Genomic DNA, 72089 nt, shown 5'->3' on the forward strand with positions numbered 1-72089 from the left:
GGCAAAGATGTTCAGTCTCTTCTTCAATCACTGAGTTCAATTCAGAAATGCCTTGGCATTCTTCAATGTCATCAACATATTTGAGCGTTCTAAAAACATTGACAGTCACACAATGATCAGCCACTCTCATGGTGAGTTCACCTTTTTCACAGTCTATCAAGATACGTCCAGTGGCTAGGAAAGGTCTTCCCAGAATGATTGGTGCCTTGGCATCAACTTCGCAGTCCAGAATTAAGAAGTCGACTTGAAACACAAACTTGTCCACCCTTACTATGACATCCTCGACTCTTCCTTCAGGTTTAACATGGGATTTGTCGGCAAGTTGTAAAATAACTGAGGTGGGTCTTGCATCTCCTATGCCAAGCTTCAAGAATATCGATTTAGGCATTAAGTTGACACTTGAACCAAGATCACATAAAGCCTTTCCAATGAAATTAGCTCCAATTGAACAAGGAATAATGAAGCTGCCCGGATCATTTCTCTTTGGTGGCAACTTACTCAATGAAGAACAAAATTCTGTTGCCGTGGCAACAGTCTCTACTTTCCTCTTCTTGGTACAGATGTCCTTCAGAAATTTGGCATACATCGGCATCTGTTCAACAGCTTCCAAGAGAGGTATATTGATATGGAGCTGATCAAGAATGTCTACGAACTTCTTGAACTGAACTTCATCATTGTGCTTCTTCAATCTTTGCGGGAAGGGTGGGGGAGGTCTAGCTTCCTTAGCTGTAGGAATAGAATTTTCTTTTTCCTTGGCATCAGAATCTGGTACCTTGGCAGAATCCTCCTCCTTGTCCTTCTCAGAAACTCTATCATCTTGTAATTCAGCTTCAGTAGTGGGATTAGAATCATCATGCTGTGGCCCACTATCTTTGACTTGTCGATTGATTTGTGTTCCATTCTTAAGAGTTAACACATTGCAGTGCTCTTTTCCAGGCCCTTTAGTGACTTCAGTATCACTTGGCAAACGTCCTTGCTGACGCTCCTGCAATGCCGTAGTAATCTGACCAACTTGACCTTCCAAAGCTCTCAGAGACGAGCTATGGCTTTGAAGTAAGGCGCCTTGACTATGAAGTAAAGCTCCTTGATTCTTAATTGAAGTAGAATGGTCTTGCAGCATTGTCTTCGTAGTAGATATGAATTCTTGAATTGTAGCTTCTAAGGAACTTATTCTCGCTGAAGATGAAGCTCCTTTGTTAGCATTATGCCATGGCATAGCATTTTGGTAACTTTGAGGCTCATTGTGATTCTGCTGCCTAGTAGGTTGATTAGCATTGTAGGCTCCTTGATTTACCCATGAGAAATTGGGATGCTGATGCCATCCAGCATTATAAGTGTTTGAGTAAGGATTATTGCTGCCTCGATTATAATTGCCTACAAAGTTGATGGACTCATGGTTGGTTGGGCATTCGCTCTCGTGATGATTGCCTTGGCATAACATACATGCCAGATTAGTTGTTTTCACTTCCTTCACATCAGTGGAACATTGTAAGTTCTTCAACATATTAGTAATAGCGGAGAGTTGAGCAGACACAAAATCTTTGGCTTCTAACTCGAATGCTCCAGGTGCTCTCCTCCCACTCCCAAGTCTTGAGGAAGGAAATTGATAATCATTGTTAGCAATTCTGTCCAAGATAGCAAACGCCTCCATAGGTGATTTGTCCAACAATGTCCCATTTACCGAGGCATCCAGTAACATCCTCATGGGTGCATTGACTCTATTATAGAACATGACTACTTGAGTCCAATCATGAAAACCATGATTTGAACACTTTCAAAGCAAACTCTTGTAACGATCCCAACACTCATACATGGATTCGTCGTCGCCCTGGCGAAAAGATGATATGTCATTCCTTAGATGGGTATTCATGTTTGGTGGGTTGTACCTCAATAAGAAACTCTTGCAAAGATCAGCCCATGATTCCATCGAACCGGCTGGTACACCACTCAACCAAGCTCTTGCTCGGTCACGCAATGAATAAGGAAAAAGCTTTAATTTCAGAAAATCCTCATGCACTCATTCTTGGCGGAAAGAATCACAAACTTCCAGAAAATTACGAATGTGCTGCCTGGCATCTTCAGTTGACATACCCCCAAACTGCCCAATGGAATTCAACATGTTGAACATGACTGGTTTCAACTCAAAATGTGCAGCTTGAATTTCGGGTGCCACAATCCCAGGATTCAGATCATCCAGCATCGGATTTAAATGATCTCGAATAACACGAGGCCTGATAGCAGGTTCAGCATTGTTTAATGTCGCGACATTCTGATTTCCGTCATCTTGACCAATGCCTTGGTTTCCAATCTGATACATATTTCCTTGAGCACGTCTTCTTCTTCTAAAGTGTCTTTCAATCTCAGGTTCTATCGATTCCAAAGGCTCTTCAGAATTTATTCTAGGCATACACTAAATAAACCTGAAAAATAAAACAAAAATATCAAGTAAACTATACAAAAAATAAAAATGCAAAACAAAATAAAATGCTCTGGAAAAACTAAATAACTTCAGGCTGCCAATCCCCGGAACCGGTGCCAAAAACTTGTTACGTTTTGTGAGTACTATAAAATATACGCAAATAATGTGCAAGTATACACAATCGCTCAAGTAATATAATGATGAGTGAGTATCGTCTCCACAGGGATTGGGTGAAATCATAAAAGTCTAACCAAAGCAATGCAATATTCTATCTAAGTATAGTTAGTCTTGATATATACAAATGTCACGGCAATGTATATGTGTATGCTGGTGAATGCAGATTGATGGTGTGATGGTGTAGCAAATGGAAATGCAGTGGCAAGGATGGATGTTTAATGTTGAGTATGGTGAAATGTCAAGGCAATTAAAATTGGTAAAAACAGTAAATAAAAAGATAAATAAAATAAGAAGAAAATAATCCTCACGTGACAAGCTTCCAATGAAATGAATGGTAAGGATTGGTCTAAGGTTGCTAAACTTATTTCTCAAGTATATTTAAGCTATCTTGACTTTACTTACTCGACAGGGTTTTCCTAAGGTGTTCAAAATAACCTAACAGAATAGGATGCCAAGGCATCTGCTCTCACTCAACGATGTTGGACAGCCTACCCTATTAATAAAGACACCCTTTTTAGTCGTTGAAATCCTATCCTAGTCTCTTCCGAGATCTAAGGGATTAAGTTATAATATTCCTAGGCCGGTTCAAAGCCCCTTGAAAATACCATAACCCATTGCTTATGAGGATCTTATCTTGCATTTCTTCCGAATACTTACAAGTATTTTTAGTTTAGAATTCTTCTGAATACCTAACCTTCATCTAAGATATGGACATTTCCATGCCTCTTACAAGCCTAGATGGTGAAGCATTCATAAGCAAAGCAAATAAAGAACCAAAATAAACTTAAATATACCATTAAAAATAAAGTTTAAACAACCATTAAATCAACCACCACCAAATAAGTTAGTTCATGGTGGGGTTCGAAATATCCAAACACAAAGTCATGAAAATATTCGTTCCAACAACCCAAAAAAATAATATAAAAATAGCAGCAAAAAGGGAAGCGAGAAGAAGCCTTCGATGCGCCACCGGAGGTCTCCTCTCGACCACCACGAACCACCTAGCTCGCTAGCTCCTTTCGACGCCTAGCTTGCCACTCCTTGGAGCTTTATCAATGGAGGAATATCCCAAGGAAAAAGAAAGGAAAAGAGAAAATAAAAATGTGCTTTTTCTACTCTATGCGTGTGCTCACTGTCCGTGTATCTCTCTCTCCCATGAGGTGTCATATATAATAAAAAAAATATCTAGGGGTAATGATGAGTTTGTTGGGTGCAAAATACCCCTCATACCCCTAGAATCACATGTTGTGCATGAACCTTATCCTCCAAGTGGCAGTGGTCCATTGCAGCTCTGGCAGGCGGTTACAGCAGTCCTTCACGTGCAGAGACAGTTGTCCAGTGCCAGCTGTCCTGATGCAGAAATATCTTTTTATCTTTTTCTGCGCCGGAAATGCCAAGGCATTTCAATCTGCTTTAGCAACGTGTGATGCTGCGGCATTACTTCCCAAAGAATCCTTTTTCTTGCTATTCCCTGCACACCATAGACAAACTGCACCTTTCCCTCAAACAGAACCATTAAGAAATAAAATAGCACAACCACCACAAATGCAACTATATGCAACTACATGATCCTAAAATGACTAAAATGAGCTTTTAAACAAACAATAACTTAAGTGAAAAAGGCTTTAAAAGTAACCTTTTTAGGAAGTTAACACCAGTCCAAACTTCTTGAGCATATCTTTGACGTACTTAGCTTGATTGATGAAGATGCCATCTTTTCTTTGCTTGATTTGGAGTCCCAAGAAAAATGAGAGCTCCCCTATCATGCTCATCTCGATTTCACTTTGTATTAGCTTAGAAAATTCTTGGCAAAGAACATCATTAGTAGAACCAAATATTATATCATCAATATAAATTTGAACTACTAATAAATCTTTACCTTTATGCTTTAAAAACAATGTAGTGTCAACCTTTCCTTTTGAAAAACCTTTTTCAATTAAAAAGTTTGACAATCTTTCATACCAAGCTCTAGGAGGTTGTTTTAAACCATAAAGTGCTTTTGTCAATTTAAGAACATGATCTGAAAATTTTGAATCTTCAAAACTAGGAGATTGTTCCACATACACTTCTTCTTTTATAAAACCATTTCAAATGCACTTTTAACATCCATTTGATATAATTTAAATTCATTGAAACGTGCAAATGCTAATAACATTCTAATTGCTTCCATCCTAGCTACGGAAGTGTATGTTTCATCATAGTCTATGCCCTCTTCTTTGGTATACCCTTGAGCAACAAGTCTAGCCTTGTTTCTCACTATATTACCACTTTCATCAAGCTTATTCATAAATACCCATCTAGTACCTACAGTAGATTTATTACTAGGCCTTTCAACTAATGTCCATACTTTACTTCTCTCAAATTGGTTTAATTCTTCTTGCATAGCCATAATCCAATGTTCATCATTTAATGCTTCTGTGATGTTCTTAGGATCTATGCATGAAATAAATGCAACATAATTACAAATATTTCTAAGAGAAGATCGAGTAGTTACCCATTTGGATGGATCACCTATAATCTCACCATCCTTGATATAGTTATACTTTCTTGGATAAGATACTTCCCTTTCTTTAATGGTTGGATTCTCGATAGGATCATGAGTTTCCTCATCTTTTGTTTCTTCCTTTGATGATGATTCTCCAACGTCATGTCTAACGTCATTTGCTTGCGTAATATCTACATCATCATCAACACAAGAATCCTTCCTCGGAAGGGGATTATCATCGAAAACAACATGTATAGACTCTTCTACGACTAAAGTTCTTTTATTAAATACTCGATAAGCTTTAGAATTTAAGGAATAACCTAGAAAAAATCCTTCATCACTTTTAGCATCAAATTTGCCAAGATTGTCTTTACCGTTGTTTAAAACAAAACATTTACTTCCAAAAGGATGAAAATAGCTAATATTAGACTTTTTATTTTTAAAAAGTTCATATGGAGTTTTCTTCAAAATAGGCCTAATCATTACTCGATTAATAACATAACAAGTATTTGTGGCTTCCGCCCAAAAATATTTTGGCAAATTGTTTTCACAAAGCATGGTTCTAGCCATTTCTTCTAAAGTTCGATTTTCCTCTCAACAACTCCATTTTGTTGAGGGGTTCTAGGTGCTGAAAAATTATGGCTAATACCATTATAATTAAAAAATTTAGTAAATCCAAGATTTTCAAATTCAGTTCCATGATCACTCCTAACACTAGTTATAGAGTAACCTTTTTCATTTTGGATTACTTTTGAAAACGTGATAAATTTTTCTAATGCTTCATCTTTAGTACTTAAGAATATAACCCAAGTATATCTAGAATAGTCATATACTAATACAAATGCATATTATTTTCCACCCAAGCTAGTAGTTCTAGATGGCCCAAAAAGATCTAAATGGATCAATTGTAATACTCTACTAGTGGATACGTCGTTAATGGATTTAAAAAAAAACTTTCTTTTGTTTTCCTTTAGCACAAGCATCACAGATTTTATCATTATCAAATTTTAGTTTAGGCAACCCTCAAACTAAATCTCCTTGAATTAACCGTTGCAAAGCACTCATACTAGCATGTCCTAGTCTCCTATGCCATAACCAACTACCATGCTCATCTTTAGCAACTAGGCATAAATTAGTTATATCTATGGAATCTAAATGCACCATGTAAATGTTTCCTATTCTATGACCAACAAGCATAATCCGATTAGATGCAATGTCAATGACTTTACAACCATTAATATCAAACATGACATTGAATCCTTTATCGCACAATTGACTAATATTCAATAGATTATGCTTTAATCCATTCACATATAAAACATTCTTAATTTGTATGGAAGAGGTATTACCTATAGTGCATATACCTTCAATGTGACCTGAGTTATCACCAAAAGTCACCTCTCCTCCATTTTTGGCGTTGAGCTCTGTGAACCGACTCTTGTCTCCGGTCATGTGTCTTGAGCATCCACTATCAAGGTACCATGAGTTTGAATTTGTTTCCCTTGCCTTGTAGCAATGCTCATTTTCCTACAAACATAGATTGATTTTTGATTTTTGGTACCCAAATTCTTTTGGGTCCATATTCATTAGTTTCCAAAATCCTAGTCCCCTTAGGTATCAATTTGTGTAGGATATCCTTATCTTTAGTAGTAATGAGTTCTTTAGGAACCCATATACTTCTAACGATTTTTCCATTAGAGGTTATTTGGGGACCTGTATGATTGTAGTTTCTAAAACTTTTTTCTAACAAAGTTGGTTTTTGAATTTTCTCATTTTTCAAAACGTTTTGATTCAACTTTATCAAAAGAAGCTTTAAGATCATCAATTTTCTTTTGATGATCATCATTGACTCTTGAAAGTAAATTTTGCAAATCAGAATTTTTCTTTTTAAACTCTTCAAGTTTGATCTGTAAATCTTTTATTTTACTTTCAAGATCATTGTTGGTTTTAGATATGAGATTATTTTCATTTTTCAATTTTGAAATATCATTTTTATATTTTAAAAATAATTTCTCATAATCCGAAGCCAACCCATTATATTCCTCTAATAACTCATCATAAGATAAATCATCCAAATCAAATGAGTTAGAGGTTACCTGAGAATCTTCCCCGAATTCCATCAAGCACAAGTTTGCTACTTATTGTTCCTCTTCATCTGAACATTCTTCATCACTCCATGTAGCCATGTGAGCCTTGTGCTTATTCTTTGATTGACCCTTTCTCTTCAATTATGGGCAATCATATTTGACATGCCCCAGTTTTTTGCTTTAATAGCAAATGATCGGGTCCTTCTCTTTTGGTTAATTTTTGAAGCCTTCAATTCGTTTGAATTTTGTTCCTTGGTTAGGCCTCATCATTTTTCTGAACCATTTGGTAAACAATGCATTTCCTCGTCATCGCTATCTTCATCCGAATCACTCTCATCTTTTGTTGATTTGAGAGCAACTCCTACGTTTTTCTTCTTCTCCGTCTCTTTCTTTGGCTTGTCTCTTTTCTCAAGGTCTTCCTCTTCTTTAAGCATCATTTCGTGCATGAGGAAAGAGCCAATAAGTTCATCGAGGGTCAAGGATTTTAAGTTCTTAGCCTCGATGATCGCCGTCTTATTTAATTGCCAAGTTTTTGGAAGAGAGTAAACTAACTTCCTTACAAGCTTGTCATTTGGAATGATTTCTCCATATGATTTGAGACTATTGACAATCGTTGAGAATCTATCCATCATAGCTTTTACATCTTCATCTGGTTTCATCCTGAAATTTTCATAGTTATGAGTTAGAAGACTAATTTAAGATTATTTTACCTCATTTGTGCCTTCATGAGTGACTTGTAGTTTGTCCCGTATCTCCTTGGCGGTTGTGCAAGATGAAACTCTCCCGTATTCATCCGGTCCAAGAGAACGAAAGATAATATGGATAGCTTTGGAGTTGAGCTGGAACATTCTTGTCTCTCCTTCACTCCACAATCTTGGATGAGTGGATGGTTTGATGTATCCATCTTTTATAATATTCCATGCTCCCATGTCACTTGCTTGAATGAAATACATCATCCTATTCTTCCAATAAGCATAATTAGCTCCATTGAAGAAAGGAGGCTTGTTGACGGGAAATGAATCAAGACCGAAGTCGGAGTTTGAAGTAGAGGCCATTGATGAATTGATTATCGATGCAACTCTTCTCCAATCGACTCAAGTGGCTATTAAACCTTTAAATGAGTGAGGCTCTAATACCAATTATTGTGTTAATTGATCGACGAAATCGACCAAGATGGGGTTAAATTGTCAATTAAAATTTTGGTGGAAGCTTTTGCAGAAAATTGAAAGTAATTGCACAACGATTTAGAGTGGTTTGACTTTCTCAACCAATGTCTATGTCCACTACCTTAGCTGTCCACACTAAGAATTTTCCAACAAATTCACTAATTTGTTCTTTCTTTTGAGGCCAAAGAGATAACCTTACAATTCCCTCAAGAATATACCCCAATTTTTTAGAACACTCTTTCTCAAAGAGAAGATTACAAATTCGCAAACTTAATGAAAAACTTCACAAGGAAAATGTGTTTGCACAATTCTAGAACAAAGAAAGAACACTCAATAATAATACAATTGAGCACAACAAGTGTTCTTGAAAGTAAAAATGAATATTGAATGAAATAGGCTTAAAAATGCTCAAACTTGAGGTTTGATTCTTTCTCTTTGATTCTCTCTTGATTCTTGTTGATTGTTGTTTCTTGTTGTTGGTCAATGGCTTCTAAGCTTGTATAAATACTCCTTGAATCACTTCTGAATGATGGGGATCTTTAATGAAGTCATTAGAGCCGTTATCGTGTGAAAACAATTAATAAAATCAGTTGGGAGCTTGTGTGCATTGATGCATAGGGCTAGTGCATCGGTACACTATGTGTAAAATTCAAATATTTCGACCGTTGGAATACTTAGTGCATCGGTGCACTAAGGGTGCATCGATGGATAAAATGCATTCGATGTTTTAAAATAGCCTGAGTGCATCGATGCATGGCTTGTGCATTCGATGTTTTCATAAAAATCGGAGTGCATCGATGCATGGTATGTGCATCGATGCATAAAATGCATTCGATGTTCAATTTATTCAATGGTGCATCGATGCATGGATTGGTGCATCAGTACACTGTTTTGAAAGATTGATTTTAGGCTCATTTTTTGTTCGAAATACTTTGTGAAAATTGTTTCAAAAATATTTTAAGATTAAAAGATAATTTTACACTTTAGTAAGGATTGAAATTGATCTTTGAAAGACTTGGAGTAATATTTTGATATTCGAATAATTAAATCGAATATACTTAGAAAATCATTTGTAAAATCTTAAAATTCATTTAACTTAATTTGTTATATCGAAACATCAAAATGTTTTCAACACATCACTTCTATTTATTTTTTAACGGCAAGTTACCAAAACAGAACCAAAATATAACTTTAGGTATGATTTTGAAAACAAAAAGTTGGATGACCAAAACAGAACCATGAGAATAAATGGATGACTACATACATAGTTTACCCAAAAATATATAAATTCTGTAATACCAATTTATTTATATGAAAATACCGATAAGCCCTGCAAACTCAACTGATTTACACTTTTATCACCTGCCATGTACACTACAGAAAATGATGAGCCTCTCCTTCACTTTCACTGCGCATTGCATCCAAATCTAACAATTCCTTCCTTCTGCTACACCCATCTACCCAATCTAGTCTTTAACTTACAGGTGGCCCTTCAAAAATTTATCTTGTCAATTAAATGTTTATTTTATCCCCTCATCATTTATCCACTCTCGTAACATCCCTTCATCATTTAACATTAGGGGTGTAAAAAACTGACCCGACCTGTAAAACTGACTGAAACTGACTTAAGTTAAAACTGTTTTTGACCTGCGCTGTGACGATCCGAAACCGACTTGAGTCAGAACTGGTGTTGACCTGAACCCATGTTAGACCTGAAAATTGTGGATCTGAACCGACCTACATCCGACCTGAACTCGAATTGAACCGAAAATATGATACCCGAACCTGAACTGCATCCGACTGATATGAACCCGAACCCGAAATTACCATGGTAAATAACTGGTATTACCCGACCTGTTTTCAACCTGACATGTTATGAACCTGACCTGTAATTGACTCAACCTGTAAATGATCCGACATGTTGTTAAAGTGATATGGTATTATCCTGACTTATAAGTGAAGTTACAATTAATATAATTATGTTATTTTAAATTTATAATAAACTTATGATAATTAAATTATTATGATAATTAAATTAATATGATTATTTTTTGAAATTTTATCATAAATTATTATGATAATCAAATTAATATGATTACTTTTTTAAAATTTAGTTTTATATTAATTATAATTTGTATATTATAAATTTGATTTTTATGTTAATTCCAATTCATAAATTTCTTTATATTTCTTATATTATAATTTTTATTTAAAATAATTAAATTAAATTTAAATATTATCTTATTAAACTTGATTTTATTAAATTATATTAACTAAGTTAAAATATTCATAAATCTAATTTACTTTTAATGTGAAAATTGAATAATAATTTAAGTAAACTTAACTTGATATTTTAAAATCAAAATATAGTAATTGAAATAAACTTATTAAATATTAAAAACTTGAATAACATTACAAATACTAAATAAATATTTATAAATGAAGGTAATTTTATTACACTTGAAAACACTAAAATTATAATAAAATCAACTAAACAAAATAAATGTATGTTGAAATAAATGCTCTCAGATCTTATAGCTAATGTTTACAAGGCTAAAAAGCCTAATTATACTACCAGAAATATCATCATCGAGCATATACCTAAATGCTGCCAACATGTTTAATTATGGGCAACTTTCTAGCTTTAAAAGCCAAAATGCCACCAACATAATTAAATATGAGTAACTATTTAGATAAGAATTTATAATGTTCTAAAATTGATTAAAGTCATACCAACAACAATAATTTACAAGGCATAAGTGAGTAATAGACAACATCAACTGGTAAGCATCAATGTACCAATTCAACAAGCATCGTTGCATCGATTCAACAAGCATCATGCATTAAGAAAGCATACAATCAGTGGTAAAGCCAAAGGGAATTTGATGGCCAACAGTGCCAAACATTTCTGACTTTACCAAACCCTTACAAATATCAAGTAGAAACAAACGATATCAAAAAGAAGCAAACAATATCAAACAGAATAAAGCAGAATCAAGCACCAAGTATTTCATCTTGTAAGGCAGTAAGGCACCCTACAAAAGAAAAAACTTATTAATAAATAATTTGAAAGTTTTATTCAATAAACATAATAAATATAAAATATTATTAGGTTACCTTTGAAGGGAATAAAGAAGACAGAATCTCCAATTCGAATCTCCAATTCAAATGATTTTAGGGACCTTTAAACACCCTAAAATTAAAAAGAAAAATTGAAATGATAAATAAATAAATTGAAATATTAATGATATTAACATAAAAAACAATTTGGATTACCTTTACAACGAAGACTCGTTAATCACAGAAAGATATTCTTCGTCCTTATCCTCCGACTCAAAACCATACAACCAATTACGGGTTGTTACAAAAATCTCAACATTTTTAGGTGAGAGTTTAGCTCTTAATTTGTTCAAAATTTGACCTCCCATACTAAAGGAGGATTCGGATGCAACCGAAGTAATTGGAATAGCCAATATATCTCTCGCCATGCGAGAAAGTATCGGATATGAAATACTTTGATTTTTCCAATAATCCAAAATATCAAATTCAGTTTCTCCAGTATGAGGGACAAGAGGTAAGCTGATGTAAGAATCAACATCAGATCGTCCACTCCTTGAAGCATCTAAATTGGCATCGAAAGTCTAAAAAATAAAAGACAAAGATTAATAAATAAAAACAAGAAATAAATAAAATAAATTCAACTTAAAATTGTAATTACTAAGCTGAAATAAATATGCTTTTCTAAAAGCTCGAGGCTGATTGAAACTTGACTCACCTATGCCCAAGGATTTGTTACTTTGGACAGAAGAAGAAGAGGAAGAACCACAAGGTGCATTTTTCGAATAAAATACATATAAGTAAAAAACTCATTATAAATGATACTTACCCTCCTTTGAACCTCATCCTCAACATAAAGAACATTGTACAACTCTTTCAGAACTTGTAATTTATATCGAAGATCAAGTAAAACTACAACATTTTCCATACCAGGTTAGTGATTAAATTATGAGATTTAAAAATTCAGTGACCAAATTGGATAAATTAAAAAGTTCAAAGAATTAATTGAAATTTTTTGTATAGGATCAATTAACAAAGAATGAGGAACTAAAGGGGTAAATAAGTCTTTTAATAGGGGAAATAATTAAATATTAGTTGAGGATATTTTATATCCACGTGGAAGCTATTGGAGAGAATCAAAGTTTCCAGACTTCTATTCTTCTTCATTCTTCTTCTCCATCGTGAAGCCAAACAAAAGGTGAGTTTTCTTGTTAATCAAATTCTTGATGAATTTAAGGTTGCTTATTGATCATTAGATGATAACTAATCTTAAGGAAAGCTTAGGTTATCTTAAAATCAAAAGATGATGGAGTTAGGAATGATTAAAGAAAGGAAGTAGAAAAGTGAAATATTGGAATAGAGTTCATAATAAGAATTAGAAGTGGGATTTGACTTGTCATCAAGCTAATTAAGGAATAGGAAGTGTTAGAATTAAAATTAGAACATGTTGGAAATTGAGTGAGATTCTTAAATTCCATATGGAGGATTGAATTTCAAAGTTTTAGAAGTATTGAATGGATAATAATTAGTTTAAGTAAGTGTATGCAAGTTAGGGATATAAAAGGAGGTGAATTATGAAGTGTTGAGAGGATTATAAAGAGATTTTCGTGCTCAAAATAACATTTCTGGGCTATGTGCATCGATGCATATTCAATGTGTACCAATGCATCAAGGATAAATCTCAGAAATTGTTCAAGGTGTATCTATGCACATGAAGTGCATCGATGCACTAATTTAAAATAAAAACATCGAATGCCATCAGTGTATTGATGCACAAGTAGTGCATCGATGCACCCCCTTAATACAAACATCGAATAGGATTTATGTATCGATGCATAGATAGTGCATCGATGCACCCGTCAAGGGATGCATCGATACATGGTGTAGTGCATCGATGCATACCTTCATTAAAAGATGAAAATGACTTTTCTTTTAGCCAAGAAATGATAGTTTAGAATATATTAATTAGTATACTGATAAGTATCAATGAATTACTATGTATATACAGAGCCTAAACAAGTTCCAGAACAATTCCCTAGTAGGATCGATCGAGGAAAAAGCAAGGAAATAAAGGTGAGTGCATATACATAACATGATTATAATGATATAATTAGTTCTAGACTTGTGTGAAGTCTAGATTCAATATATTGATGCATGATTCATTTCATATTGGGAAGCATGATATGAATTCATACCATGTGCATTCTGTAGCATGTCTTTAAATGAATATGTATGCAAAGTTATATGACCAATGTGATGAAGATAAGGAAATGATATGTCTATGTGATATATATTATATAATTTGGGAAAAGCCCATGTTATGTAGATGAGAACTATAGGTATAGTTGGCATTCCAAGAGTAGAGGGTCTACGTGGTCCTTCGGGACATATATGTATTCTTTGAAACATATGTGAGGTCTTTTGAGACACATACTTGATCATTGGCATATGTATATTATTCTTAAGGAATTATCTACGTGGTCCTTAGGGACAATCTTATATGGCACTACGGTGCAATTCTACGCAACACTTTGGTGCAATTCTACGTCGCACTTCGGTGCATTTATATGAGCCGTGGTGACAGCATAGTGCACAACCTCACAGTACTGATATACCTTAGGTTCTCAGTATGGTATCATGGGCCAATAATCTTATTAATACGAATTCATGAATATTAATATATTATGCTTACAGGTAAGGATCATCGTGATATAAACTGCATGGTTAAGTATTTGATTTCATCCCATTCTATTTTATTATGGCATTTCCATTACATTTCTTTTTTGTCATTATTATTATATTGCCTCACTAAGTCGATGACCTAGCGTGTGAGTGTTTCACACGTAGGATCCGAGAAAGTAAACGAGACAGGTTAAGCAGCTGGACAACACTACTCCTGCAACTATCAGATCAGAGGCAACTTAATCAGTAGGTCCTTTTGTTATGTAAATTAATGTTGGCATGTAATCAAAGGGTCAAGTTGTGTATGCTCTGAGTATTTTGATAATCTTGTATTAACATATGTATATTATTATATGTTAATAATATAAGTTTAAATGTTTTATCTTTTTTTAAGAGTATTTTTTGTTTAGTCATTGTGACATCCTGGACTCGTATCCGGGTCGGGTATGGGTTGAGGGTGTTACATTTAATGGTATCAGAGCAATGGTTTCACCGATTCTAGGTATAAACCAGAGTCTATAGAGTCTTTAAATGGAATACATGCCAACAAATAGTAAGAACTTCTGATCTGGTATAGTATGAGTATGTTGTTTTGCTAATAGAACAATATGTTTATTTTATTAGATGTCCGGGACATAATAGCTCCCGAAGTAAAGTGGGAGAAGATAGGCCTGCTGAAAGCAGTAATTTACCTGCCCTGGCCAGGCAAGGTAAAGGACATGCATCTGAAGGAGTGCCAGTACAAGACCAAGACACTTTCTTCAGGACGTTAGATGCTATTCTGACGCGTCTTCAACCTCTTGTCCCATCAATTCAAAGAATGATTGTAGCAAAAGAGTTGAGAAGTTTAGGAGCTCCCAAATTTATGGGAGAATCTGAGGAAGGTCCGGTTGCGGCGGATCTTTGGTTAAATGATTTGAAAATCATGTTGGATGGTCTCCACTGCTCTGAAGTGGAGAAGTTAGATGGAGTTGTCTCGTTACTGAGGGGTCAGGCAAGAATATGGTAGACGAACATCACCATGAGGATGTCCAGTGATCAGTTGACTTGGTCTTTGTTCTTAGATAAATTTAAAAACAAGTACATTGGAGATCAATTTATTCGGCAGATGAAGCAGGAGTTTATGAACTTGAAACAGATGAACCGCTCTGTATATGAGTATGAATGCGAGTTTAACAAGTTGAGTCGGTTTGCATCTAAGCTTGTGCCTACTGAAAAAGATGTGTGTGAATGGTTTGTGGAGGGCTTACGCCCTAGATTCAAAGAGATGCTGACAGTATTGAATTTTTCATCGTTCCAAGAGGTGATCAATAGTGCAAAGGCTCTTGAAAGGGCTCAGAATGAGAGATTCGAGGACTCAAGAGTTCAGACATCAAAGAGGACAGGTGCTTCTTCTAGCTCAGCACCACCAAAAAGAGGAAGAGTCTCAGGATTTCGATCATAAGTAAAAAATTAGAATAAGTTACATTATCTGCTAGGAGAACAAGTTAGGCAAGGCCTAGAGAGACACAGCCAGTGGGATCTGGTGCTGGGAGATCCAACCAGGGTCAAGTAAGACAGTGTCAGCATTGTGGGAAAAACCATTTTGGGGCGTGTCGGATGGCTGCTGTGACTTGTTTTCGATGCGAAAATACTAGACATTTTATCCGAGATTGTCCATTGATGGTTTGTGAACCTGCGCCATCAGAGAGAGTTGGTTCTACCTCACAGAGAGGATGAGGAAGAGGTAGAGGAAGGAACCAGTCTGAATCCTCTACTCAACCTGAAGTTCGGTCAACCGCACGGGTATACAATTTAAAGACAAGTGAAGACCGTGATGATCCTGATATTATAGCAGGTACTTTTCAGCTGTATGATAAATTAGTATTGGTACTGATTGATCCGGGTTCTAATTATTCTTACATTACAAGTAAGTTAGTAAAGGAATTGAGGATTCCCTTAGAAGCTACGAGTAATGAGATTATAGTAACTAATCCTTTAGGCCATAGTGCTTGGGTGAACAAAGTCTGTAAGGGGTGTCCCATAAAGATTTAGGTATTGAATTCCCTGTTAATCTAATGAAATTTCCCTTTGACGAGTTTGAAGTGATTCTGGGAATGGATTGGTTGTTCCGTTACTATAGGGATGTTAATTGCATATCGAAAAAGGTAACCCTGAAGAGCCCAAGAGGAACATAAATAAGTGTGATCAGTGAAAGGTTTAATCCTTTAGCAAATGTAATATCATTAATGTCTGCTAAGAAGCTATTGCTATAAGGATGTCAAGATTTTCTTGCAAATGTAATAGATACAAGAGCTAAAGAGAAAGGATTAGATGAGATTTCAATAGTTCGGGAATTCCCTGATGTTTTCCCTGCTGAGTTGCCAGGATTACCTCCAGATAAAGAGGTAGAATTTCAAATTGAAGTAATGTCGGGAACATCTCCGATTGCAATGGCATCTTATCGGATGGCTCCGAAAGAATTGCAAGAGTTGTTATAGAAAGGATTTATTCGACCAAGTGTGTCGCCTTGGGGAGCTCTGGTGTTATTTGTTAAGAAGAAGGATGGGTCAATGCATCTCTGCATTGATTATCGACAGCTTAATAAGGTGACCATCAAGAATAAGTATCCTCTCCCGCGTATTGATGACTTGTTTGATGAGCTAAAAGGAGTTTCAGTATTTTCGAAGATCGATCTACATTCGGGTTATCACCAATTGAAGATTCAGGAGAAAGATATTCCGAAGACGGCTTTCAGAACAAGATACAGTCACTATAAATTCATTGTAATGCCATTCGGAGTAACGAATGCACCTGCTGCTTTCATGGATCTCATGAACAGGATTTTTTAGCCCTATTTGGACCAGTTTATTGTTATCTTTATTGATGACATACTGCTTTACTCGAAGTCCATTGAAGAGCATAGCGCACATTTATGAATAGTTTTGTAAATTCTCAGAGATAAGAAGCTTTATGCCAAATTGTCCAAATGTGAATTTTGGTTAAATGAAGTAATTTTCTTGGGACATGTGATCTCTGTAGATGGGATTCGGGTGGACCCTCAAAAGGTAAAAGCTATAATGGATTGGGAAGTTTCAAAGAATGTATCCGAAGTTCAGAGTTTCCTTTGACTTGCCGATTATTATCGAAGTTTCGTTAAGAATTTTTCGATGATAGTGTTGCCTTTAATGAAGCTGATGAGAAAGAATGTACCGTTTGTTTGGACTTCTGAATGTCAAGAAAATTTTGAAACTTTAAAGAGAATTCTGACAGAAACTCCTATATTAGTTCAACCAGAATCTGGTAAGCATTTGTTTTGTATACAGTGATGCTTCCCACAATGGGTTGGGGTGTGTATTAATGCAAGAATGGAAGGTGGTAGCGTATGCATCGAAATAGTTAAAACCAAAAGGAAAGAATTACCCCACCCATGATTTAGAAATGGTTGTAGTAGTGTTCACTCTCAAGATTTGGCGTCATTATCTGTATAGAGAACGATGTTACTTATATACAGATCATAAGAGCTTGAAATATCTGATGACTTAAAAAGAGCTTAATTTGAGACAAAGGAGATGGGTTGAGTTTTTGAGAGATTATGATATAATAATTGACTATCATCCTGGAAAGACTAACGTGGTAGCAGATGCTTTGAGTAGAAAAACGTTTGCAGCTTTACGAGCTATGGATGCAAGGTTATCTTTGATTGGAAACGGTGGTTTATGTGTAGAGTTAAAACTTAAACCATCATGATTGGACAGAATAGGAGAATTGCAAAGCCAAGATGAAATATGTTTAAAAAGAATAGAGCAAGTAAAGAATAAGGAAAGTAAGGATTTTGAGGTGAAGTCTAATGGAAAATTATATTATAAAGAAATAATTATGATACCAGACGATGAAGAGTTGAAGAAAGATTTATTGATAGAGGCTCATTGCTGTCCATTGATAATGCACCCGGGTGGAACCAAGATGTATATGGATTTAAAGATCGGTATTGGTGGCCAGGAATGAAACGAAGCATTACTGAATTTGTGTCCAAGTGCTTAACATGTCAGCAAGTCAAAGCCGAACATCAAGTTCCGTCTGGATTAGTGCAAACACTTTCCATTCCACAATGGAAGTGGGAAAATGTAACGATGGATTTTGTTTCGGGGTTACCCCTAACTCCAAACAAAAGAGATTCAATCTGGGTAATTGTTGATCGATTGACCAAGTCAGCACATTTTCTTTCTGTCAGAACAGATTTCTCCATGTAAAAGTATTCAGAACTGTATATTAGAGAAATTATTAGATTGCATGAAGTGCCTGTTTCTATAATTTCTGATCGAGATCCTCGATTCACCTCTAGATTCTGGAAATCCTTGCATGGAGCGTTGGGGACTCGCTTAAACTTTAGTACCGCCTTTCACCCTCAGACAGGCGGACAATCATAAAGACCAATTCAAATATTGGAAGATATGTTTCGAGCATGTGTCATTGAGTTTAAAGGGTCGTGGGAGAAATACTTACCACTGGCGGAGTTCGCTTACAACAACAGTTATCAGTCCAGTATTAAAATGGCACCCTATGAGGCGTTATATGGGAGGAAGTGTCGTGCGCCATTAAACTGGTATGAGCTCAAAGATCGAAGTGTACTTGGTCCAGATTTGATTCAAGATATGGAAGACAAAGTTCAGGATATTCAACATAACCTAAAAGTGGCATTTGATCGGCAAAAGTCCTATTCTGACCTTAAAAGAAAGGAGATTGAATTTGAAGTTGGGGATAAAGTGTTTCTGAAGGTATCACCATGGAAAAAAGTATTACGATTTGGTCGGAAATGAAAGCTAAGTCCTAGATTCATCGGGCCATATGAAGTTGTTAAAAGAATAGGACTAGTGTCATACCAGTTATCTTTGCCACCAGAAATGGAGAAAATTCACAATGTTTTCCATGTGCCCATGTTACGAAGATATAGGTCTGATCCCTCTCACATCGTTGCACCAGAACAAGTAGAAGTTCAACCTGATTTGACCTAAGAAGAAGAACCAATAAAAATATTGGCTCACGAAGTTAAGCAATTGAGAAATAAAACGGTTCCATTGGACAAAGTTCTTTGGAGAAATCACAAGGTAGAAGAAGCCACGTGGGAACATAAAGAAGATATGTGATTTCAATATCCTCATCTGTTCGTACAATGAAAATTCCAGGACAAATTTTCTTTAAGGAGGGAGATTTGTAACATACTCCATACTGGGTTAGTGATTAAATTATAAGATTTAAAAATTCAGTGACCAAATTGGATAAATTGAAAAGTTCAAAGAATTAATTGAAATGTTTTGTGTAGGATCAATTAACAAAGAATGAGGAACTAAAGGGGTAAATGATCTTTTAATAAGGGAAATAATTAAATATTAGTTGAGGATATTTTATATCCACGTGAAAGCTATTGGAGAGAATCAAAGTTTACATATTTCTCTTCTTCTTCATTCTTCTTCTCTATCGTGAAGCCAAACAAAAGGTGAGTTTTCTTGTTAATCAAATTCTTGATGAATTTAAGGTTGTTTATTGATCATTTGATGATAACTAAGCTTAAGGAAAGCTTAGGTTATTTTAAAATCAAAAGATGATGGAGTTAGGAAGGATTAAAGAAATGAAGTAGAAAAGTGAAATCTTGGAATAGAGTTCATAATAAGAATTAGGAGTAGGATTTGACTTGTCATCAAGCTAATTAAGGAATATGAAGTGTTAGAATTAAAATTAGAACATGTTGGAAATTGAGTGAGATTCTTAAATTACATATGGAGGATTAGATTTCTAAGTTTTAGAAGTATTGAATGGATAATAATTAGTTTAAGTAAGTGTATGCAAGTTAGGGATATAAAAGGAGGTGAATTATGAAGTGTTGAGAGGATTATAAAGAGATTTTCGTGCTCAAAATAACATTTCTGGGCTATGTGCATCGATGTACATTCAATGTGTACCGATGCATCAAGGATAAATCCCATAAATTGTTCAAGGTGTATCGATGCACATGAAGTGCATCGATGCACTAATTTAAAATAAAAATATCGAATGCCATCAGTGTATTGATGCACAAGTAGAGCATCGATTCACCCCCCTTAAATACAAACATCGAATAGGATTTATGTATCGATGCATAGATAGTGCATCGATGCACCCGTCAAGCGATGCATCGATACATGGTGTAGTGCATCGATGCATACCTTCATTAAAAGATGAAAATGACTTTTCTTTTAGCCAAGAAATGATAGTTTAGAATATATTAATTAGTATACTGATAAGTATCAATGAATTACTATGTATATACAGAGCCTAAACAAGTTCCAGAACAATTGCCTAGTAGGATCGATCGAGGAAAAAGCAAGGAAATATAGGTGAGTGCATATACATAACATGATTATAATGATATAATTAGTTCTAGACTTGTGAGAAGTCTAGATTCAATATATTGATGCATGATTCATTTCATATTGGGAAGCATGATATGAATTCATACCATGTGCATTCTGTAGCATGTCTTTAAATGAATATGTATGAAAAGTTATATGACCAATGTGATGAAGATAAGGAAATGATATGTCTATGTGATATATATTATGTAATTTGGGAAAAGCCCATGTTATGTAGATGAGAACTATAGGTATAGTTGGCATTCCAAGAGTAGAGGGTCTACGTGGTCCTTCGGGACATATATGTATTCTTTGAAACATGTGTGAGGTCTTTTGAGACACATACTTGATCATTGGCATATGTATATTATTCTTAAGGAATTATCTACGTGGTCCTTAGGGACAATCTTATATGGCACTACGGTGCAATTCTACGCAACACTTTGGTGCAATTCTACGTCGCACTTCGGTGCATTTATATGAGCCGTGGTGACAGCATAGTGCACAACCTCATAGTACTGATATACCTTAGGTTCTCAGTATGGTATCATGGGCCAATAATCTTATTAATACGAATTCATGAATGTTAATATATTATGCTTACAGGTAAGGATCATGGTGATATAAACTGCATGGTTAAGTATTTGATTTCATCCCATTCTATTTTATTATGGCATTTCCATTACATTTCTTTTTTGTCATTATTATTATATTACCTCACTAAGTCGATGACCTAGCGTGTGAGTGTTTCACATGTAGGATCCAAGAAAGTAAACGAGACAGGTTAAGCAGCTGGACAACACTACTCCTGCAACTATCAGATCAGAGGCAACTTAATCAGTAGGTCCTTTTGTTATGTAAATTAATGTTGGCATATAATCAAAGGGTCAAGTTGTGTATGCTCTGAGTATTTTGATAATCTTGTATTAACATATGTATATTATTATATGTTAATAATATAAGTTTAAATGTTTTATCTTTTTTAAAGAGTATTTTTTGTTTAGTCATTGTGACATCCTGGACTCGTATCCGGGTCGGGTATGGGTTGAGGGTGTTACATTTAATGGTATCAGAGCAATGGTTTAGCCGATTCTAGGTATAAACCAGAGTCTATAGAGTCTTTAAATGGAATAAATGCCAACAAATAGTAAGAACTTCTGATCTGGTATAGTATGAGTATGTTGTTTTGCTAATAGAACAATATGTTTATTTTATTAGATGCCCAGACATAATAGCTCCCGAAGTGAAGTGGGAGAAGATAGGCCTGCTGAAAGCAGTAATTCACCTGCCCTGGCCAGGCAAGTTAAAGGACATGCATCTGAAGGAGTTCCTGTACAAGACCAAGACACTTTCTTCAGGACGTTAGATGCTATTCTGACGCGTCTTCAACCTCTTGTCCCATCAATTCAAAGAATGATTGTAGCAAAAGAGTTGAGAAGTTTGGGAGCTCCCAAATTTATGGGAGAATCTGAGGAAGGTCCGGTTGCGGCGGATCTTTGGTTAAATGATTTGAAATCATGTTGGATGGTCTCCACTGCTCTGAAGTGGAGAAGTTAGATGGAGTTGTCTCGTTACTGAGGGGTCAGGCAAGAATATGGTAGACGAACATCACCATGAGGATGTCCAGTGATCAGTTAACTTGGTCTTTGTTCTTAGATAAATTTAAAAACAAGTACATTGGAGATCAATTTATTCGACAGATGAAGCAGGAGTTTATGAACTTGAAACAGATGAACCGCTCTGTATATGAGTATGAATGCGAGTTCAACAAGTTGAGTCGGTTTGCATCTAAGCTTGTGCCTACTGAAAAAGATGTGTGTGAATGGTTTGTGGAGGGCTTACGCCCTAGATTGAAAGAGATGCTGACAGTATTGAATTTTTCATCGTTCCAAGAGGTGATCAATAGTGCAAAGGCTCTTGAAAGGGCTCAGAATGAGAGATTCGAGGACTCAAGAGTTCAGACATCAAATAGGACAGGTGCTTCTTCTAGCTCAGCACCACCAAAAAGAGGAAGAGTCTCAGGATTTCGATCATAAGTTAGATTAGAATAAGTTACATTATCTGCTAGGAGAACAAGTTAGGAAAGGCCTAGACAGACACAGTCAGTGGGATATGGTGCTGGGAGATCCAACCAGGGTCAAGTAAGACAGTGTCAGCATTGTGGGAAAAACCATTTTGGGGCGTGTCGGATGGCTGCTGGGACTTGTTTTCGATGTGAAAATGCTAGATATTTTATCCGAGATTGTCCATTGATGGTTGGTGAACCTGCGCCATCGGAGAGAGTTGGTTCTACCTCACATAGAGGACGAGGAAGAGGTAGAGGAAGGAACCAGTCTGAATCCTCTGCTCAACCTGAAGTTCGGTCAACCGCACGGGTATACAATTTAAAGACAAGTGAAGACCGTGATGATCCTGATATTATAGTAGGTACTTTTCAGCTGTATGATAAATTAGTATTAGTACTGATTGATCCGGGTTCTAATTATTCTTACATTACAAGTAAGTTAGTAAAGGAATTGAGGATTCCCTTAGAATCTACGAGTAATGAGATTATAGTAACTAATCCTTTAGGCCATAGTGCTTGGGTGAACAAAGTCTGTAAGGGGTGTCCCATAAAGATTCAGGGTATTGAATTCCCTGTTAATCTAATGAAATTACCCTTTGACGAGTTTGAAGTGATTCTGGGAATGGATTGGTTATTCCGTTACTATAGGGATGTTAATTGCATATCGAAAAAGGTAACCCTGAAGAGTCCAAGAGGAACATAAATAAGTGTGATCAGTGAAAGGTTTAATCCTTTAGCAAATGTAATATCATTAATGTCTGCTAAGAAGCTATTGCTATAAGGATGTCAAGATTTTCTTACAAATGTAATAGATACAAGAGCTAAAGAGAAAGGATTAGATGAGATTTCAATAGTTCGGGAATTCCCTGATGTTTTCCCTGCTGAGTTGCCAGGATTACCTCCAGATAGAGAGGTAGAATTTCAAATTGAAGTAATGTCGGGAACATCTCCGATTGCAATGGCACCTTATCGGATGGCTCCGAAAGAATTGCAAGAGTTGTTAGAGAAAGGATTTATTCGACCAAGTGTGTCGCCTTGGGGAGCTCTGGTGTTATTTGTTAAGAAGAAGGATGGGTCAATGCATCTCTGCATTGATTATCGACAGCTTAATAAGGTGACCATCAAGAATAAGTATCCTCTCCCGCGTATTGATGACTTGTTTGATGAGCTAAAAGGAGTTTCAGAATTTTCGAAGATCGATCTACGTTCGGGTTATCACCAATTGAAGATTCAGGAGAAAGATATTCCGAAGACGGCTTTCAGAACGAGATACAGTCACTATAAATTTATTGTAATGCCATTCGGAGTAACGAATGCACCTGTTGCTTTCATGGATCTCATGAACAGGATTTTTTTGCCCTATTTGGACCAGTTTGTTGTTATCTTTATTGATGACATACTGCTTTACTCGAAGTCCATTGAAGAGCATAGCGCACATTTATGAATAGTTTTGCAAATTCTCAGAGATAAGAAGCTTTATGCCAAATTGTCCAAATGTGAATTTTAGTTAAATGAAGTAATTTTCTTGGGACATGTGATCTCTGTAGATGGGATTCGGGTGGACCCTCAAAAGGTAAAAGCTATAATGGATTGGGAAGTTTCAAAGAATGTATCCGAAGTTCAGAGTTTCCTTTGACTTGCCGGTTATTATCGAAGTTTCGTTAAGAATTTTTCGATGATAGTGTTGCCTTTAACGAAGCTGATGAGAAAGAATGTACCGTTTGTTTGGACTTCTGAATGTCAAGAAAATTTTGAAACTTTAAAGAGAATTCTGACAGAAACTCCTATATTGGTTCAACCAGAATCTGGTAAGCATTTGTTTTGTATACAGTGATGATTCCCATAATGGGTTGGGGTGTGTATTAATGCAAGAATGGAAGGTGGTAGCGTATGCATCGAAACAGTTGAAACCAAAAGGAAAGAATTACCCCACCCATGATTTAGAAATGGTTGTAGTAGTGTTCACTCTCAAGATTTGGCGTCATTATCTGTATAGAGAACGATGTTACTTATATACAGATCATAAGAGCTTGAAATACCTGATGACTTAAAAAGAGCTTAATTTGAGACAAAGGAGATGGGTTGAGTTTTTGAGAGATTATGATATAATAATTGACTATCATCATGGAAAGACTAACGTGGTAGCAGATGCTTTGAGTAGAAAAACGTTTGCAGCTTTACGAGCTATGGATGCAAGGTTATCTTTGATTGGAAACGGTGGTTTATGTGTAGAGTTAAAACTTAAACCATCATGATTGGACAGAATAGGAGAATTGCAAAGCCAAGATGAAATATGTTTAAAAAGAATAGAGCAAGTAAAGAATAAGGAAAGTAAGGATTTTGAGGTGAAGTCTAATGGGAAATTGTATTATAAAGAAATAATTATGATACCAGACGATGAAGAGTTGAAGAAAGATTTATTGACAGAGGCTCATTGCTGTCCATTGATAATGCACCCGGGTGGAACCAAGATGTATATGGATTTAAAAGATCGGTATTGGTGGCCAGGAATGAAACGAAGCATTACTGAATTTGTGTCCAAGTGCTTAACATGTCAGCAAGTCAAAGCCGAACATCAAGTTCCGTCTGGATTAGTGCAAACACTTTCCATTCCACAATGGAAGTGGGAAAATGTAACGATGGATTTTGTTTCGGGGTTACCCCTGACTCCAAACAAAAGAGATTCAATCTGGGTAATTGTTGATCGATTGACCAAGTCAGCACATTTTCTTTCTGTCAGAACAGATTTCTCCATGTAAAAGTATTCAGAACTGTATATTAGAGAAATTATTAGATTGCATGAAATGCCTGTTTCTATAATTTCTGATCGAGATCCTCGATTCACCTCTAGATTCTGGAAATCCTTGCATGGAGGGTTGGGGACTCGCTTAAACTTTAGTACCGCCTTTCACCCTGAGACAGACGGACAATCATAAAGACCAATTCAAATATTGGAAGATATGTTTCGAGCATGTGTCATTGAATAGGACCAGTGGCATACCAGTTATCTTTGCCACCAGAAATGGAGAAAATTCACAATGTTTTCCATGTGCCAATGTTATGAAGATATAGGTCTGATCCCTCTCACATCGTTGCACCAGAACAAGTAGAAGTTCAACCTGATTTGACCTAAGAAGAAGAACCAATAAAAATATTGGCTCACGAAGTTAAGAATTTGAGAAATAAAATGGTTCCATTGGACAAAGTTCTTTGGAGAAATCACAAGGTAGTAGAAGCCACGTAGGAACGTGAAGAAGATATGCGATTTCAATATCCTCATCTGTTCGTACAATGAAAATTCCGGGACAAATTTTCTTTAAGGAGGGAGATTTGTAACATACTCCATACCGGGTTAGTTATTAAATTATGAGATTTAAAAATTCAGTGACCAAATTGGATAAATTAAAAAGTTCAAAGAATTAATTGAAATGTTTTGTGTAGGATCAATTAACAAAGAATGAGGAACTAAAGGCATAAATGAGTCTTTTAATAAGGGAAATAATTAAATATTAGTTGAGGATATTTTATATCCACGTGAAAGCTATTGGAGAGAATCAAAGTTTACATATTTCTCTTCTTCTTCATTCTTCTTCTCTATCGTGAAGCCAAACAAAAGGTGAGTTTTCTTGTTAATCAAATTCTTGATGAATTTAAGGTTGCTTATTGATCATTAGATGATAACTAAGCTTAAGGAAAGCTTAGGTTATCTTAAAATCAAAAGATGATGGAGTTAGGAAGGATTAAAGAAAGGAAGTAGAAAAGTGAAATCTTGGAATAGAGTTCATAATAAGAATTAGGAGTAGGATTTGACTTGTCATCAAGCTAATTAAGGAATATGAAGTGTTAGAATTAAAATTAGAACATGTTGGAAATTGAGTGAGATTCTTAAATTACATATGGAGGATTGGATTTCTAAGTTTTAGAAGTATTGAATGGATAATAATTAGTTTAATTAAGTGTATGCAAGTTAGGGATATAAAAGGAGGTGAATTATGAAGTGTTGAGAGGATTATAAAGAGATTTTCGTGCTCAAAATAACATTTCTGGCCTATGTGCATCGATGTACATTCAATGTGTACCGATGCATCAAGGATAAATCCCATAAATTATTCAAGGTGTATCGATGCACATGAAGTGCATCGATGCACTAATTTAAAATAAAAATATCGAATGCCATCAGTGTATCGATGCACAAGTAGTGCATCGATGCATCACCCTTAAATACAAACATCGAATAGGATTTATGTATCGATGCATAGATAGTGCATCGATGCACCCGTCAAGGGATGCATCGATACATGGTGAACTGCATGATGCATACCTTCATTAAAAGATGAAAAAGACTTTTATTTTAGCCAAGAAATGATAGTTTAGAATATATTAATTAGTATACTGATAAGTATCAATGAATTACTATGTAGATACAGAGCCTAAACAAGTTCTAGAACAATTGCCTAGTAGGATCGATCGAGGAAAAGCAAGGAAATATAGGTGAGTGCATATACATAACATGATTATAATGATATAATTAGTTCTAGACTTTGAGAAGTCTAGATTCAATACATTGATGCATGATTCATTTCATATTGGGAAGCATGATATGAATTAGTACTATGTGCATTGTGTAGCATGTCTTTAAATGAATATATATGCAAAGTTATATGACCAATGTGATGAAGATAAGGAAATGATATGTCTATGTGATATATATTATGTAATTTGGGAAAAGCCCATGTAATGTAGATGAGAACTATAGGTATAGTTGGCATGCCAAGAGTAGAGGGTCTACGTGGTCTTTCGGGACATATATGTATTCTTTGAAACATGTGTGAGGTCTTTTGAGACACATACTTGATCCTTGGCATATGTATATGATTCTTAAGGAATTATCTACGTGGTCCTTAGGGCCAATCTTATATGGCACTACGGTGCAATTCTACGCAACACTTTGGTGCAATTCTACGTGGCACTTCAGTGCATTTATATGAGCCGTGGTGACAACATAGTGTACAACCTCACAGTACTCATATACCTTAGGTTCTCAGTATGGTATCATGGGCCAATAATCTTATTAATATGAATTCATGAATGTTAATATATTATGCTTACAGGTAAGGATCATGGTGATATAAACTACATGGTTAAGTATTTGATTTCATCTCATTCCATTTTATTATGACATTTCCATTACATTTCTTTGTTGTCATTATTATTATATTACCTCACTAAGTCGATGACTTAGCATGTGAGTGTTTCACATGTAGGATCCGAGAAAGTAAACGAGATAGGTTAAGCAGCTGGATAACACTACTCCTGCAACTATCAGATCAGAGGCAACTTAATCAGTATGTCCTTTTGTTATGTAAATTATGTTGGCATGTAATCAAAGGGTCAAGTTGTGTATGCTCTGAGTATTTTGATAAACTTGTATTAACATATGTATTTTATTATATGTTAATAATATAAGTTCAAATGTTTTATCATTTTTTTAAGAGTATTGTTTTGTTTAGTCAATGTGACATCCTGGACTCGTATCCGGGTCGGGTATAGGTTGAGGGTGTTACAAAAACAACAAAAGACAGAATCATTGAGTGATCAGACCAATATTTCTCAAATAGTTCAAGCATGGGTCTAGCCATTGCAGAAATACCATCATATGGATCATTATGAGCATCACACAATAGTTTTTTAATTGAAACAACATTAGCCAAATACAAGTTAGAAGTGGGATACTTAGAACCAGAGAACAGAGTAGCAATTTCATAAAAAGGCTCAAGAAAATCACAGATTGTTTAAACAATTTCCCACTCTTGATCAGTAATGAAATCTAACTCATTTTCCCTATTAACAAACAAATTAATTGCTAATCTATCCTCAAGTTCCCTATGAACCATCAAGTAATTAGAATTTCATCGAGTAGGAACATCCAATACTAACTTACCAGAAAAGAAATATCACAGTCTTTAACATCTAATTCAAATGCACAAAGTCGAGAATCAGAAGAATCAATAAACTTAATAATCTCACGTAATTTATTAACAGAAGAATCAATTACCTTCAAACCTTTTTGAACTATCAAGTTCAAAATATGGGCAGCACATCTTATATAGAAGTACTTACCATTGCATGGAAGATGAGAAATGACATTCAAATCATCTTTCAGTCACCTGACCATTTTATCATTTGCAGAAGAATTATCAAGTGTAATGGTAAATGCTTTTTTTTTCAAACCCCACTCATATATCATCTTTTTAACAAACTTAAATATTGACTCCCCATCGTGAGGAGGAGGAAAACGACAAAAATTAAGAATTTTAGACTGAAGTTTCCAGTTATTATCAACATAATGAGCAGTAAGAGCAAAATTAGAACGTGAAGGAGGAAAACAAACATGACTTGAAACAGTATGCAATGAATCAAGTAGCAATTTCTTATGCTTTTCATGCTCCAACATGCAATACTTAGTAACAGTATACCTAGATATATCCTTAACAGAAGAATTAAGGTGATGATGTAAATCCCTAAGTTTTTCCATCTCAACAATACTATATGGATAACCATGACACATAATAGCCTCAGCAAACAATTCACAATATTTTTTTGATCAAAAGAAGTTACACTAACATGATTTTCAACAAGAAAATCCTTATATGCTTGGTATTTCTCAGTATGCCTTTGAGGGTTAGAAGTACCAATATAATAATCAGCTTTATACCTTTTAACTTTGCAATACTTACACTCGGCATAAACAGAACCATCATCAAATTTGGTGAATGTGTAGTGGTCCCAAACAGGAGAGGTTCTTCTCCCAAATTCGGTTGAACCAATGGACTTCCTCTTAGAGGATTTATTTAAATCAATTGCTTCAGACAATACATCATTGACATCCCCTTGTAAAAACAACATGGTTAGTTTACATTACATCAATAAACCATTACATAATTTACATCAACAGCAATAAACCAGTACATAATTTATATCAACAGTAATAAACCATACATCATTTACATCAACAGCAATAAACCAGTACATCATTTACATCAACAACAATAAACCAGTACATAATTAACATCAATAGCAATAAATCAGTACATAATTTACATCAACATCAATAAACCAGTACATAATGTACATCAACATCAATAAACCAGCACATCATTTACATCAACATCAATAAACCAGTACATCATTTACATCAACATCAATAAATCATTACTTCAACAACAATAAACCAGTACATAATTAACATCAACATCAATAAACCAGAACATCATTTACATCAACAGCAATAAGCCAGTACATAATTTACATCAACAACAATAAATCAGTACATCATTTACATCAACAACAATAAACCAGTACATCATTTGCATTAACAACAATAAACCAGTACATCATTTACATCAACAGCAATAAACCAGTACATCATTTACATCAACAGTAATAAACCAGTACATTATTTACATTAACAGCAATAAACCATTATATCATTTACATCAACAACAATAAACCAATATATATATATATACATATACAAAGAAAAGAATGATCAGTTTACCTCTTTTAAAATGATTGTCATTCTGATCTGTTGGGTTTTAACCTATAAAACAAATAGATAATAAATTAATTCGAATATTAAAATAAAATTAAAAAATGAAACAAAAAGGAATGGGAAATACCTGAGAAATTCAACTCGTACGAAAAACTATCCATGAAACTGTAGGAAAAATAAAGGTTTAAAATAGTTTAGGGTTTAGGGTTTAGGGTTTATATTTTAGGGTTTAGGGTTTAAGTTTAGGGTTAGTTAGGGTTAGGGTCTGGGTTCAGTTTGGATATGGGTTCGGGTTTGGATTTGGATTTAGGTTTTGTGATACTTCTTTTCATTCCTGACCACCAATACCGATCCTTTAAATCCATATACATCTTGGTTCCACTGGATGCATCGTCAATGGACTACAATGAGCCTCTGTCAATAAATCTTTCTTCAAATCCTCATTGTCGGGTATCACAATTATTCCTTTAAAATACAAATTCCCATCCGACTTAACCTCAAAATTTTTAATTTCTCCATTCTTTACTTGCTCTATTCTTCTCAAACACTTTTCATCTTTATTTTGCAATTCTCCAATTCGATCCAACCACGTTGGTTTAAGCCTTAATTCTGCACATAGACCACCATCTCCAGTTAAAGATAATCTTGCATCCATAGCTCGTAAAGTTGTAAACGTTTTTATGCTCAAAGCATCTTCTACCACGTTAGCCTTTCCGGGATGATAATCAATTATCACATCATAATGTTTTAAAAACTCAACCCATCTCCTTTGCCTCAAATTAAGCTCTTTTTGAGTCATCAAATAATTCAAACTCTTATGAGCCGTATACAAGTAACAACGTTCTCCATATAAGTAGTGACGCTAAATCTTAAGCTCCAGATCGTGTGTTGGATAATTCTTTTCGTTAGATTTTAATTGCCTCGATGCATACGCTACCACTTTGCCATCTTGCATCAACACACATCCCAACCCATTATGGGATGCGTCACTGTATACCACAAAATTCTTGCCAGATTCAGGTTGAACCAATACATGAGCTTCTATCAAAATTCTCTTTAAAGTTTCAAAACTTTCTTGGCACTCCGAAGTCCAAACAAAGGATACATTCTTTCTCATCAGCTTTGTTAAAGGTAATACTATCATTGAAAAATTCTTAACAAATCTCCGATAATAACCTGCAAGTCCAAGGAAACTCTGAACTTCAGACACATTCTTTGGAATCTCCCAGTCCATTATAGCTTTAATCTTTTGAGGGTCCACCCTAATCCCATCTACAGAGATCACATACCCCAAGAAAATTACTTCATTTAACCAAAATTCATATTTGGACAATTTAGCATAAAGCTTCTTATCCTTGAGAATTTGCAAAACTATTCTCAGATGTACGCCATGCTCTTCTTAGGATTTCGAATACACTAATATGTCATCAATAAAAACAACAACAAACTGGTCCAAATAGGGCTGAAAAATTCAGTTCATGAGGTCCATGAAAACATCCAGTGCATTCGTAACTCCAAATAGAATCACTATAAACTCATAGTGACCATATCCTGTCCTAAATGCCGTCTTTGGAATATCCTTGTCTTGAACCTTTAATTGATGATAACCCAAACGTAGATCAATATTTGAGAACACTGAAGCTCCTTTTAATTGATCAAATAAATCATCAATTCAGGGGAGTGGATACTTGTTCTTGATGGTCACCTTATTAAGCTGCCTATAATCAATGCAAAGACACATTTAACCATCTTTCTTCTTAACAAATAACACTGGAGCTCCCCAGGGTGAGACACTTGGTCGAATAAATCCCTTCTCTAGCAACTCTTGTAACTGTAACTTTAATTCTTGTAACTCTTTGGGAGCCATTCTGTATGGAGCCATGGCAATAGGTGCAGTTCTAGGCATTATTTCAATCTGGAATTCTACCTCTGTCTGGAGGTAAACCTGGTAATTCTGCAGGAAATACATCAGAAAACTCTTTGACTATGGGAATTTCTTCAATTCTTTTCTCCTTAATTCTAACATCCAGCACATTAGCAATGAACCCTTGACATCCCTGTAGCAGTAATTTCTTTACCATCATCACTGAGATTACATTTGCCAATAGATTTCACCCTTCACTAAACACCATGATTTTTACCCCTTCTGAACTTCTCAACGTTACTCTTTTCAATCTACAATCCATATTCCCATAATAACGAAACAACCAATCCATTCCCGGAATTACTTCAAACTCATCAAAAGGTAGTTCCATTAAATTAGCAGGAAATTCAATTCCCTGAATTCTTATGGGACATCCCTTACAGACCTTATTTACCCGAGCACTATACCCTAAAGGATTAGTTACTATCACCTCATTACTCGTAGCTTCTAATGGGATTCTCAATTCCTTTACTAATGTACTGGTAATATAAGAATAATTGGAACCCGGATCAATCAACACCAATACTAATTTATTATACAACTGGAAAGTACCTGTTATAATATTAGGATCATCACGGTCGTCACTTGTCTTCAAATTGTATACCCGTGTAGTGGAGCGAATTTCAGGTTGTGCAAAGGATTCAGATTGATTCCTCCCTCTACTTCTTCCTCGTCCTCGTTGTGAGGCAGAAACATTTCTTTCAGATGGTGCATACTCACCCACCATTAATGGGCAATCTTGAATAAAATGTCTGGTATCTCTACATTGAAAACATACTCCAGAAGCCATTCGACAATTTCAAAAATGATTCTTCCCACAGTGCTGACATTGTCTTGCTTGGCCTTGAGTGGCTCTCCCAATATCGGATCCCACTGATTGCATCTGTCGAGCTCTCATCTGACTTGCTCCTCTTGTTGAGGATGCAATTGATTCTGATCTAGCTTGAGGTCGGAATCCTAAATATCTTCCTCTTTTTGGTGGTGGTGCGCTTGAAGAAACACCAGTACTCTTAGATGTCTGAACTCTTGAGTCCCCAAATCTCTCATTCTGAGTTCTCTCAAGAGCTTTAGCACGATTAATTACCTCCTGGAACGAGGACAAGTTCAGTACTATTAACATCTCTTTCAATCTTGGGCGCAAGCCCTCCACAAACCATTCACAAGCATCTTTCTCCATAGTAACAAGCTCAGTTGCAAATCGACTCAGTTTATTAAACTTACATTCGTATTCGTATACTGAGCGATTCATCTGTTTCAAGTTCATAAACTCCTGCTTCATTTGTCTGACGAATTGATCTCCAATATACTTGTGCTTAAACTCTTCCAAGAATAGAGACCAAGTTACTTGATCACTTGACATTCTCATGGTGACATTCGTCCACCATATTCTAGCTTGTCCTCTAAGTAAAGACACAATTCCATCCAACTTCTCCACATCAGAATAGTGGAGACCATCCAACATGATTTTCAAATCATTTAACCAAAGATCCACCTCAGCTGGACCTTCCTCGGTTTCTCCCTTAAATTTGGGAGATCCTAATCCTCTCAACTTCTTTGCTACATTTACTCTGGGAGTTGATGGACCAGGAGGTTGAAAACGCGTCAATACTACATCTAACGTTCTAAAGAACACATCTTGATCAGTTACAGGCACTCCATAAGGTGTCTATTCTTCACCTTGCCTGGCCAGGGCAGGTGAATTACTACTCTCAGCGGGTCGATCATCTCCCGCTTGACTTCGAGAACTATCATGTACGGACATCTATTAAGAATAAACATATCGTTCTATTAGCAAAACGACATACTTCATACTACCCCAGATCAGAAGTTTTCACTATTTTGTTGGCATGTATATATTATAAGACACTCTAGACTTCGGTTTATGCCGAGAATCGACTAAACTGTAGCTCTGATACCATTAAATGTAACACCCCAACCCGTACCCAACCCGGATACGAGTCTGAGATGTCACATTGACTTTTTAAAACATTTTTCTTACAAAATAACAAAACATTTTAACTCATATTAAGCAAATATGATAATATATTATTGAATTATGCTCGTTATAACCAATTTAAGAAAATATACATTTTATGAACAGTAAAATACGGTGCTACAGTAACCTGCTACAGTGCAATGCATCGATTTAATAATTTTACTGACATAAATACGTTTAAAATATTACAAAACTCGATCTGAGCATAAATACTTAATTTACTGACTTTGTTTACATGCCAACCTATTTTCACATAATAATACATACGATTTAATCTACTTCTGATCTGACCTTCAAGTGGAGTTATGTTGTTCTGCTGAGCTTATAATAGATCTCTTTGCTTTTCGGTACCTACGTGTAAAATCACTTACATGCTAAGTCATAGACTTAGTGAGGCATAATAATAATAATAATAATTAAATATAAAAATGATGTCGTAATAAGATGAAATGTAATGAAATCATCTATGCAATCCATGTAATCTGCATAACAATGTATCTTACCAATAATTTCATCAAACTAACCATCATGAATTCATATAACAAGTTCAAAAGGTTCAATAGCCCATGATACAATACTGAGAACCCAAGGTATGTGAGTACTGTGAAGTTGTGCACTATGCTGTCACCATAGCTCGTATAAATTTACACCGAAGTGCCACGTAGAATTTGTCCCGAATGACCGCGTAGAAATGCACCGAAGTGCCACGTAGAATTGCACCGTAGTGCCATATAATATGTCCCTAAGGACCACATAGAAATTCCTTAAGAATCATATATATATATACCAAGGATCAAATAGGTGTCTCAGAAGACCTCATATATGTTCCAAAGAATACATATATGTCCCGAAGGACCACGTAGAATTTTGTCCCGAAGGACCGCGTAGACCCTCTACTCTTGGCATGCCAACTATACCTATAGTTCTCATCGACATAACATGGGCTTTCACAGTTCACATAGTTTATATCGCGTAGACATATTATTTCCATACCTTTATCACATAGACATATCATTTTCATACCTTTATCACATAACTCATATAACTTTTCCTGCATATTCATGTCACATAATACATATAATATGAATTCATGTCATGTATCATAATATGGAATGTGATCATGTGTCAAGATATTGAATCTAGACTTATCACAAGTCTAGAATGGAATATACTACTATATTCATGCTATGCATATGCACTCACCTATCTCTCTTTGCCTTTTCCTCGATCGATCTTACTTGTCACTTGTTCCAGAACTTGTTTAGGCTCGATATCTACAGAATTATAATTTCCAAGACCATTATAAGAAGCCTAAACCTTATAATTTGATACTAATAACTTGAACTAATTTAATAACCCAAAATTCAATTTTCCTTTAGGGGTGTACCGATGCACTATGGATGCATCGGTGCACAAATTAGGTTCGAAAGTCTCATGCATCGATGCATCCCTTAATGCATCGATGCATACTCAAATTTGATCTTAGTGCATCGGTGCTCGTTCTTAGTGCATCGATGCACCTGTCAATAATAAACTGGTTTTACCCGAAAATTCCACAATTTTTCATTAAATTCCTCATATAAAACTCCTTTCATACTACTACACTCAACTACAACCATTTTAACTAACTTTTATCATTCCAACCCTTTAGAATTTCCCATATCTCCATCAAATTCTTAAAACTAAGAATCATACCAAAATTTCCATGTAATCCAAACTTATTTCTAACACTTATAACTTATTATTCACACACATGATAAGTCAAATTCAACTTCTAAATCCATTTATACATCCTTATTCAAAATTTCACTTATCCACTTCCTATCTTTAATCCTCCATAACTTACAAATCTTTGAGTTTCTATGATCTTTTTCATCTCCATCAACTTCTAAATCCATTATTGTTATTTTGCTTTCGTATTTAATTATGGTTACTGCTGAATTAGGATGACTTCTTGCCACGAACAGCCACGCCTTTGGAAGACATTTTCAAGTCTCTCTTCTGGTATGGTTGGACTTTATCACCCATTTCAATTACAGTTATGTTTACAACTGACAGGCTCATGGGGCATATTCTAATATCCTTTTCAAAGCTAGTCGTACAGCCTCCTCTTCCATTTGCTCCCTAGAAACAACTATTATTGACACACAAAAACCGGAAAAAGAAAAGGAAAAAAAAAAGAGGAAAAGGAAAAAGTGAGTTATAGATCCACTATTGTTGAATCTAAACAATCTTTCTTTTGATGCTATTTTCAATCTATTGACAACTTATTGCTTTCTCCATTTAAACAGTTTGCCCTGCCTTCTTTGTTTGAGATGCATGAGGGATACTTGTATACCAGAGGAGAAGATGCTTAGAGATCCAAGGAGGCTGTATGCAGCTGGTCGCCTCTATCATATTGTTGAGCGAAAGCCTTTCAGGTATAACGAGGCATAAGAAGCATAGCTTTCTCTCCTCTATGTTTGCATAGCGCTTACTGAGTTTGATTTTTTATTACTATGAGATCACCTTGCAAGGTCGGATTCTAGTACCGGCTTGTATGTTGGGATGGGTTTCTAAATTCCATTGCACCAATTGTTTTGATCATTGTATAGCATACAGAAAAACAAACAAACCCCATGTTGTACGTTTCTATCTTTTATCTAAGATGTTCTTAAACTAAAAATAAATAAGATAGCAGGATTTAAAATAAAAAAATTCACCACAATGCATATGAAAGTTTGATCTCTTGATCAAATGTTTATACATCACCATTTCAGGTTAGGAAGATTTCCCCCTGTTGTCAGGACAGCAGTGCCGGTTGATGGGAGGTTTGAGCACATTGTTCTTTCTTGTAATGCCACCTCGGATCATGCTATAATATGGATAGAGAGAGAAGCACGGCGAGCTACGGATGTAAGTCTTTTTTTTCCCTTTTTGTTGGGGGGAGTAATAGCTGATGTTTACAAATTTTTTATATACATCCTTTCTAGTGTTTACAATTTTTTCTTAATTATTATTGTTAGCTGATGTTTTTAAATTTTTCATGCTGGTTGAACCAGAACCGGAGGGAAAACCGGTTCGACCTTGGTTTAGTTTTTTAACCCGTGTAATACATCTTATGCGAATCTCTCAGCTTGTTGGTTTCATATGCAAGTACACTGAAATGAAAACTCAAACCTGTCTCAATTTTGCTTCAGTTAATGCTGGAGAAAGATCGGATCATGGAGATCCCAGCAAAACAGAGAATGGAACGGCAGGAGACTTTAGCTAGAGAACACAGTGAAGAGCACAAAGCCGCTCTCCGAAGGGCTGTAACACTGTCGGTGCCTTATGCTTTTTCACCTCCACGATATGGAACTTTCAGTGAGGTAGAGGATGGGGATAACTCCCATAAATCTAGCGGGGATGCCGAATCATCGGGAAAAGTGAAAATAAGGAGAGCTGGAATGAGTTGATCGAAAATCTTTTCGAAAGAGATGAATCTGGGCACATGGTGCTCAAGAGGTCACATAGTTATGATTGATGACGATGATGTACACTTAGGGATTAACATGCACAAAAGATCAAACATTATGGTTGTGATGAACAATATTCATTGATTCATTTGTACTCCTTTCCTTCCTATTAATAATTTTATCTGGCAGTCGTCATAATCCTTACTCCTATGAGCCAAACACAGGTAAATATTCATATTAAAAATAGTCATTAAAATTTAGGAAAATCGTTATTTTTAACATACCAAATGCAAATTATTCATATGGTAAATATATACCAATTTAAAATCTGATACAAGCATTTTTTATTTTTTGTTTCAAGGGAAGAAACCAGTAAGCTATAACTTCCTACATATCACCCACAGGCTGCTGCACTCCATGGCTATCATCATATAGTATTCTTACAATCATATCTGGCGGGGAAGGATCAAAGTTAGTTGATCAAACCATCAATCAACTTACTGATCTCTCGAGCTTCCAATCCAAAGCTCGACAACATGTGGTGGCATGGACAATCCTAGTTCTTTATCCCGGCAAACCTTCTTATCATTCGTTTCAGCAATGGCTGGTCGTACACCCATGTTCCATGAAGATGTTAAACCTTCATAGATTCCCCATTGTTCCGTATCCAAAGTGTAACAGTACCATATGGCCATCGAAAACCTGAACAACTAGCACACAACATCATCTCTTATAGCTCCTCCACAAGTAGCTAGACCAACAGTCGGATGAACATAAATAACATTGGGTGGGACTTGAGAGCATTTGGATGGTTGAATCTATGGATGACAAGCAGGATGAACATAAATAACTCACAATAAAGACAGATTAATCAGAGAAACATCTTTAGCATAAATAACTCAATAAAACATACAAAAGAGTTTCATGGCTTATTCAATGAAAAGTCATCTCGAATGCTGGCAAGAAATACTCTAAGCTCTCTTGCTTTCCTCGCATGCTCTGGTGATTTCTCAGTTTCCGAGTCACTCAAATCTATTATACTAATTTGCTGATCATTCATTTGCTGATCAGCTGCTGTGGTCATTTTGTCTGTTATTACTTCTCTTGAAGCCATGGGACTGGATTTGCTCCGTAACTCAATGTCAAGCAACAGACCTTGTAGTTTCCGGGGGCTCAAAAGATCAATAACTTCATGCTTTGGAACATTCGCACCAGTTTTCCAACATAAGATCGCAGCTCTGGAATCAGCATTGCCTTCTGAATCAAAAATAATAGGGGGGTCTCGGTTTATGAAATTAATCTCAGTTGCTGTGGTCATTTTGTCTTATATAATTTCTCTTGAAGCCATGGGACTGGATTTGCTCCCTAACTCGATGTCAAGCAACAGATTTTGGAGTTTCCGGTCTATTTCAGCCACAGAACATTCTTTTCCTGATTTCTTCGATCTTGATTTTCGTTGGTTTTTCTTCTTTAGAGCTCTTCTATCATCAAACTCTTTGATCTTTTCCGGACAAGCACTGTGGAAAACAGGAAATGAATCATTTATTCAGAGATTACATTAATGAGTAATAACTTAGAAGAATCAAGGTGGATCCCCAAAAATCTGCTAAATCTTTCACAAAGTTGAGGGAGAGAGCTATTGAAGAGTTTGAGATTAGATTGAATATAAAAGAACATTTTTTGTTGTGATATTAGCGTGCAATGATCAAACTGAGATAGTATCTCACAGTTCACTCTGCTATTCATGGCGATCAAGCTCATATGTACCAACATTAATAGATGCCGGTATGCAATTATGATACTGGCAATATACCTCTCTACAAGATCTGCGGAAACTACTGAGCTTTTAACTCCATAGAACTCTTCCCACATCACCTCAAAACATTCTCTTCCTTGAACTTTTCGGCACTTGATAATTGTTTATACAGGGCACTTGACAGGCACCTGTAATGGGAGAGCTTTTAATGGTATGCTATCATTTAAAGATAAGAAAGCATCAACAACATCACAGGAATTACAATGGAGAATTAAAAACTACTCTACGATATTCTGGTTATCACATCAAAAGCTGGAGGCTTACAGGCAATCGCATTCAAACATTTTATCGTAAGGATTTTATATACGAGTCCAGTCTATTTTCTTAACCAGGATCTTAAATCATTTAAAGGTAGTCAAATGTGCCAACTGTGGTTCTAATCAATAGGATGGTTAGCTCCTACCTGTATATTAGAGTGTGTAACAATCTGCTGATGTTATTAGCAACTCTAAACAAATTTCCCCAAAAAGAACACCTTTAAAATGACTTCCAAATGAATGACTGAAGGTACTTCAAAAGCAATAAGTAAGTCTTTCGAAATCAGCGAGTCAACAAGAATTTAGACTGGTAACTGTTCAAGAATGAACTTATATAAATATTAAAGATGGAAATAATACCTCCTTCAATGGAATATTAACATCGAACTGAGATGAAGTTGATCGCAAATGAGTAAATCGACGTAAATCTCTTTCAGCAATCTTAGGAAGAAGATATTTATCTGAGCCATTGATACACCATGAGTTCATATATTCAGAATGCATACTAATTGCATGATCGTATTGATGAATATATAGCAAATGTTGCATACTGTAGATTATAGATCCCTAAATAATAGTTAGTTAAGTTTAAAATTTAAATTTAATTTGTTAGTCTTATCTCAAATCTGTTTTACAGAGTTTTACTTATGATTGTTCTCTTAGAGCTCTATAAGTTAGGGATATCTCTTCATTTGTAAATAAGTGAAATTAAAAAATAAAAATCTTAGAGAAATTTTTTTGTATTCTCTAAAACTTACATGGTATCAGTCTAGGGATTGACGTTCCTTCTCCTCACTGATGGCTTCTTCCTTTTCCTCGGAAATTAATTCCAACTGTGGCTGCCATCCTGGCAGCAATGTACTTGCTTATTCTTCCACCTTTGTTACCGTACACAAACGAATTGTCCATAATTACCTTTAATGGTCCCAATCTATCAAGATGTACATCACGGGCAGACAAAAACTTGGCTACATTACAAGCGGGGTTGCTAAACCTGGTGAAACCAATCCCAGTTATGAAAAGTGGCTTCAAGAAAACAACTTGGTTATGTCATGGTTAATCAACACCATGTCTCCTGGGATTAGAAATTTTTTACTCTATGACACAGCACATGAAATCTGGTGTGCTGTCAAAGAGACGTATTCCAACGCCGATAATATATAAGAGTTATTTGGGATCAAAAGTAAAGCGTCCGATCTAAAGCAAGATGATCTGAGTGTTACTCAATACTATAACACTTTAAACATGTATTGACAACAAATTGATTTGTATGAGACAAGTGTGTGGACTTGTGTGACGGATTGCATAAGAGTTTAGATGCTGCTTGTGGCAGAATACTCAGCACCAAACCTCTTCCTTCCATTGGTAAGATATTTTTTGAGGTGCGTCTCGAAAAAAGTCGCAGGAAATTGATGATGATCGAACCTTCACCGGTAGATCCTTCTGCTCTGCTAACATATTCTGCCAGTTCTAGAAAACCCAGATCTGGTGTGCCATGGTGGGACCACTGCTGTCGGGTTGGCCATCTAAAGGAAAATTGTTGGAAACTACATGGCCGATCTACTTACTGGAAACCTCAACGCCTCCGGCCACAGTAGCATATTTCAACCAATGCTGCGCAATCTGACTTGTCCACCATCAATTTCAACCATCAGCTTGAACTAAAACAGCTTATTAGACAAAATATGTCCTATGTTGACCACGCACCTACGACCATGGATCAGTCTGGTAGTGTATTCTTTCTTACTAACGCTTCTCCATTTTCTTGGGTTATTGATTCGGGTGCTACTGATCATATGACAGGAAACTACGACCTGTTTAGTGATTTCACACAGCCTACTATTCAACGTTTTGTGAAGATTGCTTATGGCTCCTTTTCTTCTGTGTTTCTCTTCCACTTTATCGTCCTTAAATTCTAATGAAATCATGTTGTGGCATTTTTTCCTAGGACATCCGAATTTTCATTTTCTTCAAAAATTGTTTCCTAAATTGTTTATCAATAAAACAGCAGCCTCCTTTACTTGCGATCTATGTCAACTTGCAAAAAATAAGAGAACCTCTTTTTCTCCATTCATGTAAAAACCGCCTCATCCTTTCTCTCAGATTCATATTGATAATACTAATATTTGGGGACCTTCTCCTATTAAAAATATGACAGGGGCTAGATGGGTTGTTTTCTTTATTGACGATCATACTCATATAACATGGACATATTTAATGAAAGCAAAATTTGACACTAAGCATTTTTAAGATTTGTTATCATATGGTTCAAACCCAATTTAGCAGCCAAATCAAGATCCTTAAGAGTGATAATGAAAGTGAATTTTTAACAAATACCTTGGGTTCCTTTCTTCACGAAAAAGGCATTGTACACATTAAATCGTGTGTTAATACTCTTCAACAAATTGGGGTGGCCAAGAGGAATAAACAAACACCTTCTAGAGGTTACTTGGTCCTTGTTATTTTCATCCAATGTTCCTAAACAATTTTGGGGAGAGGCCTTGCTTACTGTCGCCTACCTTATAAACCAATTACCTAGCCGAATTTTGGGATTTCAAACTCCCAAAGATTTGTTACTTCAAGTCTATCCACATTTTAAACCCATGTGTTAGGATAGATGAAGCTCAATTGACAACCGAAAAAGGGCCAAAAGAGGTGAATTGACAAATTGTGTTTACGGAGTAAGGAGAAAGAAAGTATAAACAATATGGAGTATAGACAATATGACAAAAGGATTTATAGTGGTCCAACTCCCTTAATAAAGTTTACATCCACTACCTAAGCTCCTTAGGATTTTCCAAACAAATCCACTAATCCGTTCTTTCTTTTTGAAGGACAAAGATATAACCTTTACAACTCCATAGCTTTTCAAAGACTCAGCTAGAACCAAAAACCCTTTACAAATAAAAATAGAAGTAAACAAAGAAACCTCTAAGGCAGGGTGTTTTCAAATTAAGCTCACAAAACACAACTATTTACAACAGAAAGAAAATAAAAGTGAAAAAAAAAATCTCTTGTGTTGGATTGCTTGGATAATTGTTCTAACCCTTCTTCAAGTGTCTTGAACTTGTATTTATATGTTGGAATGCGTGAAGTCGTTTTTAGCCGTTAAGGATGTTTTCTGTGTAAAATTAACTGCCCAGGACAGAGGGTATCAGTACTCTTATAGGGAGTATCAGTACTACTTCTGTAATATTTAAATAAAACTAGTCGTTACTAGTTGTTGGTCCTGACGACATCGATACTATCCTTCATGGTATCGATACTATTATGTAAAGTAGTATCGGTACCCCTTTGGGTACCGATACCTATTTTGTATTTTGGAATTTAAGCAATCTGGTAGTATCGGTACTAACTTGAGAGTATCGATACTTCTCTTACCTTTGGTATCGGTACCACATGAACAGTATCGAAACTGTTCATATAGTATCGATACTGTAAAAACAGTATCAATACTTTATACGTGAAAAACTATTTTTGTGCTCAAATTCACTTTTAATGGACTTTGAATAATTTTTGAAAAATTTGAATAAATTCAATTCAAATCCAAAAATATTTCGCCTTAATTTGTTATATCAAAACATTATAAAGCGTGGTTCAACAATCTCCACCTTTTTTATATAACAAAACATTTGAAAAATTGTTTTTGGTAAAACTCCCCCTTAATAAAACATTTAATGAAAATGAGACATATTTTGGAAAATGTTAAAGCTCCCCTTTTGTCATTGAGAAAAGTTCCCCATTTATCATTGAGAAATTGAAACTTTCAAACTAGTGTTGGATTACTTGGATAGGTGTTATAACCCTTTTTCAAGTGTCTTGAACTTGTATTTATATGTTGGAATATGTTTGTGGATGTTTCTAGCTGTTGGGGATGTTTTCTCTGCAAAATAAAACTGCCCAAGACATAGGGTATTGCTACTCATATAGGGAGTATCGATACAACCTTTGTAATATTTAAATAAAACTAGTTGTTGGGCCTGACAGTATCGATAATACTATGTAAAATAGTATCGGTACCCCTTTGGGTATCGATACCTATTTTACATTCCGGAATTTGAGCAATCTAATAGTATTGGTACCACCTTTAGAGTATCGATACTTCCCTTACATTTGATATCGGTACCACATGAACAGTATTGGTATTGTTCATATATTATCGATATTGTAAGAACAGTATCGATACTTTGTACGTGAAAAACTATTTTTGTGCTCAAATTCACTTTTAATGTACTTTGAATTATTTTTGAAAACTTTGAATAAATTCAATTCAAGTACAAAAACACTTTGTCTTAATTTGTTATTTCAAAATATTATAAAACATGTTTCAACAATTCCCCCTTTTTGATATAACAAAATATTTGAAAAATTATTTTTGGCAAAACTCCCCCTTAATAAAACATTTAATGAAAAAGAGACATATTTTGGAAAATGTTAAAGCTCCCCCTTTATCATTGAGAAATTGAATTTTTCAAAACATATTTCTCCCCCTTTTTGTTATATAAAACATAATTCGATTTTAATGTTTAAAAATAACAATGGAGGGTAAATGGTAACTTTTATAATAAAAACATTTGAAAAATCAAAAACTCCCCCTAAATAAAAGCATTCCAAATGAAAAAAAAATTGACTTTAAAAGCTTGACACTTAAATAAAATTGAATTTTAACAATGAATAACAAACATATTAGTAGAAACTGAAATTCAATATATCCAAGTCTAATAAACTTTATACAACATCAATTGTTGAAATTAAGTGCATATGCATAAAGCTTTCAAAAATGTTATGCATTTAAAAATTTTGATAATAATTGTTAAAGAGATATCATTTGCATTTTAAACAAATGCATAAACTGTAATACCCCAAATATAAGGTCAGTGACTTTATTAAAAATATTTAAAATTGGAGGATTAATTTGAATAAATGATAAAGGATAATAAATGATTTAGAAATAGTGTTTAAGACCAATTAGTAACAATGGATGAGTAAAGAGGGCATTTTGGTCCTTTAAGGGGAAATGAATTTAAAATTCATTTTATTAGGGATTTAAGAAGGAAAACAGGGGAATGTTAAAACTAAACTAAGTCATCTATTCTTTTTCTTCTTCCATTGCTCACGTGCTCTCCCTATAGCCAAGGTAAGTTTTCTTTGAGTTAATTTATTCTTTAGTTTATGGACAAGTTTTGAAACATTAAGTGATATAGAGGCTTATGGAAAGTTCAAGGATGATTAAAACTAAGTGATTAGTGAAATATTTGAGATTGAAGGAAATGAGTTTTTGAATGATATGTTGGAATATGAGTTTTTATTTATGTTTACTAGTATATTTGACTTGTCAAAGAAGTAAATAAGAATTAGAAGCCTTTGATGTGATTAAAAACATGTTAGAAAAAGTGGTATGATTCTTTGCTTGAGATGTTCTTTGGAGATTTTAGATGTTATAAAAAGTTAAATTAAGGAAAGTTAGTTGAGATAAGTAAAGAAGAGCTTAATAGTATTGTTGGAGGTAAAAATAAGGGAATTTGACCAAATTTAGGTAAAATCGAGTTAAAAATGTAAAATCTGGGTAAGGGTATCGGTACTAGAAGAACAGTACCGATACTACAGATTTAAATTTGGGGAAATCAGATGAACAATATCGATATTGATGCAATTAGTATCGATACTGATGTGGGTATCAATACTATGAGGAAGGTATCGATCCCATGGATTCCAGAATGTAAAAATGGTATCGATACTATAAGAGAATATATGTACCATAGTAAAGGTGCCGATACTATTGAGTCTGGAAAATTAAAATAGGACAAATTTTGATAGAAATTGAATATAAAAGTACTTTTAAGTATTATTAAAAGTATAAATGTTAGAGAGTATACTAATATTGGTATGGTATGTGTACTTAATGGATGCTTGTGTAGATTGTAACTAAGCTCCAGAGTCAAGCAAGAAAAAGGGCATAGATAAAGTTATCGAATAACTGGACATCCTTAAAGAATACTAACGAGGCATACCAGGTGAGTGTATTTATTATGTACATTAAGATTTATAGATGCATGTTATTAAAGGCATATGTTGCATTTGTATATCAATACTATGTGTACTATCGACACTAAGTGTGTAACCCACGGAATTCATTATATGTTAATGAACGACTGTATCGACACTAAGTGTGTAACCCACGTAATTCATCATATATTGATGAACGACCGTATTGGCACTAAGTGTGTAACCACGGAATTCATAATGTGTTTATGAACGGCCATATCGGCACAAAGTGTGTAACTCACAGAATTCATAATGTGTTTATGAACGACCGTATCGACACTAAGTGTGCAACCCACAAAATTCATCATATATTGATAAACTACCGTATAGGCACTAAGTGTGCAACCCACAGAATTCATAATATGTTTATGAACGACCGTATCGGCACTATGTGTGCATCTCAAAGAAATTATAATGATTTGAAAATAATGAATTTGTATTTGATAGATATGATATAATGATGCATTGATCTCACCTCATTAGTATTCTTGCCTCAATAAGTAAATATTTAACGTGTGTTTATTTCACGCGTAAGTTTTAGCAAGAAGGGTAAATAATGCACCTAACATTGAAAATCGAGAGTCGCCTCATCAGTAACTGTACCACAACTATGTCTATTCTTTATATTATTAGTTGGCATGCAATAGAATTATGATAACGCTCTGAAAAGTATTTGACTTATAATGATGTAGAAATGATAAAATGCTTGACCAGTAAATTTGTGTTTATATACTAAAGATTAATGAACATTTTATTAGTATTAAATTAAAATGTTTTATGAAAATAAACAAAAAAAATTCAAAGGAGAAAATGCCTTAAAAGTAATGTGACATCTATATCTAGTATACAGAAAGGTATACGGGAAATCGGTGTTACATTTATTGGTATTAGAGCTACATGTTTAGTCGATTCTCGGTCAAAATCGAGTGTATTTTAATGTAAAAAGGGTGTTAAGGTTACTGATAGGGTATAGTTAGAATATGATCGATGTATCTCCTTACTAACTTAAGTATTATCCTTATGCATGTTATATTAGATGTCGGATTCTACGAATTTGAGAAGAGCGACTGAATGAGAGAATAGAGATAGATCGGGTAGTGAAAGCTATGAAGAGAATAGTGAACATCCGATTTCATCCGAGAATGCCAGCACATCACACATCAGAGTATACCCGTGCCAGAGTTTGGAGCTTTTATGCAAGCTCTCGATGCCATCTTGACACGATTCCAACCTTCTCCGCCTCCCCCTGCTCCTCCAGTACCACATATGTTAACCCTAAAAGAGTTAAAAAGTTTAGGAGCTCTTAAGTTATAGGGATTTGAAATAAGACGATCGAGTAGTGCATGATTACGAGGTTGAATACAACAAGCTTAGTCGTTATGATACTGAGGTAGTTCCTAATGATAAAGCCTGACGTGATTGGTTCATTGAGGGTCTAAGACCTAAGTTGAAAGAGATGATGTTGGCTTTAAACTTGTCTAGCTTGCAAGAAGTTATAAACTGAGCTAATGTTATTGAAAGAGCTCAAGAGGAGACTTTAGCAACGGAGCAAAATATGCAGACGAAAAAAAGAGTTGGAATGTCTTTAACTTCCCATCATGCTAAGAGAGGCAAGGGCTCAAGTTCTTGATATACTGAAAAAGATAGTTCTGCTGCAGCTTCTCAGAAAACTAAACAATCACAATTTGTCGCTTCTAGCTCGGGTAGAGCATATGGAGAAAGAACTAATCAATGTCAAACATATGGCAGATTTCACCGAGAGTGTGTAGATTGCTCTCTGGCTCTTGTTTTCATTGTAGAGAAACGGGTCACTATGCTCGAAATTGTCCACAGAGATCTGGAGATAGATTAGTGCAAACTGAGAGATCAGTAGCAGCACCTAGTAGGAGCAGAGGAATATCCAGCGGTCAATCTGAGTCTAGCCAGCGACAAGAGACTCGGGGAATGTCCCGAATTTATAACATTAAGACCAATGAGGATCGGGATGACCCAAAGATCATAACAGATACATTTTATCTTTTTTATGAGCCTATATTTGTTTTAGTCAACCCTGGTTCTACACACTCATATATTAGTACAAAGTTGATTACAGCTAGAGGAATTCCTTTAGAACCAATCTTTAGTGAGATGATAGCGGTAAACCCCATGGGCCATAGTGCGAGATTATCTCGGGTATGAAGGAAATGCCTGATAAAGATTCAAGGGGTTGTGTTCCCGGAAAACTTGATGGAGTTGCCCTTTGATGAGTTTGAAATCATTTTGGGCATAGATTGGTTGTCTCCACATCATGGATGTGTTGATTTTTGTAAGAAGCGATTATTCTTGAAGGATGTGGAAGGCTCCGAAATAGTAGTGATTGGCGAAAAAGCGAAATCCCCATCTAATGTGATATCGGCCATTACTGCAAAGAAAATGATGTCAAAGGGATGCATAGATTTTCTAGCTAATGTTATAGACACTCGAGTGTCGTAAGTGAGATTAAACGACATCCCAATAGTTAAGGAATTTTCAAAGGTTTTTCCAGAGGAATTACCGGGTTTACCTCTAGATCATGAGGTGGAATTCATAATTTAGGTTTATCCGGGTACCGAACTTGTTTCTATGGCTCCGTATCGAATGACTCCAACGAAGTTAAGAGAATTAAAAGCCTAATTGCAAGAGATACTCGATAAGGGATTTATCAGACCCAGTGTTTCTCCTTGGGGAGCACCTCTGCTATTTGTGAAAAAGAATGACGGGTCTATACGATTATTTATTGACTATCGTCAGTTAAATAAAGTAATGATAAAGAACAAGTATCCTCTTCCAAGGATTGATGATTTGTTTGATCAACTAAAAGATGCAACGATGTTCTCTAATATAGACCTGAGGTTGGGGTACCACCAATTAAATATCAAAGAGGATGATGTTTCAAAGACAACTTTTTGGACTCGGTACGAACACTACAAATTTGTGGTAATACCATTTGAATTGACTAATGCTTCTGCAACATTTATGGACTTTATAAACTGAATATTCCAACTTTACTTGGATCAATTCGTGGTGGAATTTATTGATGATATTTTGGTGTATTCCAAGTCAAGAGAGGAATATGATGCTCATCTTCGAGTGGTTCTTCAGGCACTTCGTGAAAAGAAGTTATATGCGAAATTGTCCAAATACGAATTTTGGTTAGCTAAGATTGCTTTCCTTGGTCATATAGTCTCTGCAAAAGGCATAAGAGTAGATCCCAAAAGAGTCAAGCTATAGTGGATTGGCAACCTCCAAAGAATATTTCTGAAGTTTAGAGTTTTTGGGGCTTGTTGATTATTATAGACGGTTTGTGAAGAACTTCTCAATGTTACCTTTGCCGCTAACTAAGTTGATACGGTAAGATATGCCTTTTGTTTGGACAGATAAATGCCAAGAAAGTTTTAAAATGCTAAAGAGAATAGTAACATAGACCTCAATGCTTATACAACCTGAGTCAGGTAAAGACTATGTCGTTTTCAGTGATACATCCCATAATTGATTGGGATGTGTGCTGATGCAAGAAGGGAAAGTTGTGGCTTATGCTTCAAGATAGCTAAAGAATCACAAGAGAAATTACCAGACACATGACTTGGAATTGGCAGTAGTTGTGTTTGCTTTGAAATTTTGGAGTCATTATCTATATGGTGAACGTTGTCATATTTATATGGATCACAAGAGTCTAAAGTACTTGCTGACTCAAAAAGAGATGAATTTGAGAACTCGAAGATGGATTAAGCTTTTAAAACATTATGATTTGATCATCTATTATCATCTAGGAAAAGCTAATGTGTAGTTGATGCACTTAGTTGAAAGACTTTTGCAGCTCTACGGGTTTTGGATGTGTGTATGTCTTTAAAAGAAGATGGAGATTTGATTGTTGAACTTAGGTTAAAGTCGATACTTTTGGATCGGGTAAAAGAGCGCAAGGTCATGATGAGAAATGATTGGCGAGAATGGCGCAAGTCGAAAAAGAAGAGGTCAAAGACTTTGAAATAAGGAACGATTGATGTTTATATTATAGTGGAAGACTTTGCATTCTCGATAATGATGAACTGAAGAAAGATATTATTTTGATGCACATTATAGTCCTTTGACAATGCATTCAGGCGGGAATAAGATATATCAGGATCTAAAAAGTCGTTATTGGTGGTTTGGCATGAAAAGTGTTATATCGGAGTTTGTTGCAAAATATTTGACATGTCAACCAGTGAAAGCTGAACATCAAGTGCCTTCCAGATTGCTACAACTGATATCCATACCTGAGTAGAAGTGGGAACAAGTTACAATAAATTTTGTTTCGGGACTACCTTTATTACCCGATAAAAAGGACACGATATGAGTAATTGTGGACAGATTGACAAAGACGGCTCATTTTATGCCAGTTCAAGTAGATTACTCGATGTATAAGTATACAGAGTTGTATATAAAAGAGATAGTTAGACTGCATGTTGTACCTATATCGATGGTATCCGATCGAGACCCAATGTTTACTTCAAGATTCTGGAAGTTTTTATATGAGGCATTGGGTACTCGATTGAACTTCAACATAACTTTCATCCATAGACAGATGGGCAGTCAGAACAAACTATTCAGATATTAGAGGATATGCTAAGGGCATGTGTGATTGAATTTAAAGTATCATGGGAAAGGTATTTGCCTTTAGCGAAATTTACTTATAACAATAATTACCAATTGAGTATTAAGATAAGATGACCTTGTATAAAGCTTTGTATGGGAGGAAGTGCAGAACCCCATTAACTTGGTTTGAACTAAAGGATTGAGACCTAGTTGGCCCGGAGTTTATGAAAGAAATAAGGAGAAAGTGAAAGTTATTCAGGACAATCTAAAAATAGCCTCCGATTGACAAAAGTCTTATGCTGATTTGAAATGAAAAGAAATTGAATTTCAAGTGGGAGACAAGGTATTTCTGAAGGTATCACCATGGAAGAAAGTATTGAGATTTGGGCGCAAAGGAAAGCTGAGTCCGAGATTCATTGGACCTTATGAGATTTTGAAAAGGGTCGAACCAGTAGCATATCAATTAGTTTTGCCTCCAGATATGGACAAGATCCATAGTGTTTTTCACTTGTCAATGCTTAGAAGGTACCGATCAGATCCATCTCATGTCATCACACCTGAAGAAATAGAAATTCGACCATATTTAACTTATGAGGAAGAACCAGTGCAGATCTTTGATAGAAAAACAAGGAATTGCTTAGCAAGAGAATTTCTTTAGTTAAAATGTTTTGGTTGAACCATAAGGTAGAAGAAGCTACTTGGGAAAGAGATTAGGACATGAGGAAGCAGTTTTCACACATCTTCGTTTCAAGTACTTCTTTAAATTCGAGGACAAATTTTCTTAAGGGGAGAGAAATCTAATACTCCAAATATCAGGTCAGTGACTTCTTTAAATTGAAAGATAAAGGATAAGAAATGATTTAGAAATAGTGTTTAAGACCAATTAGTAACAATGGATGAATAAAGAGAGCATATTGGTCCTCTAAGGGGAAATGAATTTAAATTTCATTTTATTTAGGATTTAAGAAGTGAAAAAGGAGAAAGTTAAAACTAAACTAAGTCATATTTTCTTCTTCCCGTGTTCACGTGCTCTCCCCATAGCCAAGGTAATTTTTTTTGAGTTAGTTTATTCTTTAGTTTATGGACAAGTTTTGAAACCTTAAGTGATATAGAGGCTTAAGGAAAGTTCAAAAATGATTAAAACTAAGTGATTAGTGAAATATTTGAGATTTAAGGAAAAGGGTTTTTCAATGATATGTTGGAATATGAGTTTTTATTGATGTTTACTAGAATGTATTTGACTTGTCAAAAAAGTAAATAAGAGATTAGAAGACTTGGATGTGATTAAAAATATGTTAGAAAAAGTGGTATGATTCTTGGTTTGAGATTTTCTTTAGAGATTTTAGATGTTATAAAAAGCTAAATTAAGGAAAGTTAGTTGGGATAAGTAAATAATAGTTTAATAGTATTTTTGGAGGTACAAATAAAGGAATTTGACCAAATTTGAGTAAAAATCGAGCTGAAAAATGGAAAATATGGGTAAAGATATCGGTACTGAAAGAACAATAATGATACTATAAGTTTAAATTTGGGGAAATCAAATGAACAATATCGATACTGATGCAATTAGTATCGATACTGATGTGGGTATCGATACTATGAGGAATGTATCGATACCATGGATTCCAGAATGCAGAAATGATATTGATACTGCAAGGGAATATCAGTACCATAGTATAGAAGTATCGATATCATAGTAGGAGTATCGATACTATTGAGTCTGAAAAATTAAAATAGGACAAATTTTGATAAAAATTGAATATAATAGTAATTTTAAGTATTATTAAAAGTATAAAGTTTAGAGAATATACTAGCATTAGTATGGTATGTGTACTTAATAGATACTTGTGTAAATTGTAACGAAGCTCCCAAGTCAAACAAGAAAAAGGGCAAAAATAAAGTTGTCGAATAACTAAACATCCTTAAAGCATACTAACGAGTCATACCATGTGAGTGCATTTATTATGAACATTAAGAGATATAGATGCATGTTGTTAAAGGCATATGTTGCATTTTTATATCAATACTATGTGTACTATCGGCACTAAGTGTGCGACCCACGAAACTCATCATATATTGATAAACGACAGTATCGCACTAAGTGTGCAACCCACGGAATTCATAATGTGTTTATGAACGATCGTATCGGCACTAAGTGTGGAACACATGAAATTCATCATATATTGATGAACTATCGTATAGGCACTAAGTGTGCAACCCACAGAACATAATATTTTTATGAACAACCGTATCGACACTACGTGTGCATCTCAAAGAAATTATAATGATTTGAAAATAATGAATTTGTATTTGATAGATATGATATAATGATGTATTGATCTCACCTCACTAGTATTCTTGCGTCACTAAGTAAATACTTAATGTGTGTTTATTTCACAAGTAGGTTTTAGCAAGCAGAGTAAGGAGTGCATCTGATATCGTAAATCGAGAGTCGCCTCATCAGTAACTGTCTATTTTTATATTATTAGTTGGCATGTAATAGAATTATGATAACACCCTGAGAAGTATTTGACTTATAATGATGTAAAAATGATAAAATGTTTGAGTAATAAATTTTTGTTTATATACTAAAGTTTAATGAACATTTTATTAGTATTAAATTAAAATGTTTTATGAAAAAACAAAATTTGTATATGGGAAATGAGTGTTACATAAATAATTAAATTTAGGTCAAAAATTAAAATTTGTAAAATTAAAGCATTGGAAAAATTGATAACAATTGTTCGAGAGATATCATTTGCATTTAAAACCAATTTTGGCCAAAATTGATTATAATGAACCAAAAAATTATGAAGAATCATTAAAGCATTAAAATGTTAATCATAATACACTTTTAAACATACATGAGATAGAAAACATAAAATGATTTAAAATCAAAAGCTCATGCATGCTTTAATCAAATGAGCAACCAATTAATCAAAACAAAAGCATTAAGCTTAGAGGTTACTCATTCTTTTTCAAGTTGGCTAAAGCATTTGAATATCTTCACTTTCATCACCATTGCACCCACACACTTACAAGAGACATTTAAGTAGATTTTGGTATCCAAATTGTTTTGAATCATTGGACATTAATTTCAATGCCCTTGTTCCCTAGGAACCCATACTTGTCTAATTTTAAAAGATTTTTTTCTTTATAGGACAAGTATGTTCCAAATGACCATTAAAATAACAATGTGAGCATTTTGTCATTCTTAAACATAATGAGTTGTTTTTAGAAATTAATTATTTTCCTTTTGCTAAGCTCTCAAGCTCAACTTTCAAATCAAAATTTTCTTTTTCAAAATCATTGATTTTGACTTTTGAAAGGTTTAAATCATTTTTCAATTATTCATTTTGTTTTTCAAAATCAAATCATTTTCAATTTTAAGTTTTGAAATTAATTTCTTATATTTGAAATTCATGTTCTCAAATTCCAAATACAACTCATCATAAGCAACTTGTAACTCATCAAAAGAATAAAAATCTAATTCATTTGAGTTAGAAGTTACCACTGAATCTTCTCCGATGGCCATGAGGCATAAGTTGACTACTTCATCTTCATCTTCATCACTCCAAGCTGCTACAAATGCCTTCTTTTTACTTGATCTCTTCTTCTTTAGGAGGGGACATTCATACTTGTCATGCCCCGTTCTTTGACATTCGAAGCACACCGATGACTCTTCTTTTTGCTAAATCAGGCTTCACTTCCTTGGAATTCATGATTCTCTTGAATCTTTTGAAATATTTGGCCATCTTTTCTTTTCATCATCGTCTTCATCCACCTCTTCATTTAAATCTTGATTGCTCTCACTGGTGGATTTGAAGGCAATCTCTACCTTCTTCTTCTTGTTCTTTTTTTTCGTCATCTTCTTCTTCCTTTACCATCAACTCATTAGTGAAAAGAGAACTGATAAGCTCATCAAGAGAGAGAGAGATTAGATTATTAGCCTCATTGATCATCGTCTTCTACGATTGCCAAGGCTTTGGAATAGAGTAGATCATCTTCTTCACAAGCTTCTTATTAGGGATTACTTCTCCAAATCCCTTGAGACTGTTGACAATCACAAAAAATCTATATGTCATAGCTTTGATGTCTTCATTCGGTTTTATCTTGAAATTTTCGTAGTTATGGTTGAGAAGACTTATCTTGGTTTCCCTCACTTCATCAGTTCCTTCATGAGAGACTTGAAGCTTGTCCCTTATCTCCCTGGCATTGGAACAAGAGGAGACTCTTTCATATTCATCTGAGCCTAATGCACAAAAGAGGATGTGCATAGTCTTAGCATTGAGTTGGAACTTTTTCTTCTCTCCATCACTCCAAACATCCATCTCGCCAGTTAGAATGAATTATCCTTTAACGATTGAGTTCCCAACTCCTAGATCGTTGGCTTGAATGAAATGCATCATCCAATTCTTCCAATTGGCATAATTTGCTCCATTGAAGTAAGGTAACTTGTTGAACGGTTGAGAGTCTTCAATGTAGTAAGAGCCGAATGTCGAAGCCATCTTCTTATCGGTTACGTCAGGAATCAATAGAGCTTCTTCTAGGATAGTCTCAAGGTGATTAAATATTCCAATGTGTCAAACTCTGATATCAATTGTTAGGATTGATGAAGCTCAATTGATGAAGTTCAACTCCCTTAATGAAATTTACATCCACTATCTAAGCTCCTCACTTAGGATTTTCCAACAAATCCACTAATGTGTTCTTTCTTTTTGAAGGACAAAGAGATAACATTTACAACTCCCTAGCTTTTCAAAGGCTCGGCTAAAACCAAAACCCCTTTACAAATTAAAATAGAAGTAAATAAAGAAACGTCTATAAGGTAGGGTGTTTATAAATTAAGCTCACAAAAAACAACTATTTAAAAGAGAGGAAATAAAAAGTGAAAAAGTTTTTCTCTTGCGTTAGATTACAAGAGGGTTCACTCAGTCATATGGGATTGATTATCAAGAAACATTTGCTCTAGTTGCAAAACTCAATAGTGTCTGTATCTTGTTGTCTCTTGCTCCAAATTTGAATTGGTCACTTCATCATTTTGATGTTAAAAATGTTTTTCCAAATGGAACTTTGAAGAAGAAAATTTATATTGTCACGGGCCTAAAGTTTTGACAAGCGGGTCTGTGCGGCTTTAGATTCTTTCTCTTGTTGATGTGGTGCTTAAGCCAGCTTTCACCACGTCTATCTGAGAAACCAACTCACTGAGCGACAAACAAACCCACAAGGATTAACAAAGATGCGTAAGCAAACACACTTGAAGCTATAAAAGCCACCAAGGTTAAACAACTTTGTGGAAATGTAAACAATGTTGGGGCTATTAAGTCACAAAGAGAAGCAACAAGAACAAAGGCTTAAGAACAAACGAGAAACAAAGCTTGAAAAGCTAAATGTCATGGAAACAAAACTAAGAAGCTTGGAAACAAGAAACAAAGCGAAAAGAGAATTGTAGAGTAAATGTTTAAATTATATTACCCTATGAAATAATATAAAGAATGAATTGAATGATTACAAGTGATGAGGGGAGGCTCTAATCTATAATTGAAATCCCTTATACCCAACGGTCTAGATTGAATTACATCGACTAATTATCCCTCCAAGTTAAGTATTTATCTTCTTAAATGAAGAGATAATTATCCCTTCTAGAATCTTTCAAGGAACGAGCCAAGTCTCGTGGTCATAGCAGACTCAATATCTGTACGACAATTCTATGGATATCCGCACACATTTCTGGGTCAGAACTCCATGAGCCTCGACAATTGTCCCTACCAAACCTTTTTACACCCTCATCACTTTTTTCTCAGATGCCCTCAAACTTGATCCTTCACAAAATTATCATTCTCTAAGAACTGGGCCAAATTAGCTTGCCCTGTCAAGCCCAAGTCTACATAAAGAACCTCTTATACGGGCGCTTCTAAGCACAAGTCAGAACTCATTATGCCTTAGTTGCGCCACTCGAACAAATTTGGAATTTATCTCTTTGAACACCTCTCGATGACTCGGCTTGATGCGATCCCCCCATATGAATTGCTCGTCTTGGCTTTTGTCACCATGTAAAATCACAATCTATCACGTCTTCTCAAACATCTCGTCTGTATGAACATTTTTCCCACTCCTCTAGATTTGCCTCGACACGGACCCCCTTCATCCTTTGGCAAAGGCTCCAACCTTTAGCCTTCACACTAATAGTTAGGTCTAACTCGACCTTTACTTATCAAACAATGCAAATTAGACTTAAAACACTTAGAAAATGTTTGAAATATACCTACCTCGATTTGTCTTTGGTTGGCATTTACTCTAAAATATGTCAACCCTTCTTTCTTCATGAAGTCTGACACCCTCTACATCGATCTTTCTTCATTGAAGTTTGTTGCACCACTATGCATCGGCCCTTTTCACTGCAAAGTCGGATGCCCCTTCTCGTCTCCTTGTCAAGTGGCTAGAGTTTCGATTAGCAGATTTGTGCGGCCTTAGACATTTTCTCTTATTGAAGTGACACCTAAATCATCCTTAACCATGTCTATGTGACAAACAAACCTACTAAGGTTAACAAAGATGCGGAAGCAAACACACTCGAGGCTATAAAAGCTACTAAGTTTGAACAACTATGTGGAAACATAACAACTATCAGGGTTATCTAGCCACAAAAAAGAGGCAACAAGCATAAAGACTTAAGAACAAACAAGAAAAAAAGCTTGAAAAACTAAGTGTCACAGAAACAAAGCTAAGAAGCTTGGAAACAAGAAACAGAGTGACAATAGAGAAAGTAAAGAAAATACCTAAGTTGTATTACTCTATGAATGAATGGAAAAAATGAATCGAATGATTACAAGTGAGAAGGGGAGGCTCCTATTTATAGTTGAGCTCCCCTAGATCCAACGGTCTAGATTGAATTACATCAATGATTGAGATTGAAATGAACTCATATCAGAATCTTATCTAAGAATTCAAATTCAAACCAAATATTATCTCTCTAATTTAAATATTTATCTCCTTAAATGAAGAGATAATTATCCCTTCTAGAATATTCTAAGGAACGGGCCAAGTCTGGTGGTCTTAGGCAGGCCCAATACTATGTACTATTCTTCTACAAATATCTATACATATGTTTTGATCCAAACTCCACAAGCCTTGAAATTGCCCCCACTGAACCTTGTAACACCCTCGTCACTTTTCTCTCGGATGCCCTCGGACTTGATTCTTCACGGAATTAGTATTCTCCAAGAACGAGACCAAATTAGCTTGCCTTGTCAAGCACAAGTCTGCGCACAAGTCACGGGCCCAAATCTGCCAGACATGACAATATGAAGAAACCACCTGGTTTATGTTTGAATTATAATTCCAGATAGGTTTGATAACTTCCCATATCCTTATATGACCTTAAACAATCACCACGTGCTTGGTTCGAGAGGTTTACCAAAGTCATTATAAAATGCAGCTATTTTCAGTGCCAAAGTAACCATACTTTGTTTGTTAAAACAACTTTAGGAAACAAGAAGGCTATTTTAATAGTCTATGTTGATGATATAATACTCACCGGTGATGATTCTCTTGAAATTTTGAGGCTAAAGGATTTATTGGCAAATGAGTTTGAAACTAAGGACCTTGATTCATTAAGATATTTCCTTGGTATGGAAGTGGCAAGAACAAGCAGTGGAATTGTGATTAATCAAAGTATGTTTTGGACTTGTTATCTGAAACTGGTATGATGGCTGTAAGCCTGTTGAGACACCTATGGAGTACAACTTAAAGTTTAGAACCGATGGTGGTAAACCTGCGATTGACAAGGGATACTATCAACGATTGGTAGGTAAGCTTATTTATCTATCTTTTACAAGGCCATGCATTGCATTCTCGATTAGTATTGTAATCCAATTTATGAGTGATCCTAAAGAGGAACATCTAGAAGCAGTAATTAGGATTTTACGGTACCTAAAAATGGCACATGGTCATGGAATATTTTTTGGAAAAATATCGAGCACAAAAGTGGAGGTATATACGAATGTAAGTTGGGTTGGTGAACTTACATCCAGGAGGTCTATGAGTGAGTATTGTGCTCGAGTTTGGGGTAATTTAGTGACATATAGTAAAAAATTGAATGTGGTTTCAAAGAGCAGTCAAAAGGATGAGTTTTGAGCCTTGGTACAAGGTTTTTATTGAAGGAATTTGGATACAAAGGTTATTAGCATAATTGGATTGAATAATAGCACCAATTTTGACCTCGACTGTGATAATCAATCAACAATTAGTATCGCTAAAAATTTGGTTCATCGTGATAGGACAAAACATGTAGAGATAGATCACCATTTCATTTCTGAGAAGGTTACTAATGGGACAGTTAAACTCAACTATGTTTCAACTCATCAACAACTGGCTGATGTACTCACCAAGACACTTCTAATAACCACCTTTGATGAGCTCACATCTAAGTTGGGACTCTACAGTGTATACTCACCAGCTTGAGGGGGAGTGTAGATTATAGATCCTAAATAATAGTTAGTTAGCTTAAAATTTAATTTTAATCTATTAGTCTTATCTCAAATCTGGTTTACAAAGTTTTACTTAGGATTTTTCTCGTAGTTCTATAAGTTAGGGATCTCTTCATTTGTAAATAAGTGAAATTTAAAAATAAAAATATTCAAGAAAGTTTTATGTATTCTCTAAAACTTACACATACTTCAAAAATGCATACTACCTGTTTTTTCAGGAGGCCACTCAAAGAATCGAGCGCATATATATTGGATTGCTCATGCTGGAATGGATGTTGCACTATAGATCTACAAGAACAAAGTAGTTATAAGACCTTTTAGGTAAAAGGGGTGAGAAAGAAAAATTGAAATTGTTCTTTGTATCAATTCCTTGTGTTGGTATTTGATCATTAATTGGACCGTGAACAAATGTGAAAAGAAATGAAATTCTTACTTTATTGCTCTAAACATAAATTACAGTTTATAAAGAATGACTACTCTAAATTAGGAAATGATTCCTAAGATCATGGAATTAGATTAGTGACTATTTACATAAGGCAAACTCCTATAATTAAGAAAAATATATTGTCCATTGATTTTAGGAAATCCAACACTCTCCCTCAAGCTGGTGTATAGATGTTCATCGAACCTAACTTGCTAGTGAGATCTTCAAACATGTTCTTGTTTAGGCTCTTGGTAAACAAGTCTGCAATTTGTTGTTTAGTTGGTAGGTAGGTTATGCATACTTCCCCATATCTGATCTTCTCTTTGATAAAATGGTAATCTATTTCTACATGTTTGGTACAATCATAGTGAACGGATTGTATGATATGCTCACTATTGCCTAATTGTCACAGTACAATTTCATAGGTCTGGTGTGAGGCATTTTTAATTCCCTTATTAGTCGTTGTATCCAAATTCGCTCGCATATACCATGTGACACAGCTCGATATTCAGCTTCAGCAATACTGCGAGCTACAACATATTGTTTTTTACTTCTCCATGTCACAAGGTTACCCCACACGTAGCTGCAGTAACTGCTTGTAGACCGTCTATCATTCATCAAACCTGCCCAATCAACATATGTGTAGATGTCTATATATTGGTTATTTGTTTTCTTGAAGTATAGGCCTTTACTCGGGGTTCCCTTCAAGTATCTCAACACCCTATGAACAGCCTCTAGATGTTTCTCCCTTGGGTTATGCATATATTGGCTGATAACACTCACACTGAAAGCAATGTCAGGACGAGCGTGGGATATATATAAGTTTTCCCACAAGTCATTGATATCTCCCCCTATATACTTCTTCTTCATCTTCATTATTTCCAAGTTTCAGATTGAAATCCATCGGGGTCTCTGCAGGTCTGCAACCTAACATGCCAATATCCTTCAGTAAATCTATGACATATTTTCGTTGAGATATAGAGATACTTGTTCAAGACCTGGCTACTTCAATTCCAATGAAGTATTTTAGATTTCTCAAGTCCTTAAGCTCAAATTCAGTGCTAAGGAACTCTTTTAGGCATTCAATTTCATTCGAATCATCTCTTATTAGAATGATATCGTCAACATAGACTATAAGGATGGAGCATTTACCTTCCTTTGAATGTTTGCATAACATGGTATGGTCAGCCTATCCTTGGGTATATGCCCTACTGGTCATATACTTGGTAAATCGACTAAACTAGGCTCTTGGGGACTATTTCAACCCATATAGTGATTTCTTTAACCTGTATACCCGACCTTTTTCTTCTTCGAATCCTGGTGGAAAGTCCATATACACTTCCTCGGCCAATTCACCATTTAGGAAGGCGTTTTACCATCCAACTGAGTCAAAGGCCAATCAAGATTTGCAGCAAATGACAAAGAACCCGAATAGTATTAAGTTTGGCAACAGGTGCAAAGGTTTCATCATAGTCGAGCCCATATGTCTGAGTGAATCCTTTTGCCACAAGTCGAGCCTTGTGCCTGTTAATATTTCCATCAGTTTTGAATTTGGTGGTGAAAATCCATTTGCAGCTTACTGTTTTTTCCCATTAGGCAAATCCAAGATTTCTCATGTTCCATTGTTTTTTAGAGCATTCATTTCCTCCATTACAATATTTTTTCATTTGGGTGATTCAAGAGCTTCCTTCACATCCCTTGGAGTTTTTACATGGTCAATAGTTTTTACATGGTCAATATTTGTGTCGAAACGGGTTTTTTCCTTAAAAGCGATATTTTGAAAACCGTATCATTTTTAATTTCTTTTAGTTTTTTTAATTAAAAAGTAATGTTATTTAGAAAACATCTCATTTCGAAAATTAAGAAATTCATTTACTATAAAAAAAACAGTTCGAAGAGTCGCCACCAATATTTGAGTAGGGTGTGATTGAGGAACCAAACATGTTGTCATTTTAAATAAAAATTAATTTTAATTAAAACAACGAATTGAGATCTGCATTACTAGAAAATGAGTTCAGAGTCAATTACGCGTGGGGAAGGATTAGCACCGCCACAATGCCCTAAATCGATACCTAGTCAATTAATTAATATCTTTGCAATGAAATTTACAAATTCGAATTTTATTTTATTTTTGATCCCCAATAAAACAATAACATACAAATTTTACAATATTCAAAAGCACCCAAATAGATTAAATTAAAATTACCCAACCTTTAGAAAGATAAAGAATATTTGATTATTTAAAAATATCGAGACCAGATCTTAAATGAAGTATAACAATCTTTTCTCGACAAATTTAAATAGCTGAACATTTCTTTTTCTTTTAATTCCCAAATTTTAAAGTGATGAATCAATTTTTAGGTGTTACTAATGGGATATACTTCTAATTTAAAATCGTCAAAAGCAGATATCTAATACGTTAAGACAACCCACTTAAAACAATTTTAAATTAAAAGGTACTACCCTTAATCCAATTATATAATAATGTCGAGTTATGAAAGTGAGGCTATCATGCAAATCATACAACAATGATGTCCTACAAAAATTAATTAAGCAAACATTATGATTAAAAGTATCATGCAATGTGACATTTTAATACAAAAATTCCATAAATAATTTTTATAACTATAAATTATAAACTATATATATTAATATGTAATGTACAAATGTGACTTAAACATACCAAATAAAAACATAACATCTCAAATTACAAATTTTAGAAAATAATTGTACTTATTAAAATAAAAACTAAATAATATTAATCCAAACTTTACTATTTTAAATACAAACAAAATAATAATTGAAATGGACATGAATATTACACTATAATACACAATGAAACGAAATAAAACAGATCACCATCCTAGAGAACTAAAATTAAATGTGTAAAAAATGCAAATACCAAATTGAAAACATATAAACCTTTATCTGATAACTAAAAAGTAACATCCAGAGAATTAGAGATCTAATGTCTAAATAACAGAAAATAAATAAATCAACTTTTCGGATTAAAATTAAAAGTGCATAAAATGAAAAGACTAAATTAAAAGCATAAAAAACTCGAATTGAAGACTAAACTAAATTATGTGATTAAAGCTAAGGGGCACGAGAGTAAATTACCCTAAATTTAAGATATAAATACCTAATTATAAACTAAACCTAACCTAAACTTACTACTCTCTTGATCTCTTCAGCCTTTTCACCACTCTCTCAACTCTCCCTCTTTCACTTGTTCAGTCAAGAACACCAAAGCCCCAAAAACATTTTAACAATCGAATTGCAGTTTCCAATCTAATGTTGAAACTTTAGTTATTTTGCAAACAACCCACCAGCTAACTCAAATCCCAATCTTCGTTTTTTTTAAATACTTTCTTATTATTCTATTATTCAAAGTCTAAAAACAGAAGAATCAGAAAACTAGAATCCCAGGCCGATCCAGCAACAAAGTGAGCTTAAATCAAAACTTTCTTTTACACTTATTCTTTTATTTTAAAATCCCGACCTAAAAACTAAACTATGATATTATTATACAAGATTCCGAAAGAAACCCAACGCTCCACCCCTAGACTCCGGTGACTCAAACAAATTCGGTAAGCATCTAACTCCTATTTCGTTTTAATGCTTGCATTTCATTTTAAGCACACACAAAAACACTATAAAATAAAGAATTGAAGAATACCGAAAAAATGGCTTCTTTCATATTAATCCTTAGAACAAAAAAAGTGAAGCAAAGCTTACTTGATTACATTGCCAATTATTGTTTACAGAGAGCCTGGAGACCAAAAGACCAACCCCATTTACAAATTTTTTATTCTTTCTCTTGGTTGATGAAATCCCTTATGGTGGTATTTTTTTGCTTCTCTGTGTTTTTCCCTTTTAGATCCTTGCATGCATCATTTATAATAATTTTGTTGGTGGATTTTCCACTAATTCAGGCAATGGTAAGTCACGATATAATTTCTGGAATTTTATTTGTTTTAGTGGATTTTGTGTTTTTGGGTGCTATTTGACGTAAGGACTGACGATGGTTGATCGACGATGGCTTGAGACATTCGGCAGTGAAGAGACATTCACTGTTCTGTTGCGGCGACGTGTATGGTGGACTGGGATGATTGGCGACGCTGGCTTAGATTGATAAGGGATTGTTAGAAAAATCTTAATCTAAAATGAACCGATTTAGGTCACGGGTCGAATCTACTGTTAGGTCAATGTACTTGGGTTGTTGTATAGGTTGTTTATCTGGGCTCCTGATCTGCTGGGTTTTGATGTAATGTGGGCATGCAAACATTGTAACCAAAATTATTTTTAATAATAATAATAATAATAATAATAATAAATATAATAATATAATATTTTTTTAAGCCCGATCAAAAACAGGTGTCTACAATTTGTCACAAAGTTTTTGTATGACTTGGACATATTCCATAAGAAACAAACTGAGAGATAAGTTGTTGGGTGTAGGTCTTTACACCTTTTCGAATAGCAATTGGGAGATCAGTATATGGAGAATCAAGAGTTACCTCTATTGTAGAACAGTCTACAGTTGTAGATGAATTTGGCACTGCTATGTCAATTTCAGGAGAGTAATGACGCCTTGAATAAACCCATAGTTTAGGAACACATAGTTACTGAGTTTCAGGAGCAAGCTGTGGAGCAAACTGTTGATGTTTATGTATACTAGGATCATCATTGTACTGCTGGGAAGAGGGCTGTTGTGAGGGGATTATGAGGATGCCATTTGTATGAAAATTTTGTGGCAGATTAGGATCGAGTAGTGGAGTAATAAGGAGGGTATTGAGTTTCTCATCTTCATTTAGAATCTCCCACTGAAGATGAGTTGCTGAAAAATATGGTTATGTTTCAAAGAAGGTTACACCTCGAGAAACAAATGCACGATGCAAAGTAGTTAAGTAACATTTGTACCCTTTTTGCGTAGGGGAGTAGCCAATAAAAACACAAGTATGAGCACGACAGTCAAGTTTAGATAGGTTGGGTTGATGGCTATGGACAAAGGCTTTGCACCCGAATAATTTAACCAGTAAGGTAGGAAGATGAAAAAGAGGGAAAGTTTTTTAAGGGTATTTAGAGGTGTTTGAAATTTAAGGACTTTGGATGGCATTCGGTTGATTAGGTAGCATGCGGTAAGAACAACCTCTCCCCATAGGTATTTTGGTATATTTGTGGTAAACGTTAGGGATCGAGCAACATTTAATAGGTGTCGATTTTTCCTTTCAAAAATTATATTTTGTTGTGGTGTGTCTGGACAGGAGCTTTGGTGTATGATGCCTTGTTATGCAAAGTAAGGACTTAAAATCGAGTTGAAGTACTCTCTTCCATTATCGGTGCGGAGCGTTTGTATGGTGAAATTGAATTGGGTTCTAATCATTGAATGAAAATTTTGGAATACTGTGGGTGTTTCGAACTTTTCTTTGAGGAGATAAACCCAACAAACTCTAGTATGGTAATCAATAAATGTTATAAACCATCTAGCCCCCGTAATATTTTTCACTCGACTAACCCCCCATAGATCAATGTGTATTAAGGAGAAAGATTTGGATTGGATGTAAGGTTTTAATGTGTAAGGAACACGAATATGTTTTGAAAGTTGGCAAATTTCACACTTTAGGGAATTTGGATTTTTATTTCGAAATAACAGTGGAAGTAAATACTTCATGTACAAGAAGTTTGGATGTCCTAACCTTTGGTGCCACAGCGTAATTATGTCCTTATGTGAAACATATAACACCAAACTTCCTTTCTTATTGTCTTTATTCCATATGTAGAGTCAATCATCAACCTTAGCAGTGCCAATCATCTTCCGCGATTTTTGTTCTTGTACAACACAACCACGATCAAAAAATTCAACAAGAGAAGCATTATCCTCAATTAGTTTACTAACTGACAGTAAATTGCAGGATAAATTTGGGACATGTAAGATTTTGTCAAGAGAGAGTTTTTCAGTGAGTTGAACTTCCCCAGTTCTAACAATATGCGAGTATGAACCATCAGCTATTCGGATACGAGATTGATTGTGACAGGGGATGTAGCTGTGGAATAGGGATGAGTTACTATCATGTGGTCGGAGGCACCTAAATCCATGATCCAAGCTGATTGATTAGTTGAATCTGAAGTATCAGTTCTGAAGTTATTCAACTCGAGTTGTTCGATAATCTGATCAATCGACATAGATGGTAAATGTCATGAATCTTTGTTCTCCCTTGTCAGCTCAAATCACTTCGGTCATATCTAAAAACACAAGTAACTAAGATGCAAAGGATTTCTGAATACCCTTGTGATTACTTAGTGCCTCCGAAAAATGTTTGAATACAATATGGACATGATAAATAACGTTCTGAATAACGGATGATTCTGTCAGCCAATGAACTCTTCAGATAGTGATTCTAACTTTTGGCATTCTATCGGTATATTAAAAATCCCTATTTTTATGTCCGATAAGAATATTCAGTACCTCCGAACCATATTTGTAACCTCTAGTGTGTTATCTGATCATATGAATGTTTTATGTGATTTCTACTCGAATTTTGTTTTGATTTTTTCTCTGATTTCTGATATCTCCGTTACATAAGGAAAATGTTTTATTCGGAGCACTCTGGGATCTGGTATGAAGACTCTGGCAGATTCAGTCACTGTTGGTAATTCTTTATATAGGTTCAGCACCGACTGGTAATTCCTTATGGACTTAAGGCGACCCTTTGGTAGGCTCTACGGCCCTGAGATTTTTCTTAGGTAAGCCTCCGTGGCCCCAAGAATTATCTTGGGTAGGCTCTCAATCACCAAGGTAATCCCTTAGGTTTTCCAGTTTTAGGGAACTATACATAGCGTTCGGTTTGAGGAAGATTCGGAGTTTTTAAATTAAAAACTCCTATAATGTTTCAATGATTGTGATCTTTATTGATTTTAAAAAAATAATTGTTTTAAATGTTCTGCGGGAACACACTAGATAATCTATCATAATCTCCTAAACTTAGTCATCGAAAATATTTTCATCTGAACAGAAAGCTTATTGTCTATTACTACCTGAGATATCAATAGGACCTCAACATAGCCTAAAAATCTATAGATGTCTGAACCATTAAGGAAACATATGATTATCGGTTATCTGCATGACCTGTAGCATCATCTGGTAGTATTGTATTACTGAGCTTCCTAAAGCTCATTCTATTACTCATCTTTTCAGGTTATAAGAATCGTACCAGTGCATCTATCGTCATCATTAAGGGAGTTCTTCTGGTGTTACTTGCAAAGTATGGTACATATGATTAGGGGGCATGTAGGTTGTATTTTATTTTTATATCTGAGTCTGAAAACTGTTTTATTAAGGAATACTGATAAATTTTACTTTTGTACTTACAAATGATTTTTTATGATTTTACATGTTTTAATAAAAGTTTTAAATTTTATGTTATTTTGGCCCTAATGTGACACCTCAGATCGGATCGAGTCACCTGCATCAATCTGAGGGTGTTACATTTGGTCTCTTTCTGAATTTTTGTGCTTTCAGGGTATCCATGGAGTTTGAAGCATTTTTCTCTCATATGACCAGTGCGATTGCATTGGCTACACCAAGGTTGTTCTATTGTTCGACTTTAACCTGCATCACTCCTCTTTTGGAATTGAGGACCCCTAAATACAAGGGTTGAGGTTTCAATAGGACAATGTCCAGTGGTAGTCACTGGTTTTGGGTCTATATTATCTCACATCATAACTTGACGACAATTTTTCTCTCTTCTAACTTCTGCAAAAGCTTTACCAATGGTAAGAAGAGGAGTCCTGCCTACAATCTATCCACGAACTTCATCTAAATCCCGATTCAGTCCTGTAAGGAAATCATAGAGTTTTTCGTTATTGAGATGTGTTCTAAATTTGGATTGTTCCAAGCCTTCATCCTAGTCTGCTTCATAGTACATGTCGAGTTCCTGCCACAAGATCTTCAAGTTGTTACAATAATGAGTTACCTCAAGCGTCCCTTGTAGAATATCTTTCAGTTTTAATTTGATCTCAAATACTTAGGAAACATTTCCCAGATCATAATAGTTTTCCTTTACTGCATCCCACATTTCTTTTGCAGTCTTGAATAGGAGATAGGTCCGACTTATGTAGGGTCTGTGATGGTTGGCTGAGGAATTTCTCCATTGATATATCCTAATTTCCCATGGCCTTGAATAACCATTAGAATTGAATGAGATCGTTGTAGGAAATTTCTTCATCTAAACTATGGTTGGTGATTATAAGAGAGGAACTCATGTCACCAAGAAGGATTAATTGATTTATGTTTTGGGTAACATGTGAGGTTTCAGATTCGAAAAGATTTTCTGGTTGTTCTGCCATAGGAAGAAAATAACACAAGAACAATTTCTAGAGGAAAAGCAGAATAGGATCAAATGAGTCCTACAGCTCTGGTGTAATGAACAAATGTGATAAGAAATGAAGTTCTTACTTTATTGCTCTAAACGTAAATTACAATTTATAAGAAAAAACTACTCTAAGTTAGGAAATGATTCTAAGATAAGGGAATTAGATTAGTGACTATTTACATAAGGCAAACTCCTAGAATTAAGAAAAAAAGATATCATCCCTTAATTCTAGGAATTCCAACAGATCGGTACATAAAATTTACCTATAGACTACATCAGAGTCAGCTAAGTGGCACTTGGGGTTCATATATGCTTCCACCACTTGCAAATACTTATCTGTTTGCGAAATCTGAATTTCACCTATTGATAATTCAAAAAAGCTAAATGTGTCAATTTGAGCAAGATTTAATCTTTTCATGTCAAGATAAAGTTTAATAACACTCAACCAACATCCTTCTAAACAATAATCTCAATATCAGGCTACTTATATTAAGACCTCTCCAAATACAAGGACATCTATAGTAGCTCGACTAATTCTCTTCACAGATGTCATCTCACAATTTGATAGACATTTTTATATGATTCCATTACTGTTTACAATAAGTTATTTCTTTTTAGCTTAACCATTTTTTTAAGGAACCTTAACTTGATAAACTTTGGAAAACAATATCTAAATAGAACCAAATGCACAAGCTAGTAATATCCTAAAAGTAATATCCTAAAATGTAAAGGAAGCATGTTACTTCATTCACCATTCATGTTCACTTCGCTAGACAATGTGGTGTTGTTGCACTTGACTTGACCTTGTCTCTTTAGATTATTTTTCTTCCTTGCAAAAGAAAGTCCTTCTGACACAATTTTTTGAAGAATATGATTATCCCCAATCGATTTAACAATCTGGCATGCTGACTCTTGGATGAGCAAGGAATATGTATATCGTTTTTAATAACCATTTTTCAAAAAAAACAAAACAACCCACAAATATATTAGAAGCATTGTGATATTGAAACATACCAGACCAAGACCATGAACACCCTGAGAGTAATCACTGCCAAGAAAAAGGGCCAAAGAAATCTGAAAGTCCCAATATCATGAGTTTCCAATCTTAGTGCAATTTATTGTTAGATGCTTGAAGAAAAGATGTAAATTACCAAAGAGTTTCTTCCAAATCCAATTTTCTGCTCTATATCATCCATTTCATAACAAACAACATGACCTACTTCACCTAATTCAAATTATAAAAAGGGTTAGAAAGAATGATAATTCTATAAAACAACTAAAAGGACACAAAATAGCCAAACACTTACCAAGGCAAAATGTCTGTGTACACTGTCCTGGCACCAAAAATGAAGATATCTGAATCAGAAGACAAACACCCATCCTGATAATAGTAAAGTAATTTAATGACCGGTGTGCCTATGCAAACTTTGATTATTGTAGTATTCCAATCGTATTCACTAAGGGGGCAAAAAAAAGAACTACTTACACATAAGGATTCTAAGTTTAGTAATGCGCACTGTGCTTCAGCTTCTTCGATACTGATTTCAAATAAAATAAAATAAGAGAGAATGAAGATTCAGTGTTCAGTACATTATCAAAATATATCAAACAATAAAAAATATTGGAAATTACAGGGAATTCCAAATGCTGATCCAAGGTATTTTGCTTCTTTGATCATCCATGAGAATTCAGATCCCATATTCCTTTTAAGAGAAGATAACTTCAGAGAATTTGCCCCATCCTGAGTAGCCTGCCCTAACAACAACTCAAATGCATGAAAGAAAATCTTCCCAAGAAACTGTAGCAACAGGAGAGTTCAGACTTCAGAGGATAAATATCAAATACAGTGAAATTTAGCATACCTGATTCAACACCTCAGTTCCTGAGTTTAACCACCGCCTATATGTAGCTAATTTGATGGAAGGAATTGAACCATCTACCGGATGCAGAAACAAAGTATCAAACCATTACCATACAACTACAACTAAAGAATGAAAACACTACGCACATTTTTGTTTTTATTTTGGATAAGTAACTGACTTCATTAACCAAGAAAGTGGCTAAAATCCTGAAGATACAATTTTCTCATAAAATACACTGTAATTTAACACAATCAAATCAAACTTCGAAGAGTTCAATCCCCAAGCATTACAAAAGTTCTAATAGAAAGAACCAGAAAGCATGTTTTTCAATCCAACTGTACACAATTCAATGTTGTCTCCAACTTTGAAAAGAAACCCATATTTTATCTTACTAAAACTAACGAGTGAAGAGCAGAAGGAACTCACCGATGACAAAAATAAGGCAGCAATTCAAGAAAATGAGAGCCCCGATGCGGTGAAAGAGACCCATGAGATAAAGCTTGTTCTTCATGGGGCAGTGAGATTTGTTAACATTTTGAAGCTGAACCATCCAACAAGACAGATCTATGCATCTCCTTTTGTTCTGGAGATGAAGAAGAGCAACGTTTTCTTGTAAGATTCCAAAACATCCCACAAATTCTTTACCCCCATTTTCCTTCTTGCTTTTCTCTCTCCCAGTTCGGGAATTCGAAATTTAAAAGCCTGAGAAAAGCGCCAGATATATACGTACTCATGGGCCGGGTTATAAACTCGCCCGAAATCAGACCCGTTTAGCATCAGGCTTGGGCAAAGGTTTTGAGTCCAAGACCTGCAATGATTGAAAGTGCTGATGAACGGAATCTCATTATTAATTTTCCTGATTTTGGAATAATCTATCTGATTTATTAATTAATTAATTTGTATTGGATATTACAGATTCGATAACAAACCTCCTAACTCAATTTGCTCTATTCACAAACGTCAGAAATTGAACTCTGACCTTACTTAAAAAATCTAGTGTCTCATCCCACTAGACCAACTAATTGTTGATTCATTATTCTATTTTCGTAGTATATATTGTATACGTATTTGTATCTTAATTTTTTTTATTTTAAACTGATATTTGGTTTTTTTAAAAAAAAATCAGAATCTTAACTATTAATTAGATTGTTAATGCAGAATTCATTGTTCAAAAAATAATAATGTTATTAATTTTTATAATGTTGGGTGCATTTTCTTTAATTGAAATTATCATATCATGAATGACATCATCTCTTAGGTACATCTAGCATTAATGGATTTGGTTATAAAATTATGTATGTTGTCTTTTAGGGTATCCATTGTTCTACTATAAATATGCAATTTTGTGAAGGCATTTGAAAAGTTTGTGTAAGAGTAAATTCCTCTAAAAATATATATATAATAAATGAGTTCCTTCAAGTAAGAAAGAATTAGAAAGTGATAAATTGCATGTATATATATATCAATTATGGGTGTTTATCGAGCAAGTCAATCGCGAGCTAAGCAAAATTTGATTCGTGTTCATTAAAAAAAAATTGTTGTTCAATTAGACTCATTTTCCGTTAAGCTCGATAAAATTTTGCTCAACTCGTGCTCGTTAAAAAAAATTATTATTCGACTCAACTTAACTCATTGCTTGTTAAGCTCACTAGAATTTTTATCTTATTTTGTAATTATATGTAAAATCTAGTAAATTAATAATTTAATATATTTATTGTTGTTTATTAGAAAATAATAAATTATTAATAATTATTAATTAATAATTTAGCATCTTTCTTTTTTTATTATCAAATTAATAATTAATAATTAGACTTTTTTAATGAAATAAATTTTTAAAGTAACTAGTAAAAAAAGTTAACAAACTGTTCACGAACTTATCGAATTGAGTTGGACTTTGTTTGACTCAAATCATTAAGGTCTTGAGTCGAGTTTGAGTTCGAGTCAAGTGTTGACCGAGTTTTGATTGAGTTGAATTCAAGTAACTCACGAGTTGTTCAACTCATTAAGCACTCCTAATATCAATCATCACTAAATATGTCATACATTTTTATATTATACATGTATGCATATTAAACATGATTTCATTACCATACAATCATATCACCAACATTTATAAAATGTATTCTTATCGAATTAGTCAAGACTTACGAATTTTACATTTAAATATAGTTAGGAAATATCATAAATTATTTCCATCAATACACGCATCTAATCATATTTCAAACAATTATAAGGTTCGTTTGCTAGTCCTTACGCATTGTATAATAAGTTAGTATATAAAACGATGTTTAAAAATTGTTTGAAATATAATTATATGTGTGCATTGGTGCGAATAACTTGCGATATTTCCTAACTATATTTAGGTGTAAAATTCATGATTCTCGATTAATTTTATAAAAATACTTTATATAAGTGTTGATAATATGAATATATGATAATAAAATCATGTTTAGTATGTGTATGTTAGACTATTAATATGTGTATGGTTCTGGTATGTATGCATTCACGTGTATGTGCTTCAAACAGGTGGTTAGTTTGTTACCAAGGCTGTTAAGCAGTTAGAGTGAATTTGTTGAGCCGTTATTAAGCTATTGTACATTTATAAATTGCTGCTCATGTTGATAATAAGAGATATACTTTTCCTGTGTAAACTTCTATCCTCTCAGCTTCTCATTAGTGTACATGCATGATATAAAAGTGTATGATATCTTTAGTGATGGTTGATGCACATATGAAATTAAAAACATATTGACTTTGTTAATGCGATTATATGAATATGAATAATTTATTTTTGTGTTTATATATCATATGTATAA

General features: G+C 34.7%; 2 protein-coding genes, 1 long non-coding RNA gene and 1 pseudogene across 4 annotated transcripts; 1 reads left to right on the forward strand and 3 right to left on the reverse strand.

Annotated features, from left to right (window-relative positions):
- Positions 1-35963: 35963 nt before the first annotated feature.
- LOC120163135 lies at positions 35964-37614 on the forward strand (annotated as a pseudogene).
- Positions 37615-38331: 717 nt separating this feature from the next.
- On the reverse strand, positions 38332-58034 carry LOC120163054. The gene is made up of 3 exons (XR_005519614.1): positions 58024-58034; positions 57271-57275; positions 38332-38478 (listed from the first exon to the last, which is right to left on the reverse strand). It is a non-coding gene; the product is annotated as an uncharacterized LOC120163054 (long non-coding RNA).
- On the reverse strand, positions 38589-58867 carry LOC120163053 (single-strand DNA endonuclease 1-like). Of its 2 annotated transcripts, XR_005519613.1 has the most exons (4): positions 58819-58867; positions 39849-39949; positions 39229-39359; positions 38882-38932 (listed from the first exon to the last, which is right to left on the reverse strand). XR_005519613.1 is itself a non-coding variant. In XM_039173077.1 (2 exons), the coding sequence occupies exons 1-2, from the start codon at positions 39285-39287 to the stop codon at positions 38740-38742; spliced, it is 252 nt and encodes an 83-aa protein (XP_039029008.1). In that variant the 5' UTR covers positions 39288-39653; the 3' UTR covers positions 38589-38739. The 2 variants fall into 2 exon arrangements, 1 of the variants encoding a protein (XP_039029008.1); XM_039173077.1 differs by lacking the exons at positions 39849-39949; positions 58819-58867 and having other exon boundaries at positions 38589-38932; positions 39229-39653.
- A 9288-nt stretch (positions 58868-68155) lies between these two features.
- On the reverse strand, positions 68156-68971 carry LOC120163136 (single-strand DNA endonuclease 1-like). Its single transcript, XM_039173136.1, has 4 exons — positions 68719-68971; positions 68563-68636; positions 68426-68485; positions 68156-68323 (listed from the first exon to the last, which is right to left on the reverse strand). The coding sequence occupies exons 1-4, from the start codon at positions 68789-68791 to the stop codon at positions 68156-68158; spliced, it is 375 nt and encodes a 124-aa protein (XP_039029067.1). The 5' UTR covers positions 68792-68971.
- Between the last annotated feature and the right edge of the window lie 3118 nt (positions 68972-72089).

The sequence above is a fragment of the Hibiscus syriacus genome, unplaced genomic scaffold, assembly GCF_006381635.1.
Source record: "Hibiscus syriacus cultivar Baekdansim isolate YM2019G1 unplaced genomic scaffold, ASM638163v2 tig00111427_pilon, whole genome shotgun sequence".
Taxonomy (NCBI): domain Eukaryota; kingdom Viridiplantae; phylum Streptophyta; class Magnoliopsida; order Malvales; family Malvaceae; genus Hibiscus; species Hibiscus syriacus.

Excerpts from the sequence above, each read along its gene's own strand:
- LOC120163053 (XM_039173077.1), bottom strand. The coding sequence starts at position 39,287 with ATGTGGGAAGAGTTCTATGGAGTTAAAAGCTCAGTAGTTTCCGCAGAT. Across the intron at positions 38,933-39,228 it reads TCCGCAGATCTTGTAGAGAG|TGCTTGTCCGGAAAAGATCA; the intron begins GTATATTGCCAG and ends TGTTTTCCACAG.
- LOC120163136 (XM_039173136.1), bottom strand. The coding sequence starts at position 68,791 with ATGGGTGTTTGTCTTCTGATTCAGATATCTTCATTTTTGGTGCCAGGA. Across the intron at positions 68,486-68,562 it reads GATTTGGAAGAAACTCTTTG|ATTTCTTTGGCCCTTTTTCT; the intron begins GTAATTTACATC and ends TGGGACTTTCAG. Across the intron at positions 68,324-68,425 it reads GTGTTCATGGTCTTGGTCTG|GAGTCAGCATGCCAGATTGT; the intron begins GTATGTTTCAAT and ends TTGCTCATCCAA.